General features: G+C 47.4%; 1 protein-coding gene across 1 annotated transcript; it reads left to right on the top strand.

The window, feature by feature from the left end:
• Positions 1-19,864: 19,864 nt before the first annotated feature.
• HADH (hydroxyacyl-CoA dehydrogenase) lies at positions 19,865-48,408 on the top strand. The gene is made up of 8 exons (XM_069743872.1): positions 19,865-20,037; positions 33,690-33,818; positions 34,611-34,768; positions 42,865-42,991; positions 45,169-45,258; positions 45,365-45,437; positions 47,315-47,431; positions 47,891-48,408. Exons 1-8 carry the CDS (start codon positions 19,918-19,920, stop codon positions 48,007-48,009), a joined length of 933 nt encoding a protein of 310 aa, XP_069599973.1. The 5' UTR covers positions 19,865-19,917; the 3' UTR covers positions 48,010-48,408.
• Positions 48,409-72,089: the final 23,681 nt, after the last annotated feature.

The following is a 72,089-nucleotide window of genomic DNA, read 5'->3' as shown; positions in this document are numbered from 1 at the left end:
GCTCCCTATGCCCCATCTTCATCCTTACAGCCCCTCCCTATGCCCCATCTTCATCCTTACAGCCCCTCCCTATGCTCCATCTTCATCCTTACAGACTGCTCCCTATGCCCCATCTTCATCCTTACAGACTGCTCCCTATGCCCCATCTTCATTCTTATAGACCGCTCCCTATGCCCCATCTTCATCCTTACAGACTGCTCCCTATGCTCCATCTTCATCCTTACAGACTGCTCCCTATGCTCCATCTTCATCCTTACAGACCGCTCCCTATGCCCCATCTTCATCCTTACAGACTGCTCCCTATGCCCCATCTTCATTCTTATAGACCGCTCCCTATGCCCCATCTTCATCCTTACAGACTGCTCCCTATGCCCCATCTTCATCCTTACAGACCGCTCCCTATGCCCCATCTTCATCCTTACAGACTGCTCCCTATGCTCCATCTTCATCCTTACAGACTGCTCCCTATGCTCCATCTTCATCCTTACAGACCGCTCCCTATGCCCCATCTTCATCCTTACAGACTGCTCCCTATGCCCCATCTTCATTCTTATAGACCGCTCCCTATGCCCCATCTTCATCCATACAGACTGCTCCCTATGCCCCATCTTCATCCTTACAGACTGCTCCCTATGCTCCATCTTCATCCTTACAGACTGCTCCCTATGCCCCATCTTCATCCTTACAGACCGCTCCCTATGCCCCATCTTCATCCTTACAGACCGCTCCCTATGCCCCATCTTCATCCTTACAGCCCCTCCCTATGCTCCATCTTCATCCTTACAGACTGCTCCCTATGCCCCATCTTCATCCTTACAGACCGCTCCCTATGCCCCATCTTCATCCTTACAGCCCCTCCCTATGCTCCATCTTCATCCTTACAGACTGCTCCCTATGCCCCATCTTCATCCTTACAGACTGCTCCCTATGCCCCATCTTCATCCTTACAGACTGCTCCCTATGCCTCATCTTCATCCTTACAGCCCCTCCCTATGCTCCATCTTCATCCTTACAGCCCCTCCCTATGCCCCATCTTCATCCTTACAGACTGCTCCCTATGCCCCATCTTCATCCTTACAGACTGCTCCCTATGCCCCATCTTCATCCTTACAGACTGCTCCCTATGCCTCATCTTCATCCTTACAGCCCCTCCCTATGCTCCATCTTCATCCTTACAGACTGCTCCCTATGCCCCATCTTCATCCTTACAGACTGCTCCCTATGCCCCATCTTCATCCTTACAGACTGCTCCCTATGCCCCATCTTCATCCTTACAGACTGCTCCCTATGCCCCATCTTCATCCTTACAGACTGCTCCCTATGCCCCATCTTCATCCTTACAGACTGCTCCCTATGCCCCATCTTCATCCTTACAGATTGCTCCCTATGCCCCATCTTCATCCTTACAGCCCCTCCCTATGCTCCATCTTCATCCTTACAGACTGCTCCCTATGCCTCATCTTCATCCTTACAGCCCCTCCCTATGCTCCATCTTCATCCTTACAGACAGCTCCCTATGCCTCATCTTCATCCTTACAGACTGCTCCCTATGCCCCATCTTCATCCTTACAGCCCCTCCCTATGCCCCATCTTCATCCTTACAGCCCCTCCCTATGCTCCATCTTCATCCTTACAGACTGCTCCCTATGCCTCATCTTCATCCTTACAGCCCCTCCCTATGCTCCATCTTCATCCTTACAGACTGCTCCCTATGCCTCATCTTCATCCTTACAGACTGCTCCCTATGCCCCATCTTCATCCTTACAGCCCCTCCCTATGCCCCATCTTTATCCTTACAGCCCCTCCCTATGCTCCATCTTCATCCTTACAGACTGCTCCCTATGCCCCATCTTCATCCTTACAGACTGCTCCCTATGCCCCATCTTCATCCTTACAGACTGCTCCCTATGCCCCATCTTCATCCTTACAGACTGCTCCCTATGCTCCATCTTCATCCTTACAGATTGCTCCCTATGCCTCATCTTCATCCTTACAGACTGCTCCCTATGCCCCATCTTCATCCTTACAGCCCCTCCCTATGCCCCATCTTCATCCTTACAGCCCCTCCCTATGCTCCATCTTCATCCTTACAGACTGCTCCCTATGCCCCATCTTCATCCTTACAGACTGCTCCCTATGCCCCATCTTCATCCTTACAGACTGCTCCCTATGCCCCATCTTCATCCTTACAGACTGCTCCCTATGCCCCATCTTCATTCTTATAGACCGCTCCCTATGCCCCATCTTCATCCTTACAGACTGCTCCCTATGCCCCATCTTCATCCTTACAGACTGCTCCCTATGCTCCATCTTCATCCTTACAGACTGCTCCCTATGCCCCATCTTCATCCTTACAGACCGCTCCCTATGCCTCATCTTCATCCTTACAGACTGCTCCCTATGCTCCATCTTCATCCTTACAGACTGCTCCCTATGCCCCATCTTCATCCTTAGACTGCTCCCTATGCCCCATCTTCATCCTTACAGACTGCTCCCTATGCCCCATCTTCATCCTTACAGACTGCTCCCTATGCTCCATCTTCATCCTTACAGACAGCTCCCTATGCCCCATCTTCATCCTTACAGACTGCTCCCTATGCCCCATCTTCATCCTTACAGACTGCTCCCTATGCCCCATCTTCATTCTTATAGACCGCTCCCTATGCCCCATCTTCATCCTTACAGACTGCTCCCTATGCTCCATCTTCATCCTTACAGACTGCTCCCTATGCTCCATCTTCATCCTTACAGACCGCTCCCTATGCCCCATCTTCATCCTTACAGACTGCTCCCTATGCCCCATCTTCATTCTTATAGACCGCTCCCTATGCCCCATCTTCATCCTTACAGACTGCTCCCTATGCCCCATCTTCATCCTTACAGACCGCTCCCTATGCCCCATCTTCATCCTTACAGACTGCTCCCTATGCTCCATCTTCATCCTTACAGACTGCTCCCTATGCTCCATCTTCATCCTTACAGACCGCTCCCTATGCCCCATCTTCATCCTTACAGACTGCTCCCTATGCCCCATCTTCATTCTTATAGACCGCTCCCTATGCCCCATCTTCATCCTTACAGACTGCTCCCTATGCCCCATCTTCATCCTTACAGACTGCTCCCTATGCTCCATCTTCATCCTTACAGACTGCTCCCTATGCCCCATCTTCATCCTTACAGACCGCTCCCTATGCCCCATCTTCATCCTTACAGACCGCTCCCTATGCCCCATCTTCATCCTTACAGCCCCTCCCTATGCTCCATCTTCATCCTTACAGACTGCTCCCTATGCCCCATCTTCATCCTTACAGACCGCTCCCTATGCCCCATCTTCATCCTTACAGCCCCTCCCTATGCTCCATCTTCATGCTTACAGACTGCTCCCTATGCCCCATCTTCATCCTTACAGACTGCTCCCTATGCCCCATCTTCATCCTTACAGACTGCTCCCTATGCCTCATCTTCATCCTTACAGCCCCTCCCTATGCTCCATCTTCATCCTTACAGCCCCTCCCTATGCCCCATCTTCATCCTTACAGACTGCTCCCTATGCCCCATCTTCATCCTTACAGACTGCTCCCTATGCCCCATCTTCATCCTTACAGACTGCTCCCTATGCCTCATCTTCATCCTTACAGCCCCTCCCTATGCTCCATCTTCATCCTTACAGACTGCTCCCTATGCCCCATCTTCATCCTTACAGACTGCTCCCTATGCCCCATCTTCATCCTTACAGACTGCTCCCTATGCCCCATCTTCATCCTTACAGACTGCTCCCTATGCCCCATCTTCATCCTTACAGACTGCTCCCTATGCCCCATCTTCATCCTTACAGACTGCTCCCTATGCCCCATCTTCATCCTTACAGATTGCTCCCTATGCCCCATCTTCATCCTTACAGCCCCTCCCTATGCTCCATCTTCATCCTTACAGACTGCTCCCTATGCCTCATCTTCATCCTTACAGCCCCTCCCTATGCTCCATCTTCATCCTTACAGACTGCTCCCTATGCGTCATCTTCATCCTTACAGACTGCTCCCTATGCCCCATCTTCATCCTTACAGACTGCTCCCTATGCCCCATCTTCATCCTTACAGACTGCTCCCTATGCCTCATCTTCATCCTTACAGCCCCTCCCTATGCTCCATCTTCATCCTTACAGCCCCTCCCTAAGCCCCATCTTCATCCTTACAGACTGCTCCCTATGCCCCATCTTCATCCTTACAGACTGCTCCCTATGCCCCATCTTCATCCTTACAGACTGCTCCCTATGCCTCATCTTCATCCTTACAGCCCCTCCCTATGCTCCATCTTCATCCTTACAGACTGCTCCCTATGCCCCATCTTCATCCTTACAGACTGCTCCCTATGCCCCATCTTCATCCTTACAGACTGATCCCTATGCCCCATCTTCATCCTTACAGACTGCTCCCTATGCCCCATCTTCATCCTTACAGACTGCTCCCTATGCCCCATCTTCATCCTTACAGACTGCTCCCTATGCCCCATCTTCATCCTTACAGATTGCTCCCTATGCCCCATCTTCATCCTTACAGCCCCTCCCTATGCTCCATCTTCATCCTTACAGACTGCTCCCTATGCCTCATCTTCATCCTTACAGCCCCTCCCTATGCTCCATCTTCATCCTTACAGACTGCTCCCTATGCCTCATCTTCATCCTTACAGACTGCTCCCTATGCCCCATCTTCATCCTTACAGCCCCTCCCTATGCCCCATCTTCATCCTTACAGCCCCTCCCTATGCTCCATCTTCATCCTTACAGACTGCTCCCTATGCCTCATCTTCATCCTTACAGCCCCTCCCTATGCTCCATCTTCATCCTTACAGACTGCTCCCTATGCCTCATCTTCATCCTTACAGACTGCTCCCTATGCCCCATCTTCATCCTTACAGCCCCTCCCTATGCCCCATCTTCATCCTTACAGCCCCTCCCTATGCTCCATCTTCATCCTTACAGACTGCTCCCTATGCCCCATCTTCATCCTTACAGACTGCTCCCTATGCCCCATCTTCATCCTTACAGACTGCTCCCTATGCCCCATCTTCATCCTTACAGACTGCTCCCTATGCTCCATCTTCATCCTTACAGACTGCTCCCTATGCCTCATCTTCATCCTTACAGACTGCTCCCTATGCCCCATCTTCATCCTTACAGCCCCTCCCTATGCCCCATCTTCATCCTTACAGCCCCTCCCTATGCTCCATCTTCATCCTTACAGACTGCTCCCTATGCCCCATCTTCATCCTTACAGACTGCTCCCTATGCCCCATCTTCATCCTTACAGACTGCTCCCTATGCCCCATCTTCATCCTTACAGCCCCTCCCTATGCTCCATCTTCATCCTTACAGACTGCTCCCTATGCCTCATCTTCATCCTTACAGCCCCTCCCTATGCTCCATCTTCATCCTTACAGACTGCTCCCTATGCCTCATCTTCATCCTTACAGACTGCTCCCTATGCCCCATCTTCATCCTTACAGCCCCTCCCTATGCCCCATCTTCATCCTTACAGCCCCTCCCTATGCTCCATCTTCATCCTTACAGACTGCTCCCTATGCCTCATCTTCATCCTTACAGCCCCTCCCTATGCTCCATCTTCATCCTTACAGACTGCTCCCTATGCCTCATCTTCATCCTTACAGACTGCTCCCTATGCCCCATCTTCATCCTTACAGCCCCTCCCTATGCCCCATCTTCATCCTTACAGCCCCTCCCTATGCTCCATCTTCATCCTTACAGACTGCTCCCTATGCCCCATCTTCATCCTTACAGACTGCTCCCTATGCCCCATCTTCATTCTTATAGACCGCTCCCTATGCCCCATCTTCATCCTTACAGACTGCTTCCTATGCTCCATCTTCATCCTTACAGACTGCTCCCTATGCTCCATCTTCATCCTTACAGACCGCTCCCTATGCCCCATCTTCATCCTTACAGACTGCTCCCTATGCCCCATCTTCATTCTTATAGACTGCTCCCTATGCCCCATCTTCATCCTTACAGACTGCTCCCTATGCCCCATCTTCATCCTTACAGACTGCTCCCTATGCTCCATCTTCATCCTTAGACTGCTCCCTATGCCCCATCTTCATCCTTACAGACCGCTCCCTATGCCCCATCTTCATCCTTACAGACTGCTCCCTATGCTCCATCTTCATCCTTACAGACTGCTCCCTATGCCCCATCTTCATCCTTAGACTGCTCCCTATGCCCCATCTTCATCCTTACAGACTGCTCCCTATGCCCCATCTTCATCCTTACAGACTGCTCCCTATGCTCCATCTTCATCCTTACAGACAGCTCCCTATGCCCCATCTTCATCCTTACAGACTGCTCCCTATGCCCCATCTTCATCCTTACAGACTGCTCCCTATGCCCCATCTTCATTCTTATAGACCGCTCCCTATGCCCCATCTTCATCCTTACAGACTGCTCCCTATGCTCCATCTTCATCCTTACAGACTGCTCCCTATGCTCCATCTTCATCCTTACAGACCGCTCCCTATGCCCCATCTTCATCCTTACAGACTGCTCCCTATGCCCCATCTTCATTCTTATAGACCGCTCCCTATGCCCCATCTTCATCCTTACAGACTGCTCCCTATGCCCCATCTTCATCCTTACAGACCGCCCCCTATGCCCCATCTTCATCCTTACAGACTGCTCCCTATGCCCCATCTTCATCCTTACAGCCCCTCCCTATGCCCCATCTTCATCCTTACAGCCCCTCCCTATGCTCCATCTTCATCCTTACAGACTGCTCCCTATGCCCCATCTTCATCCTTACAGACTGCTCCCTATGCCCCATCTTCATCCTTACAGACTGCTCCCTATGCCCCATCTTCATCCTTACAGCCCCTCCCTATGCTCCATCTTCATCCTTACAGACTGCTCCCTATGCCTCATCTTCATCCTTACAGCCCCTCCCTATGCTCCAACTTCATCCTTACAGACTGCTCCCTATGCCTCATCTTCATCCTTACAGACTGCTCCCTATGCTCCATCTTCATCCTTACAGCCCCTCCCTATGCCCCATCTTCATCCTTACAGCCCCTCCCTATGCTCCATCTTCATCCTTACAGACTGCTCCCTATGCCTCATCTTCATCCTTACAGCCCCTCCCTATGCTCCATCTTCATCCTTACAGACTGCTCCCTATGCCTCATCTTCATCCTTACAGACTGCTCCCTATGCCCCATCTTCATCCTTACAGCCCCTCCCTATGCCCCATCTTCATCCTTACAGACTGCTCCCTATGCCCCATCTTCATCCTTACAGCCCCTCCCTATGCTCCATCTTCATCCTTACAGACTGCTCCCTATGCCCCAACTTCATCCTTACAGACTGCTCCCTATGCCCCATCTTCATTCTTATAGACCGCTCCCTATGCCCCATCTTCATCCTTACAGACTGCTCCCTATGCTCCATCTTCATCCTTACAGACTGCTCCCTATGCTCCATCTTCATCCTTACAGACCGCTCCCTATGCCCCATCTTCATCCTTACAGACTGCTCCCTATGCCCCATCTTCATTCTTATAGACCGCTCCCTATGCCCCATCTTCATCCTTACAGACTGCTCCCTATGCCCCATCTTCATCCTTACAGACTGCTCCCTATGCTCCATCTTCATCCTTACAGACTGCTCCCTATGCCCCATCTTCATCCTTACAGACTGCTCCCTATGCCCCATCTTCATCCTTACAGACTGCTCCCTATGCCCCATCTTCATCCTTACAGACCGCTCCCTATGCCCCATCTTCATCCTTACAGACTGCTCCCTATGCTCCATCTTCATCCTTACAGACTGCTTCCTATGCCCCATCTTCATCCTTACAGCCCCTCCCTATGCTCCATCTTCATCCTTACAGACTGCTCCCTATGCCTCATCTTCATCCTTACAGCCCCTCCCTATGCTCCATCTTCATCCTTACAGACTGCTCCCTATGCCCCATCTTCATCCTTACAGACTGCTCCCTATGCCCCATCTTCATTCTTATAGACCGCTCCCTATGCCCCATCTTCATCCTTACAGACTGCTCCCTATGCTCCATCTTCATCCTTACAGACTGCTCCCTATGCTCCATCTTCATCCTTACAGACCGCTCCCTATGCCCCATCTTCATCCTTACAGACTGCTCCCTATGCCCCATCTTCATTCTTATAGACCGCTCCCTATGCCCCATCTTCATCCTTACAGACTGCTCCCTATGCCCCATCTTCATCCTTACAGACTGCTCCCTATGCTCCATCTTCATCCTTACAGACTGCTCCCTATGCCCCATCTTCATCCTTACAGACTGCTCCCTATGCCCCATCTTCATCCTTACAGACTGCTCCCTATGCCCCATCTTCATCCTTACAGACCGCTCCCTATGCCCCATCTTCATCCTTACAGACTGCTCCCTATGCTCCATCTTCATCCTTACAGACTGCTCCCTATGCCCCATCTTCATCCTTAGACTGCTCCCTATGCCCCATCTTCATCCTTACAGACTGCTCCCTATGCCCCATCTTTATCCTTACAGACTGCTCCCTATGCTCCATCTTCATCCTTACAGACAGCTCCCTATGCCCCATCTTCATCCTTACAGACTGCTCCCTATGCCCCATCTTCATCCTTACAGCCCCTCCCTATGCCCCATCTTCTTCCTTACAGCCCCTCCCTATGCTCCATCTTCATCCTTACAGACTGCTCCCTATGCCTCATCTTCATCCTTACAGACCGCTCCCTATGCCCCATCTTCATCCTTACAGACTGCTCCCTATGCCCCATCTTCATTCTTATAGACCGCTCCCTATGCCCCATCTTCATCCTTACAGACTGCTCCCTATGCCCCATCTTCATCCTTACAGACTGCTCCCTATGCTCCATCTTCATCCTTACAGACTGCTCCCTATGCCCCATCTTCATCCTTACAGACTGCTCCCTATGCCCCATCTTCATCCTTACAGACTGCTCCCTATGCCCCATCTTCATCCTTACAGACCGCTCCCTATGCCCCATCTTCATCCTTACAGACTGCTCCCTATGCTCCATCTTCATCCTTACAGACTGCTCCCTATGCCCCATCTTCATCCTTAGACTGCTCCCTATGCCCCATCTTCATCCTTACAGACTGCTCCCTATGCCCCATCTTTATCCTTACAGACTGCTCCCTATGCTCCATCTTCATCCTTACAGACAGCTCCCTATGCACCATCTTCATCCTTACAGACTGCTCCCTATGCCCCATCTTCATCCTTACAGCCCCTCCCTATGCCCCATCTTCTTCCTTACAGCCCCTCCCTATGCTCCATCTTCATCCTTACAGACTGCTCCCTATGCCCCATCTTCATTCTTATAGACCGCTCCCTATGCCCCATCTTCATCCTTACAGACTGCTCCCTATGCCCCATCTTCATCCTTACAGACTGCTCCCTATGCTCCATCTTCATCCTTACAGACTGCTCCCTATGCCCCATCTTCATCCTTACAGACTGCTCCCTATGCCCCATCTTCATCCTTACAGACTGCTCCCTATGCCCCATCTTCATCCTTACAGACCGCTCCCTATGCCCCATCTTCATCCTTACAGACTGCTCCCTATGCTCCATCTTCATCCTTACAGACTGCTTCCTATGCCCCATCTTCATCCTTACAGCCCCTCCCTATGCTCCATCTTCATCCTTACAGACTGCTCCCTATGCCTCATCTTCATCCTTACAGCCCCTCCCTATGCTCCATCTTCATCCTTACAGACTGCTCCCTATGCCCCATCTTCATCCTTACAGACTGCTCCCTATGCCCCATCTTCATTCTTATAGACCGCTCCCTATGCCCCATCTTCATCCTTACAGACTGCTCCCTATGCTCCATCTTCATCCTTACAGACTGCTCCCTATGCTCCATCTTCATCCTTACAGACCGCTCCCTATGCCCCATCTTCATCCTTACAGACTGCTCCCTATGCCCCATCTTCATTCTTATAGACCGCTCCCTATGCCCCATCTTCATCCTTACAGACTGCTCCCTATGCCCCATCTTCATCCTTACAGACTGCTCCCTATGCTCCATCTTCATCCTTACAGACTGCTCCCTATGCCCCATCTTCATCCTTACAGACTGCTCCCTATGCCCCATCTTCATCCTTACAGACTGCTCCCTATGCCCCATCTTCATCCTTACAGACCGCTCCCTATGCCCCATCTTCATCCTTACAGACTGCTCCCTATGCTCCATCTTCATCCTTACAGACTGCTCCCTATGCCCCATCTTCATCCTTAGACTGCTCCCTATGCCCCATCTTCATCCTTACAGACTGCTCCCTATGCCCCATCTTTATCCTTACAGACTGCTCCCTATGCTCCATCTTCATCCTTACAGACAGCTCCCTATGCCCCATCTTCATCCTTACAGACTGCTCCCTATGCCCCATCTTCATCCTTACAGCCCCTCCCTATGCCCCATCTTCTTCCTTACAGCCCCTCCCTATGCTCCATCTTCATCCTTACAGACTGCTCCCTGTGCCTCATCTTCATCCTTACAGACTGCTCCCTATGCCCCATCTTCATCCTTACAGCCCCTCCCTATGCTCCATCTTCATCCTTACAGACTGCTCCCTATGCCCCATCTTCATCCTTACAGACTGCTCCCTATGCCCCATCTTCATCCTTACAGACTGCTCCCTATGCCCCATCTTCATCCTTACAGCCCCTCCCTATGCTCCATCTTCATCCTTAAAGACTGCTCCCTATGCCTCATCTTCATCCTTACAGCCCCTCCCTATGCTCCATCTTCATCCTTACAGACTGCTCCCTATGCCTCATCTTCATCCTTACAGACTGCTCCCTATGCCCCATCTTCATCCTTACAGCCCCTCCCTATGCCCCATCTTCATCCTTACAGCCCCTCCCTATGCTCCATCTTCATCCTTACAGACTGCTCCCTATGCCTCATCTTCATCCTTACAGCCCCTCCCTATGCTCCATCTTCATCCTTACAGACTGCTCCCTATGCCTCATCTTCATCCTTACAGACTGCTCCCTATGCCCCATCTTCATCCTTACAGCCCCTCCCTATGCCCCATCTTCATCCTTACAGCCCCTCCCTATGTTCCATCTTCATCCTTACAGACTGCTCCCTATGCCCCATCTTCATCCTTACAGACTGCTCCCTATGCCCCATCTTCATTCTTATAGACCGCTCCCTATGCCCCATCTTCATCCTTACAGACTGCTCCCTATGCTCCATCTTCATCCTTACAGACTGCTCCCTATGCTCCATCTTCATCCTTACAGACCGCTCCCTATGCCCCATCTTCATCCTTACAGACTGCTCCCTATGCCCCATCTTCATTCTTATAGACCGCTCCCTATGCCCCATCTTCATCCTTACAGACTGCTCCCTATGCCCCATCTTCATCCTTACAGACTGCTCCCTATGCTCCATCTTCATCCTTACAGACTGCTCCCTATGCTCCATCTTCATCCTTACAGACCGCTCCCTATGCCCCATCTTCATCCTTACAGACTGCTCCCTATGCCCCATCTTCATTCTTATAGACCGCTCCCTATGCCCCATCTTCATCCTTACAGACTGCTCCCTATGCCCCATCTTCATCCTTACAGACCGCTCCCTATGCCCCATCTTCATCCTTACAGACTGCTCCCTATGCTCCATCTTCATCCTTACAGACTGCTCCCTATGCTCCATCTTCATCCTTACAGACCGCTCCCTATGCCCCATCTTCATCCTTACAGACTGCTCCCTATGCCCCATCTTCATTCTTATAGACCGCTCCCTATGCCCCATCTTCATCCTTACAGACTGCTCCCTATGCCCCATCTTCATCCTTACAGACTGCTCCCTATGCTCCATCTTCATCCTTACAGACTGCTCCCTATGCCCCATCTTCATCCTTACAGACCGCTCCCTATGCCCCATCTTCATCCTTACAGACCGCTCCCTATGCCCCATCTTCATCCTTACAGCCCCTCCCTATGCTCCATCTTCATCCTTACAGACTGCTCCCTATGCTCCATCTTCATCCTTACAGACCGCTCCCTATGCCCCATCTTCATCCTTACAGCCCCTCCCTATGCTCCATCTTCATCCTTACAGACTGCTCCCTATGCCCCATCTTCATCCTTACAGACTGCTCCCTATGCCCCATCTTCATCCTTACAGACTGCTCCCTATGCCTCATCTTCATCCTTACAGCCCCTCCCTATGCTCCATCTTCATCCTTACAGCCCCTCCCTATGCCCCATCTTCATCCTTACAGACTGCTCCCTATGCCCCATCTTCATCCTTACAGACTGCTCCCTATGCCCCATCTTCATCCTTACAGACTGCTCCCTATGCCCCATCTTCATCCTTACAGCCCCTCCCTATGCTCCATCTTCATCCTTACAGACTGCTCCCTATGCCCCATCTTCATCCTTACAGACTGCTCCCTATGCCCCATCTTCATCCTTACAGACTGCTCCCTATGCCCCATCTTCATCCTTACAGACTGCTCCCTATGCCCCATCTTCATCCTTACAGACTGCTCCCTATGCCCCATCTTCATCCTTACAGACTGCTCCCTATGCCCCATCTTCATCCTTACAGATTGCTCCCTATGCCCCATCTTCATCCTTACAGCCCCTCCCTATGCTCCATCTTCATCCTTACAGACTGCTCCCTATGCCTCATCTTCATCCTTACAGACTGCTCCCTATGCCCCATCTTCATCCTTACAGCCCCTCCCTATGCCCCATCTTCATCCTTACAGCCCCTCCCTATGCTCCATCTTCATCCTTACAGACTGCTCCCTATGCCTCATCTTCATCCTTACAGCCCCTCCCTATGCTCCATCTTCATCCTTACAGACTGCTCCCTATGCCTCATCTTCATCCTTACAGACTGCTCCCTATGCCCCATCTTCATCCTTACAGCCCCTCCCTATGCCCCATCTTCATCCTTACAGCCCCTCCCTATGCTCCATCTTCATCCTTACAGACTGCTCCCTATGCCCCATCTTCATCCTTACAGACTGCTCCCTATGCCCCATCTTCATCCTTACAGACTGCTCCCTATGCCCCATCTTCATCCTTACAGACTGCTCCCTATGCCCCATCTTCATCCTTACAGACTGCTCCCTATGCCCCATCTTCATCCTTACAGACTGCTCCCTATGCTCCATCTTCATCCTTACAGACTGCTCCCTATGCTCCATCTTCATCCTTACAGACTGCTCCCTATGCCTCATCTTCATCCTTACAGCCCCTCCCTATGCTCCATCTTCATCCTTACAGACTGCTCCCTATGCCTCATCTTCATCCTTACAGACTGCTCCCTATGCCCCATCTTCATCCTTACAGCCCCTCCCTATGCCCCATCTTCATCCTTACAGCCCCTCCCTATGCTCCATCTTCATCCTTACAGACTGCTCCCTATGCCTCATCTTCATCCTTACAGCCCCTCCCTATGCTCCATCTTCATCCTTACAGACTGCTCCCTATGCCTCATCTTCATCCTTACAGACTGCTCCCTATGCCCCATCTTCATCCTTACAGCCCCTCCCTATGCCCCATCTTCATCCTTACAGCCCCTCCCTATGCTCCATCTTCATCCTTACAGACTGCTCCCTATGCCCCATCTTCATCCTTACAGACTGCTCCCTATGCCCCATCTTCATCCTTACAGACTGCTCCCTATGCCCCATCTTCATCCTTACAGACTGCTCCCTATGCTCCATCTTCATCCTTACAGACTGCTCCCTATGCCTCATCTTCATCCTTACAGACTGCTCCCTATGCCCCATCTTCATCCTTACAGCCCCTCCCTATGCCCCATCTTCATCCTTACAGCCCCTCCCTATGCTCCATCTTCATCCTTACAGACTGCTCCCTATGCCCCATCTTCATCCTTACAGACTGCTCCCTATGCTCCATCTTCATCCTTACAGACTGCTCCCTATGCCCCATCTTCATCCTTACAGACTGCTCCCTATGCCCCATCTTCATCCTTACAGACTGCTCCCTATGCCCCATTTTCATCCTTACAGCCCCTCCCTATGCTCCATCTTCATCCTTACAGACTGCTCCCTATGCCTCATCTTCATCCTTACAGCCCCTCCCTATGCTCCATCTTCATCCTTACAGACTGCTCCCTATGCCTCATCTTCATCCTTACAGACTGCTCCCTATGCCCCATCTTCATCCTTACAGCCCCTCCCTATGCCCCATCTTCATCCTTACAGCCCCTCCCTATGCTCCATCTTCATCCTTACAGACTGCTCCCTATGCCCCATCTTCATTCTTACAGACCGCTCCCTATGCTCCATCTTCATCCTTAGACTGCTCCCTATGCTCCATCTTCATCCTTACAGACCGCTCCCTATGCCCCATCTTCATCCTTACAGACTGCTCCCTATGCTCCATCTTCATCCTTACAGACTGCTCCCTATGCCCCATCTTCATCCTTACAGACTGCTCCCTATGCCCCATCTTCATCCTTACAGACTGCTCCCTATGCCCCATCTTCATCCTTACAGACTGCTCCCTATGCTCCATCTTCATCCTTACAGACTGCTCCCTATGCCCCATCTTCATCCTTACAGACTGTTCCCTATGCCCCATCTTCATTCTTATAGACCGCTCCCTATGCCCCATCTTCATCCTTACAGACTGCTCCCTATGCCCCATCTTCATCCTTACAGACTGCTCCCTATGCTCCATCTTCATCCTTACAGACTGCTCCCTATGCCCCATCTTCATCCTTACAGACTGCTCCCTATGCCCCATCTTCATCCTTACAGACTGCTCCCTATGCCCCATCTTCATCCTTACAGCCCCTCCCTATGCTCCATCTTCATCCTTACAGACTGCTCCCTATGCCCCATCTTCATCCTTACAGCCCCTCCCTATGCTCCATCTTCATCCTTACAGACTGCTCCCTATGCCCCATCTTCATCCTTACAGACTGCTCCCTATGCCCCATCTTCATCCTTACAGACTGCTCCCTATGCCCCATCTTCATCCTTACAGACTGCTCCCTATGCCCCATCTTCATCCTTACAGACTGCTCCCTATGCCCCATCTTCATCCTTACAGACTGCTCCCTATGCCCCATCTTCATCCTTACAGATTGCTCCCTATGCCCCATCTTCATCCTTACAGCCCCTCCCTATGCTCCATCTTCATCCTTACAGACTGCTCCCTATGCCTCATCTTCATCCTTACAGACTGCTCCCTATGCCCCATCTTCATCCTTACAGCCCCTCCCTATGCCCCATCTTCATCCTTACAGCCCCTCCCTATGCTCCATCTTCATCCTTACAGACTGCTCCCTATGCCTCATCTTCATCCTTACAGCCCCTCCCTATGCTCCATCTTCATCCTTACAGACTGCTCCCTATGCCTCATCTTCATCCTTACAGACTGCTCCCTATGCCCCATCTTCATCCTTACAGCCCCTCCCTATGCCCCATCTTCATCCTTACAGCCCCTCCCTATGCTCCATCTTCATCCTTACAGACTGCTCCCTATGCCCCATCTTCATCCTTACAGACTGCTCCCTATGCCCCATCTTCATCCTTACAGACTGCTCCCTATGCCCCATCTTCATCCTTACAGACTGCTCCCTATGCTCCATCTTCATCCTTACAGACTGCTCCCTATGCTCCATCTTCATCCTTACAGACTGCTCCCTATGCCTCATCTTCATCCTTACAGCCCCTCCCTATGCTCCATCTTCATCCTTACAGACTGCTCCCTATGCCACATCTTCATTCTTACAGACCGCTCCCTATGCTCCATCTTCATCCTTAGACTGCTCCCTATGCTCCATCTTCATCCTTACAGACCGCTCCCTATGCCCCATCTTCATCCTTACAGACTGCTCCCTATGCTCCATCTTCATCCTTACAGACTGCTCCCTATGCCCCATCTTCATCCTTACAGACTGCTCCCTATGCCCCATCTTCATCCTTACAGACTGCTCCCTATGCCCCATCTTCATCCTTACAGACTGCTCCCTATGCTCCATCTTCATCCTTACAGACTGCTCCCTATGCCCCATCTTCATCCTTACAGACTGTTCCCTATGCCCCATCTTCATTCTTATAGACCGCTCCCTATGCCCCATCTTCATCCTTACAGACTGCTCCCTATGCCCCATCTTCATCCTTACAGACTGCTCCCTATGCTCCATCTTCATCCTTACAGACTGCTCCCTATGCCCCATCTTCATCCTTACAGACTGCTCCCTATGCCCCATCTTCATCCTTACAGACTGCTCCCTATGCCCCATCTTCATCCTTACAGCCCCTCCCTATGCTCCATCTTCATCCTTACAGACTGCTCCCTATGCCCCATCTTCATCCTTACAGCCCCTCCCTATGCCCCATCTTCATCTTTACAGCCCCTCCCTATGCCCCATCTTCATCCTTACAGACTGCTCCCTATGCCCCATCTTCATCCTTACAGACTGCTCCTTATGCCCCATCTTCATCCTTACAGACCGCTCCCTATGCCCCATCTTCATCCTTACAGACTGCTCCCTATGCCCCATCTTCATCCTTACAGCCCCTCCCTATGCCCCATCTTCATCCTTACAGACTGCTCCCTATGCCCCATCTTCATCCTTACAGACTGCTCCCTATGCCCCATCTTCATCCTTACAGCCCCTCCCTATGCCCCATCTTCATCCTTACAGACTGCTCCCTATGCTCCATCTTCATCCTTACAGACTGCTCCCTATGCCCCATCTTCATCCTTACAGACTGCTCCCTATGCCCCATCTTCATCCTTACAGCCCCTCCCTATGCCCCATCTTCATCCTTACAGACTGCTCCCTATGCCCCATCTTCATCCTTACAGACTGCTCCCTATGCTCCATCTTCATCCTTACAGACTGCTCCCTATGCCCCATCTTCATCCTTACAGCCCCTCCCTATGCCCCATCTTCATCCTTACAGACTGCTCCCTATGCCCCATCTTCATCCTTACAGACTGCTCCCTATGCTCCATCTTCATCCTTACAGACTGCTCCCTATGCTCCATCTTCATCCTTACAGACTGCTCCCTATGCCCCATCTTCATCCTTACAGACTGCTCCCTATGCCCCATCTTCATCCTTACAGACTGCTCCCTATGCTCCATCTTCATCCTTACAGACTGCTCCCTATGCTCCATCTTCATCCTTACAGACTGCTCCCTATGCTCCATCTTCATCCTTACAGACTGCTCCCTATGCTCCATCTTCATCCTTACAGACAGCTCCCTATGCCCCATCTTCATCCTTACAGACTGCTCCCTATGCTCCATCTTCATCCTTACAGACTGCTCCCTATGCCCCATCTTCATCCTTACAGACTGCTCCCTATGCCCCATCTTCATCCTTACAGACTGCTCCCTATGCCCCATCTTCATCCTTACAGACTGCTCCCTATGCTCCATCTTCATCCTTACAGACTGCTCCCTATGCCCCATCTTCATCCTTACAGTCTGTTCCCTATGCCCCATCTTCATTCTTATAGACCGCTCCCTATGCCCCATCTTCATCCTTACAGACTGCTCCCTATGCCCCATCTTCATCCTTACAGACTGCTCCCTATGCTCCATCTTCATCCTTACAGACTGCTCCCTATGCCCCATCTTCATCCTTACAGACTGCTCCCTATGCCCCATCTTCATCCTTACAGACTGCTCCCTATGCCCCATCTTCATCCTTACAGCCCCTCCCTATGCTCCATCTTCATCCTTACAGACTGCTCCCTATGCCCCATCTTCATCCTTACAGCCCCTCCCTATGCCCCATCTTCATCTTTACAGCCCCTCCCTATGCCCCATCTTCATCCTTACAGACTGCTCCCTATGCCCCATCTTCATCCTTACAGACTGCTCCCTATGCCCCATCTTCATCCTTACAGACCGCTCCCTATGCCCCATCTTCATCCTTACAGACTGCTCCCTATGCCCCATCTTCATCCTTACAGCCCCTCCCTATGCCCCATCTTCATCCTTACAGACTGCTCCCTATGCCCCATCTTCATCCTTACAGACTGCTCCCTATGCCCCATCTTCATCCTTACAGCCCCTCCCTATGCCCCATCTTCATCCTTACAGACTGCTCCCTATGCTCCATCTTCATCCTTACAGACTGCTCCCTATGCCCCATCTTCATCCTTACAGACTGCTCCCTATGCCCCATCTTCATCCTTACAGCCCCTCCCTATGCCCCATCTTCATCCTTACAGACTGCTCCCTATGCCCCATCTTCATCCTTACAGACTGCTCCCTATGCTCCATCTTCATCCTTACAGACTGCTCCCTATGCCCCATCTTCATCCTTACAGCCCCTCCCTATGCCCCATCTTCATCCTTACAGACTGCTCCCTATGCCCCATCTTCATCCTTACAGACTGCTCCCTATGCTCCATCTTCATCCTTACAGACTGCTCCCTATGCTCCATCTTCATCCTTACAGACTGCTCCCTATGCCCCATCTTCATCCTTACAGACTGCTCCCTATGCCCCATCTTCATCCTTACAGACTGCTCCCTATGCTCCATCTTCATCCTTACAGACTGCTCCCTATGCTCCATCTTCATCCTTACAGACTGCTCCCTATGCTCCATCTTCATCCTTACAGACTGCTCCCTATGCTCCATCTTCATCCTTACAGACAGCTCCCTATGCCCCATCTTCATCCTTACAGACTGCTCCCTATGCTCCATCTTCATCCTTACAGACTGCTCCCTATGCTCCATCTTCATCCTTACAGACTGCTCCCTATGCTCCATCTTCATCCTTACAGACTGCTCCCTATGCTCCATCTTCATCCTTACAGACAGCTCCCTATGCCCCATCTTCATCCTTACAGCCCCTCCCTATGCTCCATCTTCATCCTTACAGACTGCTCCCTATGCCCCATCTTCATCCTTACAGACTGCTCCCTATGCTCCATCTTCATCCTTACAGACTGCTCCCTATGCTCCATCTTCATCCTTACAGACTGCTCCCTATGCCCCATCTTCATCCTTACAGACTGCTCCCTATGCTCCATCTTCATCCTTACAGACTGCTCCCTATGCTCCATCTTCATCCTTACAGACTGCTCCCTATGCTCCATCTTCATCCTTACAGACTGCTCCCTATGCTCCATCTTCATCCTTACAGACAGCTCCCTATGCCCCATCTTCATCCTTACAGACTGCTCCCTATGCTCCATCTTCATCCTTACAGACTGCTCCCTATGCTCCATCTTCATCCTTACAGACTGCTCCCTATGCCCCATCTTCATCCTTACAGACTGCTCCCTATGCTCCATCTTCATCCTTACAGACAGCTCCCTATGCCCCATCTTCATCCTTACAGACTGCTCCCTATGCTCCATCTTCATCCTTACAGACTGCTCCCTATGCTCCATCTTCATCCTTACAGACTGCTCCCTATGCTCCATCTTCATCCTTACAGACTGCTCCCTATGCTCCATCTTCATCCTTACAGACTGCTCCCTATGCCCCATCTTCATCCTTACAGACTGCTCCCTATGCTCCATCTTCATCCTTACAGACAGCTCCCTATGCCCCATCTTCATCCTTACAGACTGCTCCCTATGCTCCATCTTCATCCTTACAGACTGCTCCCTATGCCCCATCTTCATCCTTACAGACTGCTCCCTATGCCCCATCTTCATCCTTACAGACCGCTAGTTCTATCTCAGCCTCTCATTTCTTTCCACCACAGCTCTCATCAGTGTGTGTGAGTGTAACTAGCCGACTCCCTGTCAGAGCTATACTTGGCCCCTCCCCCTTTGGTCACATGACTCGGTCCTCTCCTATAGGCCCGGTTCCCGGCGCTCTGTGCTGACGTCACTCGCTGTCATTACCGTCAGGTGCTTGTCCTTCAGCGGCACGAGCAGTCATGGCCTCCGCCAGCCGGCAGCTGATAGCGAGATGTATGTCCTCCAGCGCCGCCAAGAAGCTGAATGTTAAGCATGTGACGGTGATCGGAGGAGGCCTGATGGGGGCCGGGATAGCGCAGGTGAGTGGTGTGTTCACACTGCACGCTGGGTACTGCCCTGTGAGGCGGATCTGAGGTAATGTCTATCAATGCTGCCGGCTGTCCGTGCACGGGGAGGTCTGTGCGGAGCTGCTGACAGGCTCTGACATTAGTGCCCGCCATTGTCCCTGTTGGCACATGTGCTATCTGCCCCATCCATGTATTGGCGAGTGGGATGGAAGCGGCTCTTCACTAACACCTCTCACTTAAAGGGAACCTGTCACCCCCAAAATGGAAGAGGAGCTAAGTCCACCGTCATCAGGGGCTTATCTACATCATTCCAGAGTACTGTAGATAAGCCCCTGATGCCAGTGGGCTTAGCTCCCCTTCCATTTTGGGGGTGACAGGTTCCCTTTAAGTGGTGGCAATTTTTTTTTTCGTTCTGTAACGTTAAAAAATGTTTAATGTTGGTGTTCTGGGCCCAAAAAATGTTCTACAAGCTTTTCTTTTTTGCACTTTATTTGAATAGAATGTATCCTGAGCAGCGGTGCTGTGTCACGCACACCCGATATAATAGTGAAGCGCTAAGGCTAGGTTCACATTTGCGTTTGAGTCTGCAGCGTTTCATAACCTAACGCATGATAACGCTGTGTTTTATCCGCATGAACTTACACATGATGGATAAAAAAAAGCAACGTGTGCATGCATGGGTTTGTACTTTTTATGCGCATGCGTAAAGATTTTTCAGAATTTCCTTGACACAAGCCACGCCCAATGGGTGTGGCTGATGGGATTTCTGTATATAGACCCTTGTGCAAACGCAAGTGAATGCATGTCCTTGCGTTCCCATAGACTGTAATGCGTTGTCCTGGGTCTACAATGTGAAAGATATGAAATCAAGACACATGCGGACATATGTGTCAGAAACGCTGCGGACACAAGCGTAAATATGAAGCCAGCCTTAGTATTATCAGGTGTGCGTGAGATAAACACATCAAATACCCGGACTGGCTGGGGGTCTAATGGCGTCATGTATGGTAAAGTGGAGAGAAGATGGCGGACACGGACTGCAGAGCGCCCCTGAGTGAGAATTAAGTATGGGCACCTCCATGCCACAATGATGTTATGGAAACACATAGAAGGATAGAACACAAGTATCAAACCTCAGCAATAACCTGAAGTTCTGTATGTGACAGAATATAACACACAACTTGTGTACTCAGGATATAATATGGGCAGAGTTGGGTTCTCTTCACACGTTGCATTTTCACTGCTTTTTTTAATGCAAATTGTAAGCTGCCGTTTACAGGACCAGCGAAAGCGATGAGATTTCAGAAATCTCCTGCACACATATTATTCATTTTTTTTTTTCCTCACTGAATTGGAAAACTGCTGCGTTTTCTAACACCTCAGCGTGTCACTTCTTTCAGCTTTTTTGCAGTGTTTTTTTTTTAACCCATAGAAAGCAATGTGGCAACAATGCAGCAAAAAATGCAGGCATCAGGTTTTGCTGCGAGTTTTGGAAGTTGCATCATGTTTTTTGAGGGGGAAATAAAGTTTATCAGCATGCACAAGAGACCATAAAAGCGCACGCAGAAAAAGCTGCTTAGGTGCAAAATGGAGCTGAGCCAGTGGAAGTGCTGTATCCCACCCAGAGCACTTGCAAACTCATCTGCGTACCACTTGTAAAGTGGCTTCCTCTGCAGCAGATCAGCGTTTTTGTTTAATACGGTTAAGGATTTATTTTGACAAACGTCATAAGTTTGGCAGAGGGGGTAGAATTAGCTAAAAGCTTCCAATTAAAGGGGTTGCGCCTTTAACCCCTTCATGACCCAGCCTATTTTGACCTTAAAGACCTTGCCGTTTTTTGCAATTCTGACCAGTGTCCCTTTATGAGGTAATAACTCAGGAACGCTTCAACGGATCCTAGCGGTTCTGAGATTGTTTTTTCGTGACATATTGGGCTTCATGTTAGTGGTAAATTTAGGTCAATAAATTCTGCATTTATTTCTGATAAACACGGAAATTTGGCGAAAATTTTGAAAATTTCGCAATTTTCACAGTTTGAATTTTTATTCTGTTAAACCAGAGAGATATGTGACACAAAATAGTTAATAAATAACATTTCCCACATGTTTACTTTACATCAGCACAATTTTGGAAACAAAATTTTTTTTTGTTAGGAAGTTATAAGGGTTAAAATTTGACCAGCGATTTGTCATTTTTACAACGAAATTTACAAAACCATTTTTTTTAGGGACCACCTCACATTTGAAGTCAGTTTGAGGGGTCTATATGGCTGAAAATACCCAAAAGTGACACCATTCTAAAAACTGCACCCCTCAAGGTACTCAAAACCACATTCAAGAAGTTTATTAACCCTTCAGGTGCTTCACAGCAGCAGAAGCAACATGGAAGGAAAAAATGAACATTTAACTTTTTAGTCACAAAAATTATCTTTTAGCAACAATTTTTTTATTTTCCCAATGGTAAAAGGAGAAACTGAACCACGAAAGTTGTTGTCCAATTTGTCCTGAGTACGCTGATACCTCATATGTGGGGGTAAACCACTGTTTGGGCGCACGGCAGGGCTTGGAAGGGAAGGAGCGCCATTTGACTTTTTGAATCAAAAATTGGCTCCACTCTTTAGTGGACACCATGTCACGTTTGGAGAGCCCCCGTGTGCCTAAAAATTGGAGCTCCCCCACAAGTGACCCCATTTTGGAAACTAGACGCCCCAAGGAACTTATCTAGATGCATAGTGAGCACTTTAAACCCTCAGGTGCTTCACAAATTGATCTGTAAAAATGAAAAAGTACTTTTTTTTCACAAAAAAATTCTTTTAGCCTCAATTTTTTCATTTTCACATGGGCAACAGGATAAAATGGATCCTAAAATGTGTTGGGCAATTTCTCCTGAGTACACTGATACCTCACATGTGGGGGTAAACCACTGTTTGGGCACATGGTAAGGCTCGGAAGGGAAGGATTGCCATTTGACTTTTTGAATGAAAAATTATTTCCATCGTTAGCGGACACCATGTCGCGTTTGGATAGCTCCTGTGTGCCTAAACATTGGCGCTCCCCCACAAGTGACCCCATTTTGGATACTAGACCCCCCAAGGAACTTATTTAGATGCCTAGTGAGCACTTTAAACCCTCAGGTGCTTCACAAATTGATCTGTAAAAATGAAAAAGTACTTTTTTTTCACAAAAAAATTATTTTCGCCTCAATTTTTTCATTTTCACATGGGCAGTAGGATAAAATGGATCATAAAATTTATTGGGCAATTTCTCCCGAGTACGTCGATACCTCATATGTGGGGGTAAACCACTGTTTGGGCACACGGCAGGGCTCGGAAGGGAAGGCGCGCCATTTGACTTTTTGAATGGAAAATTAGCTCCAATTGTTAGCGGACACCATGTCGCGTTTGGAGAGCCCCTGTGTGCCTAAACATTGGAGCTCCCCCACAAGTGACCCCATTTTGGGAACTAGACCCCCCAAGGAACTTATCTAGATGCATATTGAGCACTTTAAACCCCCAGGTGCTTCACAGAAGTTTATAACGCAGAGCCATGAAAATAAAAAATAATTTTTCTTTCCTCAAAAATGATTTTTTTAGCCTGGAATTTCCTATTTTGCCAAGGATAATAGGAGAAATTGGACCCCAAATATTGTTGTCCAGTTTGTCCTGAGTACGCTGATACCCCATATGTGGGGGTAAACCACTGTTTGGTCGCACGGCAGGGCTCGGAAGGGATGGCACGCCATTTGGCTTTTTAAATGGAAAATTAGCTCCAATCATTAGCGGACACCATGTCACGTTTGGAGAGCCCCTGTGTGCCTAAACATTGGAGATCCCCCAGAAATGACACCATTTTGGAAACTAGACCCCCAAAGGAACTAATCTAGATGTGTGGTGAGGACTTTGAACCCTCAAGTGCTTCACAGAAGTTTATAACGCAGAGCCATGAAAATAAAAAATTATTTTCTCAAAAATGATCTTTTAGCCTGCAATTTTTTATTTTCCCAAAGGTAACAGGAGAAATTTGACCCCAAAAGTTGTTGTCCAGTTTCTCCTGAGTACGCTGATACCCCATATGTGGGGGTAAATCACTGTTTGGGCACATGGCGGGGCTCGGAAGTGAAGTAGTGACGTTTTGAAATGCAGACTTTGATGGAATGCTCTGTGGGCGTCACGTTGTGTTTGCAGAGCCCCTGATGTGGCTTAACAGTAGAAACCCCCCACAAGTGACCCCATTTTGGAAACTAGACCCCGAAAGGAACTTATCTAGATGTGTGGTGAGCACTTTGAACCCCCAAGCGCTTCATAGAAGTTTATAATGCAGAGCCGTGAAAATAAAAAATCATTTTTCTTTCCTCAAAAATTATGTTTTAGCAAGCAATTTTTTAGATTCACAAGGGTAACAGGAGAAATTGGACCCCAGTAATTGTTGCGCAGTTTGTCCTGAGTATGCTGGTACCCCATATGTGGGGGTAAACCACTGTTTGGGCACACGTCAGGGCTCGGAAGTGAGGGAGCACCATTTGACTTTTTGAATACGAGATTGGCTGGAATCAATGGTGGCGCCATGTTGCGTTTGGAGACCCCTGATGTGCCTAAACAGTGGTAACCCCTCAATTCTAACTCCAACACTAACCCCCCCACACGCCTAACCCCAACTGTAGCCATAACCCTAATCACAACCCTAACCACAACCCTAATTCCAACCCTAAGGCTATGTGCCCACGTTGTGGATTCGTGTGAGATATTTCCGCACCATTTTTGAAAAATCCGCGGGTAAAAGGCACTGCGTTTTACCTGCGGATTTTCCGCGGATTTCCAGTGTTTTTTGTGTGGATTTCACCTGCGGATTCCTATTGAGGAACAGGTGTAAAACGCTGCGGAATCCGCACAAAGAATTGACATGCTGCGGAAAATACAACGCAGCGTTTCCGCGCGGTATTTTCCGCACCATGGGCACAGCGGATTTGGTTTTTCATATGTTTACATGGTACTGTAAACCTGATGGAACACTGCTGCGAATCCGCGGCGGCCAATCCGCAGCCAAATCCGCACCGTGTGCACATGGCCTAATTCTAAAGGTATGTGCACACGCTGCGGAAAACGCTGCGGATCCGCAGCAGTTTCCCATGAGTTTACAGTTCAATGTAAACCTACGGGAAACAAAAATCGCTGTACACATGCTGCGGAAAAACTGCACGGAAACGCAGCGGTTTACATTCCGCAGCGGTTTACATTCCGCAGCGGTTTACATTCCGCAGCGGTTTACATTCCGCAGCGGTTTACATTCCGCAGCGGTTTACATTCCGCAGCGGTTTACATTCCGCAGCGGTTTACATTCCGCAGCGGTTTACATTCCGCAGCGGTTTACATTCCGCAGCGGTTTACATTCCGCAGCGGTTTACATTCCGCAGCGGTTTACATTCCGCAGCGGTTTACATTCCGCAGCGGTTTACATTCCGCAGCGGTTTACATTCCGCAGCGGTTTACATTCCGCAGCGGTTTACATTCCGCAGCGGTTTACATTCCGCAGCGGTTTACATTCCGCAGCGGTTTACATTCCGCAGCGGTTTACATTCCGCAGCGGTTTACATTCCGCAGCGGTTTACATTCCGCAGCGGTTTACATTCCGCAGCGGTTTACATTCCGCAGCGGTTTACATTCCGCAGCGGTTTACATTCCGCAGCGGTTTACATTCCGCAGCGGTTTACATTCCGCAGCGGTTTACATTCCGCAGCGGTTTACATTCCGCAGCGGTTTACATTCCGCAGCGGTTTACATTCCGCAGCGGTTTACATTCCGCAGCGGTTTACATTCCGCAGCGGTTTACATTCCGCAGCGGTTTACATTCCGCAGCGGTTTACATTCCGCAGCGGTTTACATTCCGCAGCGGTTTACATTCCGCAGCGGTTTACATTCCGCAGCGGTTTACATTCCGCAGCGGTTTACATTCCGCAGCGGTTTACATTCCGCAGCGGTTTACATTCCGCAGCGGTTTACATTCCGCAGCGGTTTACATTCCGCAGCGGTTTACATTCCGCAGCGGTTTACATTCCGCAGCGGTTTACATTCCGCAGCGGTTTACATTCCGCAGCGGTTTACATTCCGCAGCGGTTTACATTCCGCAGCGGTTTACATTCCGCAGCGGTTTACATTCCGCAGCGGTTTACATTCCGCAGCGGTTTACATTCCGCAGCGGTTTACATTCCGCAGCGGTTTACATTCCGCAGCGGTTTACATTCCGCAGCGGTTTACATTCCGCAGCGGTTTACATTCCGCAGCGGTTTACATTCCGCAGCGGTTTACATTCCGCAGCGGTTTACATTCCGCAGCGGTTTACATTCCGCAGCGGTTTACATTCCGCAGCGGTTTACATTCCGCAGCGGTTTACATTCCGCAGCGGTTTACATTCCGCAGCGGTTTACATTCCGCAGCGGTTTACATTCCGCAGCGGTTTACATTCCGCAGCGGTTTACATTCCGCAGCGGTTTACATTCCGCAGCGGTTTACATTCCGCAGCGGTTTACATTCCGCAGCGGTTTACATTCCGCAGCGGTTTACATTCCGCAGCGGTTTACATTCCGCAGCGGTTTACATTCCGCAGCGGTTTACATTCCGCAGCGGTTTACATTCCGCAGCGGTTTACATTCCGCAGCGGTTTACATTCCGCAGCGGTTTACATTCCGCAGCGGTTTACATTCCGCAGCGGTTTACATTCCGCAGCGGTTTACATTCCGCAGCGGTTTACATTCCGCAGCGGTTTACATTCCGCAGCGGTTTACATTCCGCAGCGGTTTACATTCCGCAGCGGTTTACATTCCGCAGCGGTTTACATTCCGCAGCGGTTTACATTCCGCAGCGGTTTACATTCCGCAGCGGTTTACATTCCGCAGCGGTTTACATTCCGCAGCGGTTTACATTCCGCAGCGGTTTACATTCCGCAGCGGTTTACATTCCGCAGCGGTTTACATTCCGCAGCGGTTTACATTCCGCAGCGGTTTACATTCCGCAGCGGTTTACATTCCGCAGCGGTTTACATTCCGCAGCGGTTTACATTCCGCAGCGGTTTACATTCCGCAGCGGTTTACATTCCGCAGCGGTTTACATTCCGCAGCGGTTTACATTCCGCAGCGGTTTACATTCCGCAGCGGTTTACATTCCGCAGCGGTTTACATTCCGCAGCGGTTTACATTCCGCAGCGGTTTACATTCCGCAGCGGTTTACATTCCGCAGCATGTCACTTCTTTGTGCGGATTCCGCAGCGGTTTTACAACTGCTCCAATAGAAAATCGCAGTTGTAAAACCGCAGTGAAATGCGCAGAAAAAAACGCGGTAAATCCGCCATAAATCCGCAGCGGTTTAGCACTGCGGATTTATCAAATCCGCAGCGGAAAAATCTGCAGAGGACCAGAATACGTGTGCACATACCCTACCCCTAACCCTATTCTAACATTAGTGGAAAAAAAAAAATTTCTTTATTTTTTTATTGTTTCTACCTATGGGGGTGACAAAGGGGGGGGGGGGGGGGGGGTCATTTATTATTTTTTTTATTTTGATCACTGAGATAGATTATATCTCAGTGATCAAAATGCACTTTGGAACGAATCTGCCGGCCGGCAGATTCGGCGGGCGCACTGCGCATGCGCCCGCCATTTTGGAAGATGGCGGCGCCCAGGGAGAAGACGGACGGGACCCCGGCTGGATCGGTAAGTATGATGGGGTGGGGGGGGGAATCGGAGCACGGGGGGGGTGGAACGGAGCACCGGGGGGGTGATTGGAGCACGGGGGGGTGATTGGAGCACGGGGGGAGCGGACAAGAGCACGGGGGGGAGCGGAGCACTGGACGGAGGGGAGCCGGAGCAGTGTACCGGCCAGATCGGGGGTCTGGGGGGGTGATCGGTGGGGTGGGGTGGGGGCACATTAGTATTTCCAGCCATGGCCGATGATATTTCAGCATGGGCCATGGCTGGATTGTAATATTTCACCAGTTATAATAGGTGAAATATTACAAATTGCTCTGATTGGCAGTTTCACTTTCAACAGCCAATCAGAGCGATCGTAGCCACGGGGGGGGGGGGGGGGGGGTGAAGCCACCCCCCCCTGGGCGAAACTACCACTCCCCCTGTCCCTGCAGATCGGGTGAAATGGGAGTTAACCCTTTCACCCGGCCTGCAGGGACGCGATCTTTCCATGACGCCACATAAGCGTCATGGGTCGGATTGGCACCGACTTTCATGACGCCTACGTGGCGTCATGGGTCGGGAAGGGGTTAAAAAATGATTGTATGATAAGGTTGCAGAGCTGCCAACAGTCTGCTGTCCTGTGTGACAGAGGTGGCTCCCGTTCTTTCTAGCCACGTTGGTGCAGCAGCAACTGATACTATTCCCCAAGGGGTAAAAAGGCTGAGGGCAGCATGTGATGGCGGACCCCACTGTTAGGGCAGGATCAGGGTCTGTGCCCCATCACTGTACAATGCATGTCCAGCGTTCACACATGTGACATTAGACTGGGGCCACTCAGTGACTGAGACACACGGCCAATGATCATTCTATGCCATTGCTACATTGCAACCCACAAGGTGCCATGATTATGACAAGCAAGTTGCAAATAGAATGATTTGGATTTCTGGCATCTTGCTTGTGGCGTCACCTTGCTTGTGTGCCCTCAGTCCTGGGCTGCGATATAGCAGAGGCATACAATGACTTGGTGTAGCATTCTCTGATACGGCACGTGCACACGTTTTTCAGACAAATATGCTCCATAACCTGAAAAAGTACTAAAATGAATGAACATATGCGCTGCAATTTTAAACCACTTGCTGTGCAAATCTTCAGACCTTTTAGCTTTGGGATTTCAAAGACGCCAAGAGGTTAAAAGAAGTGACCATCCTTCAGGCGGATTCTATTTGGACATCACTCACTAGTTTATTCAATACAAATTTTTTTTTTTTTTTTTAATCAAAAACAGCAGCAACAAAGATGTGAAAAAAAAATCTGCGATGACACTTCAAGAAAAAAAACAGTGGCCCACTGTAAATCTGCCATCAACCCAGGCCTGAGCAGACATGCGTACACACACACTATATCCACATGCACGTGTGTACCTACAGAGACAGTCTACTGTACATACACTCTAGCCTGTGTAATACACTACACAATATTCCATATTCTGTATACCATATACAGTCATGTACACTATATATACATTATATACCACTTACATACTCCATATACCATACTCTTACTATTATAAACTCTATATACAGATACATATGCTATATACTGTTTACAGACATCACTTTCGCTGTAGTCTTCAGAAGCAGTCTGGGTCTTCACACACCTGCCCACTCCCAGTACAGCAGCCATGAGTGGTCTGCAGGATATTGGGGACACAGCAGAGCAGCTTCCTGTCACTGCCTCTGCACACAGCTGCCATGTCCGTCCTCCCTCTCCCTCTGTCCCCACTGCCTGTCTAGTGATGCCCGCACCTTCCTGCACCCCCCATACTGCCGGCAGCTGCAGACTTCTCACAAGGAGCAGCATCAATCTGTGATGGCACTGCCTGCTGGACATAATGATATTTTCTCTCCGAGAAGATGTGCGGTAATTAGAGGCTTCCAGACAATGAGCCCGGACACAGTTTACCTGGCCTGTACAGGGATGGCTCAGGAAGTCCACTAGGGCCTGGTGTGAAAACATGGCAAGGCAGACACCTGTCTATTATCAAATGTCAGCCAATCACCGGAGTGCACATAAAGTGGAGTCTGTGATTGGCTGAGGGGTGGGGCACAAGTGTCACAGCAGCGATGTATAAGGGGCCCCACTCCGGTCTCCCCCTCTATAGTGGCTAATGTCTTCACTAAGCACAATTATCCACCCCACTGGCCAGAATGTATGGAGGCTGATACTCGGAGTGTAGGGCAGCCCCAACTCCAAAGAGACTGCTCAGTGACCACGCTCTCCCTGTAGCACCGCTCGTCCCCTGCACAACTCGTCAGCCTCGGTGCCAAGAGGAACAGGAGATGCAGGGGCCCTTGACGCTGTCATTGCAGAGAGGACCCCCTCCTTCTGCAAATGACAGCCCCCTGCCTCTCCTCATGGTGTTCCTGCTGTTGCTGTCTCGATGGATCAACCATTGTCAGTAGTTGTTTAGGGCCCCCCTCCTTCAGGGCCCCGGTGCAGCTGCATCGGTTGAAGCGGCGGTATGTCTGCCCCTGCTGCTGGGCATTAATGAGGTAAAGGCATTGCATGTTCCTAGAGGTGCAGCGTGTGCAAGTTTAAAGTAAAATATCTTGGCCACTATGTATCTTACGATAGGCCATCTATCTCATTTCCCTGTGTCCCCTACGCTGCCCAAATGAATAACATTGGTACTAGTGATGTCTGTGTTTTAGTACTAAATACTGAAGACTTCCATGCCTGAACTCCAAGACTCGTCAATAAGGCTATGTGCGCACAGTGTGTGTTTGGGGCGTTTTATCAGCATTTTTCTGCTCTGAAATGGGCCAAAAACTCTATGGAATCCTTATGCCAGCTAATTCAATGACAATCCTGAAGTGTTGTGCACATGATCAGTAAAGTATTTCCAGTATTTTTTATTTTTTTTTATAACCTGGTTTGTGTTGTGTATGCGTTTTTGCAGCGAAAACCGCTGCGAGGACGCATACACAACAGGTGCACATAGGCTCGACGGGTCCGTCAGAAAGACAGGCCCAGTGCACACGTTTTCCACAATCTGCACAGGATCCGTCGTTTCAACATCTTGACAGATCATGTGCAGATTTTGAAGACGGAAGTGTGAAAGAGGCCTTAGTCTTTCGTCAGCCGGCTCCTGTGCTCACACACAAAAAAAAAAATACATGTAAAATAATTACTACACATCCAAATAAAAGTAAAAAAAAAAATTATGCACATCTCAATGCCGGATGCCCATGTCTACTAGAAAAAAAATTAAAACATAATAAACCATATATTCACCTGTCTGCCATAGTCCACGTAATCCCGAGTGTCCCATGGCGATCTCACATGTAGGACAGTCACATCGGGAGATGTGACTACTCTACCCGGCCATCGCCGGCGATACACTGACAGGAGGTAATCGCTCCCACAGTGTATGACTGCGGTACCGTGAGAGTGCATCACGATCAGATGATGGACTCCGGTGAACTCTCACGGCAGCCGACCCGAGTATAAGCAGAGGCACCTACTTTTACCACGGAAAACTGGGTAAGTTTATTGACTTGAGTATAAGCCGGGTATGTATTGTCCCCTCATCCCTGTGCTGGTATGCGTGCCTTCCCCTTCCCTGTCCTGGTATGAATGCCTCCTCCGTTCTGTCCCTGTATGCATTCCTACTCGCCCACCAGCGCGCCCTGGGTGCTGGCACTGCAGTTCTTCCTGTTCTCAAAAAAATTTATATAATCATCGAATATAGCTGATAAACATGGGCACAATATAATAGTATGAACTGACGCCAACCAAATATTACAAAAAAGTACAAAATAATATATAGATCTCCACAATAATATGGTATATACCAGCACTCTTCCAAAAAAATAATAAAAACCATTCAAAAGTGCATAGTGCAGAATTTGTGCAAAAAAATCTTTGCAAAACCTGTGCAAAAAATATATAGCCGCAAAAAATAAAAAAAACACCATAAAAATTGTATGAACAAATGTTGAATAATATGTGTAAATCAAATTTTTGTGGATGTACCGTAATCGCTACAGACCAAATTGCAAAGCCAGGCCAATATTGCACAGTGTAAATAAATACGGTAATTAAATTGCACATGGGCCCATACAAATAATATTAAAACTAATACTATAGTAAGAAAGTGCTAGGTAAGACAATAAAGTGCAGGAAGTGACGGTAAATATTAAACCGCTACCACATTACCATACCAAAAGTGGATAAAATGAGTAAAATCCAGTAATATTGGAGGCTCCATATACCTACATGTGCTCAGAACCCTACGCGCGTTTCGGTGCTTGCCTTCTTCCGGGGGGCGTATCAATACAGGGATGGTGCACAATTTATAAAAGTGATTATTTCAGCTTTATTAGGGATCAAAAACATAAGAGCCACCTTCACAGAATGCAGCCTTAGTGCTGCAGAAAGTGGCTTTACCTTAATAGGCCCTGGGGGGTGACAGGTTCCCTTTAACCTTGATCCACCAAATTACTTTTATGCCAGGGGCATAGGGGTAGCACTGTGGCTTAGTGGATAGCACAGCAGCCTTGCAGCGCTGGAGTCCTGGGTTCAAATCCCACCTTAGACAACATCTGCAAGGAGTTTGTATGTTCTCCCCGTGTATGTGTGGGTTTCCTCCGGGCAATCCGGTTGATAATGTGTGCAAACTGTAAAGCGCTGCGGAATATGTTAGCGCTATATAAAAATAAAGATTTATTATTAAAGATTATTATGCCAGTCTAGCTTAAAAAAATTCTTTTGAGAAATGTTGTGACTTTTGGAAATTTCGTGCCAGTTTCTGGCAAGTTGGCCAAAATGGTATAGGTATGATTTATAAATTGAGACTTTTTAAAGATTCTCCCTTAGCTCTGAGTGTACACTGTATGCATGGAAAATCTCCCTCAGTGCCGTGGTGACATGCGTCTCATATCATTCTGACATTCAGGAGATCAGGGAACAGGAACACATGGGCTACTTGCACAGTGAACAAGTCTGTATGATCATGTTCACACACCACCAAGAAACCTGAAGACACAAAAGAGAATAGTAAAACCAAAAACACTCAGTTTGAAAAAATGTTGCAGTAATCCGCAAGTGCTAGTAAAAGATGTAAAAAACAGGGTATTTGGTTGATACGTTTTTTTGCAAAAAATGTATACTAAGCTGCACAAAAGCTGTTCTACCCTGTATGCACACATGGATTTTTCCTCTCTGAACCCTGTTCACACAGGTTATATACAGATGATCAGGTTTTTAAATACATCAGATAGGGATTGCATACATTAGTTAGGACTGCTCTGATAAGGGTATACCGTGAAGATTGGTAGAGCAGCTTAGTATACATTTTTTGCAAAAAACGTATCAACCAAATACCCTGTTTTTTACATCTTTTACTAGCACTTGCGGATTACTGCAACATTTTTTTCAAACTGAGTGTTTTTGGTTTTACTATTCTCTTTTGTGTATTCAGGAGATCAGGCCCATCAAACACCGCAGGGACACTGCTTCTTCTGACGGTCAGGTTAATGTTTAGTTCAGTCTGTGCTGCTGACCTTGACAACGCTGTAGATTACCAGCTTGTTTCTAGACTTTTGAACTCTGGTGTAAAGTCATCACTGATTGTGTAATGGAGGTCAATCTTGTCCTCCCTGAATTTCCCATTTGAAGAAGAAAAGTGCCACTTGAAGTGGTAGAAGATGAGTTGTGGGTTTTTGGGATGCGACTTGCTGATAATACACTAGAAATGTTAGTTTGAAAATCCCATGCACTACCAAGTGGATAAGAGAATATATCCATGCTGGTTTTGGAGCTCCAGTACATTTTCAAAAGCTTTTAATTTTACGCTATTTACATTTTTTTGCTTTAGATTACCAATATTTTGCGTGTGTGATCGTAGTCCGTCAGTAACTTTTGTGCCTTCAATATGTAATGATAAAGTTCCTCACGTTTGGAGGCCTTTTGCATTTCATCTGCAGGTGGCTGCAGCAACCGGACACACTGTTGTCTTGGTGGACCAAACTGATGACATCTTGAAGAAATCTGCCAAAAGTATTGAGGACAGCTTGAAAAGAGTCACCAAGAAGATGTTTGCGGACAAGCCTGAGGTGACATGCTGGTATCTTATTCTACCTTAATGTATCATCTTCAATATGAGGCACCAAGAAAAATCTCATTGCGTATATTCATAAGGAATTTCTTGTTGCCCCGTTCCAAAAGCATCAGGTTAAAGGACAGAGACCTTCATTTCTATTTATTTGCCGGATGACTTTTAGCTTTGAATGACTTGTCCATTTTACCATATTCTGTACGTAAACATTTTTTAAGTGCAGTAAAAAATAAACGCAATTATTTATTTATTAAACTTTCACTAAGTGGTAAAAAATGTCTGAACTAAACTGAGCTTCTCTGCTGATTTATGACCACATCAAAGTAAAGATGAAATTTTGTGAGACCAGCTAGGAGGAGCTTCAGCTTTTGCGCAGTCGTCATAAAGAGTAAGACGAAGTGGTCATCAGGACCTCCATAGAAATCCGTTCGCCCACCACAGTTTGTCATACTTTGATAACAGTTCAAAAGATGGCTATTGGTGGAATCCTGGGGACTATAGGGCTAAGTCGATTTAAGTCGAAAATTAACTTCAGGCTTTTTATGTAATAGTATTGAAGTCGGTAAAGCACAAATTAACATTTGGCCTTCATGACTGTGTGGGCTTAAAAAGAGCGTATATCCAGCATAGTCACCTGTAGTCCTTGAAGTTCTCACCCGCTGTAGTGGTGACTAATATTCGTTAGTGTCCACCAGGCCCCCTTGTAACTAGCGAGGTTGGTACATCATGAAGATCCCCTCTTGTATACGTCCAGTGTAACTTATTAGTGCCCCCTTTACCTCTTTTTCAGGCTGCATCACAGTTCATCACGAAAACCCTGTCAAACTTCAGCACTAGCACAGACCCAGCGGCCGTGGTGCACAGCACTGATCTGGTGGTGGAAGCCATAATTGAGAACTTGGAAGTGAAACGTGAACTATTCAAGAGACTGGATAAATTTGCACCAGAGTAGGGCACATTTTAATGGTTATTTTTAATTCTCTTTTGCCAGTATTACTATGTACATGTTGTAAAAGGATCTCTAAAGTGGATCACAAATGCAGTACATGAAGCTTCTGTTCCTCCCTGTATTAGCATGTTGTAATTCTCGCTAAGCTGGTTCAGTAGTGACTAACTTATCACAGGCGTCACGTGGATCCACTCTAATCCATCGGAGCCAATGTAATGTACTGATGCTGCTGGGCCTCCATGCTGCGGCATATGTGGTTCGGGAGGGGACAGCTTGTTTTCAGAGGTGTAAGGCAGCGTACCCCATCAGCCTTTATTTCACTCTGTTTTTTTTTTTTTTTTTTTTAAAGCACTGGAGTGATAGCACTAATGTAAGTTCCCTGATTCTAGTCTTAACCCCTTCACGCCACAGACCATTTTTGTTATTTTGCTCACCTTCTTCCCAGAACCATAACTATTGTTTTTTTATTTCCATCAACATGGCCATGTAAGGGCTTGTTTTTTGCAGGACAAGTTGTACTTTGTAATACCTTTTGGTTTTACACTAAATGCTGTACAAGAAAACGGGAAAAAAATTCTAAGTACGGTGAAATTGCAAAAAAAAAAAAAAAAAGGGCAATTACAATTTTTTTTTTTTTTTCTCTCTCGTTACACCATTTACCGATCGGATAAATTTGTTAGATGTTGATCAGGCGATTCTGAACACAGCGATACCAATTGTGTATTTTTAATTGTTTTATTTTGAATGGGGAAAATGGGGGTGACTTTTTTTTTTTTTTTTACACTGCGATTCACTGATTGCTTGTGCTACACAGAGCAGGGCTGCAGAAAAGCTCACTTGCAATGACAACCACAGGGATCTGCTGCAGACCCTGAGCTGTCATGCTAACCCATCGGCAACCCGCGGTCATGTGACACGGGTGCTGATGGCTGGGATTAGTGACGTGCATCCACACGCAGCTGTTAGGGGCACATGTCAGTAGTTCAAATCAGCTGACATGTGCCGGGAAAGATATGGGCTCTGCACCGGAGCCCACATGAAAGATGGAGATCTGACATGTGCAGTACATGTACAGCACATGTCATGAAGGGGTTAAGCTCGCCATCCCATCTGTTGTCCTAAACACCACTGGGTAATCTTCTTTAACTTGCAACCTGTCGGGACGCTCCAGTGTCTGCTGAGTGGAGGTCACTACTCAGAAGTCTGAGGGCCAGAACGAAGCTCTCATAAACATACACTAGACACTTGTTACCATTACCGCTGACTTCCGGTCAATCAGAAGTTGCAGTCACGGAGTGGTGCTTTAAGAGGATGGTTGTGAATAAGGGATTCTCCTACACTGTACACTAAGGTACCTTTATAGCAAAGCTGCTTCTACATTTCTTCTAGTTCGTTTTACCTTTGAGCACTACCACATTTCTTATGTCACCTATTACCGTATTTTCTCTAGTAGCCTTCCACGACAGCCACCAGGAGGTTGTCTCCATTCCCTAATGGGGGACAGGAAGCACAAGAGGTTAAAAACCCCTCCCACCTCCCATTAACCAGTGTCTTTCCTGTCCCCCATGGGCATGGAGAGGTTCCTGGTGCGCTGCTGCTGCGGCTCTAGCAGAGTACCTGTATTTTCTTGCCGGGCACTTAAGGTCGGGCCCCCCGCGGCTTCCTCCTGCACTGTGCCTCCCGTCTCCTCGGGATTCTGGGACCGCATTCCCCGGCCTCCTGCGTCCTCTTGCGGGGACAAAGCTGGTTGGGGTGCCCGCCGGAGGCCTCCCTGAGCTCTCCGTCGTCTCCCCCTCCAGCGCACGCTGTTCGGCGACCCGGAAGTCAGGTGGCGCTCCACTTCCGGGTCGGCGCTCCTGTGCAGGAGCGATACAGGCCAGAGCGATGGATCACCGAACGGCGTGCGAGGCACGCTGCATCCTCGCACGCCTGCCTGGGACTCCGGAGGGGGAGGGGCGGCTAATTGCCACGCGCTGGTGCAGCTTATTTTCTATATAAGCTGCGAAGACGTCTCAGGTAAGCTGCTGTAAGCATGGATGCGTCTTGCCCTGCAGCTGCAGAGCCCAGCGCTCCCCAAGCCCTAGTAAGTACGGCAGAGGGGGTCCCATTTAAAGGTACATTTTTTAATATACCTTTTCTTACACGGCTTCCTCTCTCATTGCAGGGAGTCAAGCCTGGCCCTAAAAACATTACTAAGCGCAAATGTGCCACCTGTAATGTAAAAATGCCACCAGATTGGGAGAAAAAGTTATGCCAACCTTGCACGGATAAAATCGTCAGAGCGGAACACCCTTCTTTGATGAAATTCGCTCCTTGGTTAGGCAGGAGGTTCAAACCTCTTTGGCCACACTCGCTCCGCCGCCACCACCATCCTCACCTGGTCCATCACTCCCCAAAAAGAGAAAAATCCAGGAGTACTCTGAGTCAGAGTCTGAGGGGTCTTGTACGTCTTCCTCTGTCAAATGGGAAGATGCGTTACCCCGTAAATCTGCGGAAATTAGGAAATACCTTTTTTCCTCTGAATATATTGAGGAATTGGTATCTACAGTGAGGAACACCATGGAGCTAAAAGAGGAATCAGTTCCTCAGTCTACACAAGACGAACTGTTCGGTATACATACTGAAAAACAACCCGGGTTCCCCGTCCATAAAAGCATAATTGATATGATTAATAATGAATGGGAATTGCCCGAGAAACGGCTAACAACGCCTCCAGACTTTAAGCATCGGTTTCCTCTTGATGAGGACCTAATAAAATGGGACATTCCAAAAATTGATGTCCAGGTGGCTAGAGTGGCTAAAAAGACGGTTCTGCCGTTCGAGGATTCCTCCCAATTAAAAGACCCCTTGGATAGGAAGATTGAGAGCCTTCTCAAAAAGTCCTGGGAAACGTCTACCTCGGCCCTCAGATTCAATATAGCATCCACCTGCGTGGCCCGCTCTCTCTTCCGTTGGATAGAAGAGTTAGAAAGCCACATCTCTCAGGGTACCCCAAGAGAGGAGGTACTGGACTCTTTGCCTATCTTACACAGAGCAACAGGTTTTCTTGCAGATGCCTCACTGGAATCTATCCGGGTGGCCGCCAGATCCTTGGTCCAGACAAATTCAGCCAGAAGAGCTCTCTGGTTAAAGATGTGGAGCGGAGACGTTACGTCAAAAATAAAACTGTGTTCTATTCCCTTTAAGGGTGACTACGTGTTTGGGCCCTCCTTAGATGACATCTTAGAGAAAGCCACAGACAGAAAGAAAACCCTTCCTGAACAGAGGCCTCCCAGGAAGCGTTTTTTTCGACCCTCCCAGCCCCAGCCCTCCCAGAGTAGAGGGAAAGGAAAAACAGGGAGGTGGAGTTATGCTAAGGGAAAGCCTAAAAACATCCTTATTCCCCAACAAACACAACAAGAAAAGCAATGACTCCGATCCGATGGGGGGGAGGCTTTCGAACTTCGTTCACAGTTGGCAGAATATCTCCAACAGCCCCTGGGTGGTGAGTGTTATCCAACAGGGTCTGCTGATAGAGTTCGATGCGCCTCCTCCCAGGATCTTAAGAGTCACCTCCCTGTCATCTTGGGAGACTCAAAAGTCGATGATGGCCGGAATACAGGACTTGCTAAACTCAAGAGCTATTTCCATGGTCCCGGTGAACGAGCAGGGGGGAGGACACTATTCCCGTATCTTCATGATAAAAAAGCCGTCCGGGCAATCTTGGATTATAATAAATCTGAAAGCTCTCAACAAATACATAACCTACCGCAAGTTCAAGATGGAGTCGGTAAAAACAGCCATCCCTCTAATAGCTCCTCATTCATATATGGCAACAATAGACCTCAAGGATGCCTATTTCCATATTCCAATACATCCTCGGCACAGGAAATACCTGAGATTTGCGGTCCAATTCAACCAAAAAATCTTACATTTCCAGTACAATGTTCTCTCCTTCGGGATCTCGTCAGCCCCAAGGGTGTTTTCCAGAGTCATGGCGGAAGCAGTTGCCCATATCAGGAGCCAAGACATCGCTATAGTACCATAGTTGGACGACCTGTTAATAATTGGTCCTTCCGCCGAAGTTCTCAATCAGAGAATTTCCAAAACTCTGAACATCTTACAGGGTTTGGGTTGGATTCCAAATCTAAAGTCTCAGCTATCACCATCAAAGGTGAGGAAATTCCTCGGAGTCCTCTTGGATTCAGAAGGTCAAAATTCCTTCCTACCAGAGGAACATCGGATGAATCTAATTTCCAAGGTCTCACACTTCAGAAAACAACGTTCTCCGACCTTACGGGTTGCGATGTCTCTTCTGGGTTCGATGACGGCCTGTATACAATCAGTCCAGTGGGCTCAGAGCCACTCCAGAGTTTTGCAGGCGCACATCTTAGGAAACTGGAACGGGAATCCAAATTCCCTAAACAGAAGAGTTTACACTCCAGGGAAGGTAAAAACCTCGTTAACCTGGTGGGGGCGATCCAATCAGACCTACTGAAGGGAGTAGACTGGGTGCAAGATCCGCTAATTACGGTAACAACGGACGCCAGTCAAAAAGGTTGGGGAGCAGTGGTCTCGCAAATCCCATTCCAGGGTCTCTGGAATCAGAAGGAAAGCTCCGGTTCCTCCAACTCCAGAGAATTGTTGGCAGTGGAGAGGGCCCTTCTGGCAGCCAGCAGTCTCATTATAGGTCAACATGTCAGAGTTTACTCGGACAATATGACGACTGTTGCGCATCTAAAACACCAGGGGAGTCCAAAGTTCAACCAACTAAGAGCAATATCAGACAGAATATTTTGCTAGGCAGAGAAACATCTCCTCTCACTTTCAGCGATACACCTCAGGGGGTCGGTGAACGTTCAGGCAGATCGCCTAAGTCGTCACGTCTTGCATCCAGGAGAGTGGAGCCTGAAGGCGGACGTTTTCACAATGTTGACAGACAGGTGGGGTCTTCCCGATTATAGACCTTCTAGCGTCCAGCCAGAATGCACAAGTCGAGAACGACTTCTCCCTAAACCCCAAGGACAGGTCTCAGGGAGTAGATGCCTTCGCTCATACTTGGAGGTTCCATCTAGCATACGGGTTCCCGCCAATACCGTTACTTGCGAAGAACCTCCGGAAGATTCGGGGCGATCAGGTCCAGACTATCTTAGTAGCTCCAGCATGGCCGAAGAGGAGCTGGTACCACCTCATCGAAGAACTGAAGGTGGACGGTCCAGTCTTTCTTCAAGTATCAGAAGATCTCCTCTGCCAGGGCCCCTTTTATCATCCGGAACCACAGAAGTTCAAACTGGCAGCCTGGCTATTGAAGCCCAGGTACTAAGAGCTAGGGGCCTTTCAGAGTCAGTAATCTCTACTCTACAGAAATCTAGAAAACCTATTACCAATGCCATATATGGCAAAATCTGGAATAGATTCTCCTCGTGGTGTCATCCTCATAAACCTGACCCTTTTCATCCTAATATTTCACAAATATTAGATTTTTTACAAAAAGGATTAGAGTTGGGGCTGAAGCCAAGTACCTTGAAAGTTCAAGTATCAGCCTTGAGTTCCGTCTTTGATCAGGACCTTGCGGGTCATCGTTGGATAAAGAGGTTTATGGTCGCAGCATCAAGACATTGTCCAAGAAGACAAATTTTCGTGCCATCTTGGGACTTAAACATAGTCCTAAAAGGTCTTACGGCTCCTCCATTTGAGCCATTATCTTGTTCCTCGCAACTTCTGTCCTACAAGACGGCCTTCTTGGTTGCAATTTCTACTGCAAGAAGAGTAGTGGAAATACAAGCCCTTTCAGTAAGAGAGCCTTATCTTACCATAAGAGATGATTCCATTGTTTTCCGTCCAGATCCTTGTTTCCTACCGAAAGTAGTGTCAGAATTTCATCGATCACAGGATATAGTCCTCCCATCGTTCTGTCACAATCCTTCAAATCCGGAAGAACACAGATTCCATACTTTGGATGTACGACGTATAGTGTTATACTACTTAGAACATACTAAATCATTTAGAATTGACAAAAATCTCTTCGTTCATCTTTCTGGCAGAAACAAAGGCAAGAAGGTAGCGAAGAGTACCATTGCCAACTGGATAAAAAAGGCCATTTCTGAAGCATACTCAACTCAGAATATTGCTGTTCCTGCGGGCCTAAAAGCCCATTCCACCAGATCTACTTCCGTCTCTTGGGCTGAAAGGGCTGGCGCTTCATCGGAGCAGATTTGCAGGGCAGCAACATGGTCTTCCCTACACACTTTTACTAAGCATTATAGATTGGACTTCTGGTCCAATCGGGATCTTGCTTTTGGCCGAAAGGTTCTTCAATCTGTGGTCCCTCCCTAAATACAGAATTGGTTGGCATTCCTCCTGGTGGCTGTCGTGGAAGGCTACTAGAGAAAATAGAATTATTCTTACCGTTAATTCGGTTTCTAGGAGCCTTCCACGACAGCATTAATTCCCTCCCGATGTTCTTGGATATTTTTTCTGAGAACCTAAAGGTAACCGGTGCTATGGATTCAGTTGTAAGTCACTGGTTAATGGGAGGTGGGAGGGGTTTTTAACCTCTTGTGCTTCCTGTCCCCCATTAGGGAATGGAGACAACCTCCTGGTGGCTGTCGTGGAAGGCTCCTAGAAACCGAATTAACGGTAAGAATAATTCTATTTTTCAGACTATAAGACACACCCAGGTTTTAGAGGTGGAAAATAGGGAAAACAATATTTGAAGCAAAAAAAAAAAATTTGATAAAATTAAACATACTATATGTGGTGTTATTATATATAATAGTGTGTTATTATGTTGGAAGCTACGTGTAGAGATGGTGCTGCGGGACTAGTGTGGTGGCTGTAAAGTACTATATGAAGACGCTGGAGGGTGAGTATAAGAATGGGGGCACAGGGCTTATATTTAAAGCACCACTCCAGCACTGAAAAATAACACTGGAGTGCTGCTTTAAGATCCCATTGGGAGAACTATAACTCCCAGCATGTCCTGCAGATCCTATGGAATGCTGGGAGTTCTAGTTCAACACAGGTGTGGCAGAGTGCTTTGTGTGTTGTAAAGACTAAACTTTTTAATTGTGCCAGCCAGCCACATGGATCATTCCATGACTGCACACACAGAGCTCTCCCTCTTGTTGCATCTCCACAGCACAGGTCATAAGAGGAAGCCAGCAGATTCTAGTGCGGTGTCTGAAGGACCTGTAATGACATCAGAAGAGGGAGGGCTCTGTGCTGCCATGTGACACTCCAGCCCGCCCTCTTCATGACATCACAGGTCTTTATGCTCAGCACTCAGCATCCAGCCCAGGCAGGTATGCAGCGATCTTGTCTCCCCTGGCCTCTGCTGCTGCCCCCTTATCCACCGGACACATGATCTTCCCAGCTGCTGCAGGAATCCAGCGCTGGGGAAACCATGTGTGTCCCTGTTTCAGTGAAGGAGTATTCATTTGCTGCTCCCCGCTCACTGCTCAGCTGACAGGTCGGTGGGAAGCGGCTAATGAATATTCACTTAAATTTAATCATGGGGACCACGTGGTTTCCCCAGTGCTGGATTCTGGCAGGGGGGACATTTTTCTGCCTCCTGTGAGTGGGATCACAGTGGATCCCACTCGCTGCTGCCCCCTCCCCACATGCTACATTCAGACCATAAGACGCACCCACACTTTCCTCCCAAAATTTCGAGGGGGAAAAAGTGCATCTTATGGTCTGAAGAATACGGTATATGTAGTCATACCCATAGGAATTAATCGCTTGACTCAAATGGCATATGCCCTAAATTGCACTCACATGTTACTAATGGCACTTGGAGAATAATTTTCCATAGTTGCTCTCCATTAGTATAACCAATAGTCAGTGTAGACCTTTTCGATATAGTGGTTCGGTTTACCTTTATTTCCAGACTGCTATAATCGGGCAGCATTTTGGCACCTATTTTATCTGCTGTCAGACCCCCATAGATCCAATGAGACCTTTTTGAATTGTTGCCAATATACAGCATTAAAATGTCTATGGGATTGCAAACACTGGATTTTGTTGGATGCTCGATGACCGTCGCCACTCATACTGTACAGAAGGTGTGTCTCGGATAAATATCTGGATCTTAACCGCTCTTCATTTCTTACAGGCACACCATATTCGCCAGCAACACCTCCTCATTGGCAATCACTGACATAGCCAACTCCACAACTAGGCAGGACCGGTTCGGAGGGCTGCATTTCTTTAATCCAGTACCAATGATGAAGCTGATGGAGGTGGGCACTTTGACTTAAATGTATGCATTGGATTCATTAGAAAAGTGGTGGTGTCCACAGTAAGCAAATATGTCCTTATTTTTGAAAGAAAAGCACAGTTTTTTTTCCCAATGAAGCTAACATTAAATGATTCAGAAATACACTCTATACATTGTTAATGTGGTAAATGACTGTTCTAGCTGCAAAAGTCTGGTTTGTATTGCAATATCTTCATAGGTGTATAGATGCCCATTTCCCACAATCATCACTCCATTGTACTTTGCGTTTGCTAACTGTGTAAGAAGGCTGATGGTTAGAATACCCTTGAAAACCCCTGTGCAAGTATGTTAGCACAGCTGAAAACTGTTTGGCTGATTAGAGAACCTATATACCTGACCTTCCTTTGAGCTAGTTGAGAATCTGGAGCATTATATTTGTTGGTTCCTTTAAAGGGAACCTGTCACCCCCAAAATCAATGGTGAGGTAAGCTCCCCATCAGGGGCTTATCTACAGTATTCTGTAATGCTGTAGATAAGCCCCCGATGTAACCTGAAAGAGGAGAAAAAGAGGTTAGATTATACTCACCTGGGGGCGGTCCGGTCAAATGGGTGTCTCAGGTCCGCTCCGGCGCCTCCTATCTTCATTCCATGACGTCCTCTTCTGGTCTTCACGCCACGGCTCTGGTGCAGGCGTACTTTGTCTGCCCTGTTGACGGCAGAACAAAGTACTGCAGTGCGCAGGCTCTGGGCCTCTCTGACCTTTCCAGCGCCTGCACACTGCAGTACTTTGCTCTGCCCTCAACCGAGCAGACAAAGTACGCTCGCGCCGAAGCCGCGGCGTGAAGACCAGAAGAGGGCGTCATGGAATGAAGATGGGAGGCGCTGTTCTGGACATGAGACACCCATCGGAGCAGGACCGCCCCCAGGTGAGTATAATCTAACCTCTTTCTCCTCTTTCATGTAACATCGGCGGCTTATCTACAACATTACAGAATGCTGTAGATAAGCCCCTGATGACGGTGACCTTACCTCACCATCGATTTTTGGGGGTGACAGGTTCCCTTTAAACTCTCAAAATGGCCAGGAAAAAAAGAACTTTCATGTGAAACTCGACAGTCTATTCTTGTTCTTAGAAATGAAGGCTATTCCATGTGAGAAGTTGACAAGAAACTGAAGATTTCCTACAATGGTGTGTACTACTCCCTTCAGAGGAGAGCACAAACAGGCTCTAACCAGAGTAGAAAGAAGTGGGAGGCCCCACTGCACAACTGAGTAACAAGACAAGTACATTAGAGTCTGTAGTTTGAGAAATCGACGCCTCACAGGTCCTCAACTGGCAGCTTCATTAAATAGTACATGCAAAACACCAGTGTCAACGCCAACAGTGAAGAGGTGACTCCGAGATGCTGGCCTTCAGGGCAGAGTGGCAAAGAAAAAGCCATATCTGAGACTGGCTAATATAAGGAAAATATTAATATGGGCAAAAGAACAGATATTGGACAGAGGAAGATTGGAAAAAAGTGTTATGGACAGACGAATCCAGGTTTGAGATGTTTGGATCACACAGAAGAACCTTTGTGAGACGCAGAACAACTGAAAAGATGCTGGAAGAGTGCCTGACACCATCTGTCAAGCATGGTGGAGGTAATGTGATGGTCTGGGGTTGCTTTGGTGCTGGTAAAGTGGGAGATTTGTACAAGGTAAAGGGGATATTAAATAAGGAAGGCTATCACTGCATTTTGCAACACCATGCCATACCCTGTGGATAGCGCATGATTGGAGACAGTTTCTTCCTACAACAGGACAATGACCCAAAGCACACCTCCAAATTATGCAAGCACTATTTAGGGAAGAAGCAGGCAACTGGTATTCTATCTGTTATGGAGTGGCCAGCGCAGTCACCAGATCTCAACCTCATTGAGCTGCTGTGTGGAACAGCTTGACCGTATGGTACGCAAAAAGTGCCGATCAAGCCAAACCAACTTGTGGGAGGGGCTTCTGGAAGCAGCAAATTAACCGCTAGAATGCTAAAGGTCGGCAATGCTGTAATTGCTGCAAAGGGAGCATTCTTTGACGAAAGCAAAGCTTGAAGGAGAAAATTATTTCAAATAAAAATCTTTTTATTGAACCTCGTCAATGTCTGGACTAGATTTTCTACTAAAGCATTTAATTTTTTTTCTTCCTCCTTGCCCCTGCCAGGTTATTAAGACACCAATGACCAGCCAAACGACTTTTGACTCCCTCATGGACTTCAGTAAAGCACTTGGAAAGACTCCGGTGTCATGTAAGGTAAATTGTACTGATGCCAGATAAGGGGTGTGGTTGCAGATTGTAGTAACTCGACCATCCTCCTATGCACACATTTGGACTAAAATGAATATTCCTTCCTACTCAGGACACCCCTGGCTTTATTGTTAATCGCCTTCTGGTACCATACCTAATGGAATCTGTGCGTCTTCATGAAAGAGGTACGTCTCTGGGCTGTAGCCTGTCTACAATCACAGATCTGAAAAATAACCCAGGAGATGAACAGACTCATGAAATACAAAAGTTGTCCATAATGGTTTTGTGATATTATGGGTTTCTTCATAATCCTGCTGATGAACAGAGTAAATATCATTGGATTCAGTACATCTTGTGTTAAATGTGAAACAAACCACAGACCTATCCAAATGGTTTTCAGCAGCTAAAACCCAACTTGAGGACACTCTCTCTAAAGCAGATCTCCACTATTTTAACCTCTTTATGACCAGAGATTTTTGATTTTGCATGTTCATTTTTTTTTTTTTTGCTCCCCTTCTTCCCAGATCCATAACATTTTTTTTTTGGGTCATTATGGCCATGTGAGGGCTTGTTTTTTGCAGGATGAGGTGTACTTTTGAGCGACACCAGGAAAAAAATTCCTGAGTTGCTGGTTTCTGTTCATTCTGCCTCCAGAAAATCAGAATAGAAAGTGATCAAAATATGTCATGAGCCCAAAAATGGTACAAATAAAAACGCCGATTCATCCTGCAACAAAATTAATCTTCACATGACTGTCTGCCTAAATATGGAAAAATTATAGCTCTCAAAATATAGCTCTTTAGTGACAAAGAGCGTTTTATTGTGATGGCAGCCGAACAAAAACCCGATATAAATTTGGTATTGCTGTAATCGCACCAACCCAAAGAATAGTTGCCTAATCACTTATACCACACGAGGAACAGCGTAAAAAATAAATCCAGTTCTCCAGCTGCTGTTTTGTTCATTCTGCCTCCCAAACATCGCAGTAAGGCTCGGCACACATTTATCCTGTGCTGAGCGCTTACATCAGGGCTTCCGTGTAAATCTGACTGGAGGTACTGTTGATGCTATCTGGTATATAATATTTTCCCCCCCCCCCCCTCCCACCCCCCCAAAAAAAAATGGTTTTGTAAATCTTGTTGCAAAAATGAGAAATTGCTGATCAGCTTTTAACCCTTATGACTTCCTAACAAATAAAATTAGGTTTAAAAAATGGTGGAGATGTAAAGTATAATATAATTATTCATTATTCACCGCTCAATGGTATAAAACTCTGGAGCACAAGTGGTGTCAACATGCTCACTGCACTCTTAATGAATTCATTGGGGGTGTAATTTGTAAAATGGATTCACTTATGTTGGATTCTGTTGTTCTGGCACGTCCAATGTGCCATGACGCCCTCAAACAATTCCATCAAAATCTGAACCCTAATATGGCACGCCTTCTCTTCTGTGCTTTGCGGTGTGTCTCAAAAGTAGTTGTTGTCTACGTATGGGGTATTTGCATACTCAGGAGAAAATGAACTCTATAAATTGCGTAACATTGTCCTATTATCCATCTTTGCAAATTTAAAAGCTTGAGTCCAAAGCAACATTAAATGGCAAAATGACTACTTTTGCCTCTTTACTTAGCCCAGTGTTATACAATTCTGTGAATCACCTGAAGGTTAAAAGTCTCTACACTTCTAGATGAATTCCTTGAGAGATGTAGTTTCCAAAACGGGGGTGGGGGAGTTTCTGCTGTCTTGGCATGGCAAAGGCTCTTCAAATATGACATAGCATCCACAATCTATGCCTTCCAAAATTGAGCTCCACAACTCAGGGCGAGTCAGGGATTGTAGGTGTAGTGATGCTACAGCAGCCACCAGGGTGACCACACATTCTTGAATTTATAACAGGTCCCTTAGGCCTTCTTTCTTTCTGCAGCTTTAAGGACCTTTGGGTTGATTCATATATTGTCCATTGAAGAAATGATTTACTGATGGACTACGTAGATGACATGGTGGAGGAGCTTCTCCCCTCCTGACCACTTGCAGTCCAACCAAATGTTTTCTTGTTTTCAGGTCATGCGTCTAAGGAAGATATTGATGTCGCAATGAAATTGGGAGCCGGTTACCCAATGGGTCCTTTTGAACTCCTGGATTACGTTGGTCTTGACACTAGTAAATACATCATGGATGGTAGGGCCAGTCGTTTTAATTTACTGGATATTCTAATATATTTGGGTGACTCTTCCTTCAGATTTATTTATTTTGCCAGTTGATTGTATTTGTTCACTAGCTACTCGGTGTATTCTTGATTCCTTATAGCTTTGTTACATAGTGTTCAATCCTGTTTAACAGAAGAAAAGTTGATAATTGGGTGCTTAAATGTAAATCCTTGGTATTATGAATTCAGCTGTTTGCTTTGGGCACTTGTTTGGGTTTATTCCATCTCATTCAGTTTACAAGGTTACATCCCTAAGGTGCGCTGGCATTGTGCACTTGGACAGCTTATTTATTTCATCTCTGTAAATGATGGTGGAATAAGAGACCCCCAAAAATTACGTATACTGCACTTTCAGACGATTGGTATTATCTTGAATTCTATTAATATGTAGCCTTTTTTTTTTTTTTTTTTCTTCTTCTTCACCAACACAGGTTGGTACCAGATGGAACCTGAAAACCCCCTTTTTGCCCCCTGTGAATTGCTCAATAAACTGGTTGCTGAGAAGAAACTGGGAAAGAAAACCGGAGAAGGATTTTATAAATACAGATAATTTTTCCGGCTGCACTGCAGATACAGATATTTTTATAGTCTCTTGCTTACTGTATAATTGCTATGACCGTTCTATTCTAAACCGCGGTTTTCTCAGCACATATTGACTCTCTAGTGCAGTATTTCCCAAACTCCAGTGTTCACGGACCCCACGGGTCATGTTTTCAGGATTTCCATAGTGTTGCACAGGTGAGACAATTCCTGATGCCTTGATGATGATTCCACTACTATAATACTAAAGAAATCCTGAAAACATGACCTGTGGGGTCCGTGAGGACTGGAGTTTGGGAAACACTGCTCTAGTGCCTTAGCACAACAATTCTTTATCCTCCAAATCCTTTTGTACAGCCACTTCTGAACATCATAACTATGCTGGAGGCAATAAAAATAATGAATGTGATTCTGTTCTGACTTGCTTGAATCGAAAAATGAACAATACTGAGCCACCAATTGGGAACTGATGTCATAAAGAAAGAAAGCTCAAAATTGTAACAATAGAGGTTAATGAAAGGAGAGATGGGCTTCTATCAGGGAGGTCTACCTGGAAGGGCAAAGTTTGGTGTATTGGGTTAACGACCAGTCTGCATACCCAAAATGGTTAACAATGGCTAACTTTTTGCCTCAATTAGATGTCTGTGATCTTTGACCAACTATATGTTTTAATGTAAATAATCTTGGTCAGTTTTTATCAGTAACTCTCACTTAAACAAAACAAACAGGTGAATAGCTCTTTATACTTTAAGAATGGATACTCATATCTATGAAATGGGAAAACAAAGGATGACGCGGCCTTCAGGAGCGCTGAGGCAGAAAGGGTAAGATGGCTATCGAAATGCATTGTGGAGTGCAATATATTTTTAATAAAAGTTTGTGCCTTTTTTAATTTTAACTATTTGACCCTTTTTGCCTCGGCACTCCTAAAGACCGCGACATCCTTTGTTTTCCCATTTCATTTCCCTCACTGAGGGCACGTGGCGGTGGCAGCAGCATCGGGCGCAGCAAATTCTCTTTTCCTCGGCCAAAGACCTGTGGTCACGTGACTCCAGCAACGCCTCCCCGTGGTCATGTGGTCTTACCCAGTGACAACAGCAGGAAGAGTCAGTCAGCATGGAGTTTTGTCCTTTGGCTTTCCCTAGCCATTAGTCTTTTTAACAAACAGGTTTTTTTTCTCATGTGCGCTCCCTGTTTCTCTTTTTTTTTTTTTTTTGCATTCTATCTTTGAAAAACAGATGTCATAATTTAGTTTTTCTCAGTGTCACCTAGTAAAGGGTTTTCACTTCACTGATACTCTGTATGCATCTTCAGTAAGCAATTCAGATGAAACCCCCAATGGAACCACCCACCATAATGAGGCAGATGCAGACACTTCGTACTCCGTTTGGCATCTTCATCATTGGCTCCCCCATCTTTTTAGGCTTGCACAGATCTGCCGTCATCCACAACTGTGCTCTTATAAAGACGCCTAAAATGATGGGACACTGCCGGACCTCTGACCAGTCCAAAGTGACTCCATCTGCCTCATAAGTGAGTGGTTTTGTCCGAATCGTGGTGAACTTACATGGAAACCCCCACGTAAGCGCAGGACAAATTTGAGCTGAACCATGTTCATTCTACCTCCCAAAAATCAGTACAAGAGTAGTTCTTTTTATTTTTGCGTGGTTCACCATGCTGTATGACTGAAAAGGCGAATCTATTCTTCGGGTCGGTACCAGATTTATATAGTGTGGTGTTTCTCCCACCCCCTCTCGTCGGGTTGGTACTAGTACAGCGATACCGGATTTATATTGTTTTGTTTTTATGCCTTGTTCTTTTTACAGACATTTGGGGGGTGTGTGTGTTTAATTTTTGTTTGTTTGGGTTTTTTTTGCGCTTGTCAAACGGAAAAAAATAATGTCAGTTTTATAGAGCAAGTCGTTCCGGATGCAGCGATACCAGATGTGTATGTTTCTTTATCTGAAACTCTGCGTTTTGTGTTTACATTTATGGATGATGATGATTTTACTACTTTTCATTTTTTTTTTTTTTTTAAATTAGTACCCACTGTGGGACATGGTATAATTTTTATTTTAACCCCTTCCCGACCTTTGACGCCACGTAGGCGTCATGAAAGTCGGTGCCAATTCACCCATGACGCCTATGTGGCGTCATAGAAAGATCGCGTCCCTGCAGGCCGGGTGAAAGGGTTAACTCCCATTTCACCCGATCTGCAGGGACAGGGGGAGTGGTAGTTTAGCCCAGGGGGGGTGGCTTCACCCCCTCGTGGCTACGATCGCTCTGATTGGCAGTTTCACTTTCAACAGCCAATCAGAGCGATTTGTAATATTTCACCTATTATAACGGGTGAAATGTTACAATCCAGCCATGGCCGATGCTGCAATATCATCGGCCATGGCTGGAAATACTAATGTGCCCCCACCCCACCCCACCGATCGCCCCCCGATCTGTCCGGTACACTGCTCCGGCTCCCCTCTGTCCTGTGCTCCGCTCCCCCCCCCCCCCCCGTGCTCTTGTCTGCTCCCCCCGTGCTTCAATCACCCCCCCCCCCGTGCTCCGATCACCCCCCTGCACTCCGATCCACCCCCCCCCCGTGCTCCGATCCACCCCCCTCCGTGCTCCGTTCCACCCCTCCCGCGCTCCGATTCACCCCCCCCCCCATGCTCCGATTTTCCCCCCCCCCGTGCTCCCCCCACACCCTATCATACTTACCGATCCTGCCGGGGTCCGTCCGTCTTCTCCCCGGGCGCCGCCATCTTCCAAAATGGCGGGCGCATGCGCAGTGCGCCCGCCGAATCTGTGCATTTTGATCACTGAGATTATATCTCAGTGATCAAAATAAAAAAAAATAATAAATGACCCCTCCCCCCCTTTTGTCACCCCCATAGGTAGGGACAATAAAAAAAAAATAAAGAATTTTTTTTTTCCCACTAATGTTAGAATAGGGGTAGGGTTGGGGTTAGGGGTAGGGTTTCGGTATGTGCACACGTATTTCTGGTCCTCTGCGGATTTTTCAAATCCGCAGCGCTAAACCGCTGCGGATTTATGGCGGATTTACCGCGTTTTTTCTGCGCATTTCACTGCGGTTTTACAACTGCGATTTTCTATTGGAGCAGTTGTAAAACCGCCGCGGAATCCGCACAAAAGTGACATGCTGCGGAATGTAAACCGCTGCGTTTCCGTGCAGTTTTTCCGCAGCGTGTGTACAGCGATTTTTGTTTTCTCTTCGCCACGACAGCACCCACTGAGAGAGGAGATCCGCCCCTAGGAACAGGAAACCCTACGGAGAGATAAAAGGGGCGGTCCCCCTCGCTCCCACAGTTTGGTTTCCTGTTCCTACGGGAAGATCCATGGAGAAGAGGATTCCCAGCCTGGACGCCGCTTGCGCAGTTTACCTGTGAGGACGGCAAGGGCTCCAGGACTGGATGCAGCGTCGGGGGTGCTGATTCAGTTTTCCCCCCTCTGCTGGCAGACGTTGTGAGATCGGGTCGTGGGGGCCGGTTCGCGGCAGATATCCGGCGGTCTGCGGGGCAAGCACCAGGTGGTAGCGTCGCGCTGTCCTCGGCGGACGCCTGTGCGGTGTGGAGCCCAGTGTATGCCCCCGGAAGTACTGGTAAGCTTCCGGGGTGCGGAGGAGTGAGACGACGCCGGCGTTGAAGCCGGTAACAGCGCCGGAGTATCCAATATGGCCGCGACCTGGTTGTGGTTAGCACTTCCGGGTTCAACAGGAAGAACATGGTGGCCCCCATGTGAAAAGGACGCCGGCGCTGCATCCCGGCGTCCAGAATGGATTCTGCAAGAGAGCCTGCGGTACCTTCTCTAGAGGTTACCACCGTCACCCCTCGCAGCCATGCCAGCAGCCGCTCTAGGCAGAGCGGATCGTCCAAAAGGAAGCCTCCTGCATCTGTGTCTCCTCCTCAGCCGGTACCTGATCGGTCAGCTTCTGGGTGAGTGTGCATCTACCCCACTATTCTGATTATTGTCCCTCTCCCTTTATAATAGGCAAAAAGGAAGGAAAAAGCGAAACACAAGCAGTGTGCGTTATGTATCCAGCCCCTTCCGGATAGTTACACTAAAAGGCTATGTGATTCATGTATAAAATCAACGTTACGTGAGGAAGCCTCAGTTAAATCAGAGGATATAAGGGCCATGATTAGGGAAGAATTACGAGCCGTACAAAGCGTTGACAGAGAGCCACGTATTAAGGAGAAAAGCGGATACGTTTCACCTGTATCCGATCAGCCGTCTGAGTTAGAGGAAGCAAACTCAGATAGATCGCAGCAGGAGATATCCTCAGATGAGGATCAGGATACGTGCTTCCCCACAGATAGCATTGACAATCTGGTGAGATCAGTTTGCAATACCATGGGCATAGAAGATCTTAAAGTCCCTAAAACACAGCAAGACATTATGTTTGCTGGCCTATCCGAAAAGAAGAGACCCTCTTTTTCCGGTAATAACGGCAGTAAAAAGTCTGATCAAAAAAGAGTGGGAAAGCCAGGGGCAGAGGGGGTTACCACCATCCTCAAAGAGACGCTACCCCTTTAATGATGAAGAATTCACAACATGGTCAAAAGCCCCAAAAGTAGACGCAGCTGTGGCGTCTACATCAAAGAAATCCTTACTGCCTGTAGAGGATTCAGGCTCGTTACAAGATCCTCTAGATCGCAAAGCCGATTCGCTCCTTAAAAGAGCATGGGAGACTTCTGCAGGGGCCTTTAAACCGGCAATCTCAGCCACATGCACCGCAAGATCCATGCTTGTTTGGCTGAGTGACTTGGAAGAAGGGCTGAAAGGAGGTCTCTCTCTCGAGAAATTATTGTCCTCTATACCCCTAATTAGAGGTGCCACAGCCTTTTTAGCGGACTCATCTGCCGACTCTATACGCCTGGCAGCCAAGTCGGCAGGATTAACCAATGCAGCACGTAGGGCCCTATGGCTTAAGGGCTGGAAAGGTGACCCTCAGACCAAGTCTAAGTTATGCAGCCTCCCATGTCAGGGTGAGTACCTGTTTGGTACCAAACTGGATGAGATCTTAACTAAAGCAGGGGAAAGGAAGAAAGGCTTTCCAAATAGTAATAATTACGTTCCATTTTATAGGAGAGCGTTCCGAAAGCCCGCATTTAATAAAAGGAAGGAGTTTAAGAACCAGGATCGCTGGGCCACAAGAGACACAAAACAAAAGGGTGCGTTCTTTGGGAAGCGCCCTTTCAAGTTTGAAGAAAAACCCCGTTAGGACAGATCTACCTGTGGGAGGCAGATTGTCCTCCTTCGCTAATGAATGGCGGGCCATAACAGCAAATATTTGGGCAAATAACCTTATTGCCTCTGGGTTACAATTAAAATTTTCCCGAGTCCCTCCGGACTCATTTCTATTGACTTCATTAAAGTCTCAGTTACAACAAGAGGCATTGGAGCAGGAGGTAATAAATCTCCTAGCTAAGGGAGTCTTGGTGGAGGTTCCATTCCTACAGGAGGGAAAGGGATTCTATTCCCCGTTATTTTTGATTCCAAAACCAGATGGAACATTCAGAACTATTATTAATCTTAAAAAATTAAACATCTACCTTGAAAATCAAACCTTTAAGATGGAATCTATCCGGTCCACCATTAAACTCCTGTTTCCCTATTGCTTTATGACAGTTCTCGACCTTAAAGATGCGTATTACCATCTACCTATTTATGCAGAGCATCAACAATATCTACGGGTAGCGATTGTATTGAATGGGTGTGTCCGACACTTTCAGTATACTGCAATGCCTTTTGGGCTATCTATAGCCCCAAGAGTATTCACTAAACTAATGGCGGAGGTAATGTCATATCTAAGACTAAAAGACACTCTCGTAATTCCCTACTTAGATGACATCTTAGTAGTAGGAAATTCTCCTTCGCAATGTCAACAACGGTTGTGTGATATGATAGCATCTCTGCAAAGATTGGGTTGGATAATAAACTGGGAAAAATCTAGACTTATCCCAACAACTCGGCAAATTTTCCTAGGGATTATATTAGATTCTACAGGCCAGAAATGTTTCCTTCCGGAAAATAAACAGATAACGGTCAGGAATAAAGTTCAGTCAGTAATGGATAAACCCCTAATTTCTTTGAGAGAAGGCATGTCCCTTCTTGGCTCCTTCACGTCATGTATTTCAGCGGTTCCATGGGCCCAATTTCACTCGAGGCATTTACAGTATGCAATTTTACATGAAGAAGAAAAATCTCATGGTCATTTAAATAATGAAATTTCCCTTTCTAATAATGTAATCCAATCTCTGATATGGTGGCTAGATCCAAAAAACCTGGTCAGTGGAGTTCCCTGGGTAGTTAAACCCTCAAATATAATATATACTGATGCCAGTCCTACTGGCTGGGGCGCACATTTAAAAGACCATTTAGTCCAAGGATTATGGTCAGTCACGGAGTCAGACGACTCTTCTAATATAAGAGAGCTAAAAGCTATCTATCATGCTCTATGTGAATTCCTTCCCCAGCGACACGGGACACATACCAGAATTCTGTCCGACAAAATGACCTCAGTCGCCTATATCAATCATCAAGGAGGAACAAGATCAGGAACGCTCATGTCTATAACCGAAGACATTCTAACCATAGCCGAAGAACATCTTCTGTCCCTGTCAGCGCTACATGTCAGAGGAGTGGACAACTCAAGAGCAGACTTCCTCAGTCGTCATACCCTCCACCAAGGAGAGTGGGTCATAAATCATCAAATTTTCAAAATGATAACTATGAAATGGGGTATACCCGAGATAGATCTCTTCGCCACAAGACAAAACCGACAACTAAAAAGATTCGCTTCAATGTTCCGGGCCGACAATCCCGACATTCTCGATGCCCTTCAGACTCCTTGGACATTTCAGAAAGCATACGCTTTTCCTCCTCTGATTCTTCTACCAACAGTAATCAGGAAGATAAGGGAGGACCGGGCAAATATAATCCTGATTGCCCCATTTTGGCCAAAAAGACCATGGTTTTCCCTGCTCAGAGCCATGTCCATCTCGGATCCGTGGATCCTCCCGGAGGATCAGGATCTTCTTTCCCAGGGGCCCTTCAACCACCCTCATGTGAAGGGACTAAGGTTGACAGCCTGGAATTTGAGAGGCAGCTGTTAAAACTAAGAGGCTTCTCCGATAGTGTAATTAATACCTTGTTAACAAGTCGAAAAAGATCCACTACTGACATATATGTGAGAGTGTGGAAGAAATTTCTAAATCTCTATCCATCGGCGTTATCTAGTAAAATTCCTGTCTCCACTATTCTAGAATTTCTTCAAAAAGGACGTGACCTAGGCCTTTCAGTTAATACTCTGAAAGTACAAGTTTCTGCTCTAGGGGCCTTGTATAGTCACAATGTTGCGGGTAATAGATGGATAGCTAGATTTATTTCAGCTTGCCAGAGATCAGAGCCAGTTCAGATTCCGCAGATGCCTCCTTGGGATATTAATTTGGTCCTGGAAGCCTTAACAGGTCATCCATTTGAGCCTCTAGACTTAGCTCACATTAAATATATTTCACTTAAGACCATTCTTCTTGTCGCGTTAGTATCGGCAAGAAGAGTAGGTGACATACAGGCGCTATCAGTAGATCCTCCCTTTATGTCAATATTTCCTGATAGAATTGTCCTGAAAACAGACCCTTCCTACCTACCTAAAATGTGTACAAAATTCCATAGATCTCAAGAGATCCTTCTTCCTTCTTTCTATAATAATCCTACAGACCAGGAAGAAAAGTACCATACTTTAGATGTGAGAAGGGCTATAATAACTTATCTGGATAGGACTAGCGCCTGGAGGAAGAGCAGGGCTCTCTTTGTTTCCTTCCAGAGTCAAAGGAAAGGATCTGGTGTTACAAAAGGCACACTATCCCGATGGATTCGGGAGGCGATATACCTGGCCTATTCATCTAAAGGGGAGAATCCACCTGAGACTGTGAAGGCACATTCCACCCGGGCGATAGCATCATCCTGGGCTGAACGAGCAGAGGTTCCTATAGAACTCATATGTAAGGCCGCAACCTGGTCCTCTCCTCCTACCTTCTATAGTCACTATAGATTAGATCTATCTGCCTCCACTGACTTGTGTTTCGGTAGATCAGTCCTTAATACGATAATCCCCCCCAAATAACTATCTCTGAAAGTCTCTCAGTGGGTTCTGTCGTGGCGAAGAGAAAACACCGGATTACGTACCGGTAATGCTCTTTTATAGAGCCACGACAGCACCCCTTCACTTCCCTCCCATTTACATATATTAGTGTACATATGAGCACTGTTAAGGGTGGTGAATTCTTGTACTTATACATAGTTAAATTATAATGAATGATGATAAAGAATTGTCTACTAAAACTGGTGGGCGGTTGTAATGGCCGGCAATCAGGCAACACAGCGTGCAGTAATCAGCGCACATACAGAGATCTGGCAATAACCAAAAACAATAGGACGAGCTCTGAGACGTGGAATCTCTGTAGACTGCAGTACCTGATCTATCCTCACACAACTATAAGCAGCAGTGGATTGCGCCTATCACTACCTATGCAACTCGGCACTGCCTGAGGAGCTGACTAGCCTGAAGATAGAAATACAAGCCTGACTTACCTCAGAGAAATACCCCAAAGGAATAGGCAGCCCCCCACATATAATGACTGTTAGCAAGATGAAAAGACAAACGTAGGAATGAAATAGATTCAGCAAAGTGAGGCCCGATATTCTAGACAGAGCGAGGATAGCAAAGAGAACTATGCAGTCTACAAAAACCCTAAAACGAAAACCACGCAAAGGGGCAAAAAGACCCACCGTGCCGAACTAACAGCACGGCGGTGCACCCCTTTGCTTCTCAGAGCTTCCAGCAAAAGACAATAGCAAGCTGGACAGAAAAAAACAGAAAACAAACTAGAAGCACTTATCTAGCAGAGCAGCAGGCCCAAGGAAAGATGCAGTAGCTCAGATCCAACACTGGAACATTGACAAGGAGCAAGGAAGACAGACTCAGGTGGAGCTAAATAGCAAGGCAGCCAACGAGCTCACCAAAACACCTGAGGGAGGAAGCCCAGAGACTGCAATACCACTTGTGACCACAGAAGTGAACTCAGCCACAGAATTCACAACAGGCGGTTCCTCGCAATCTCTGTAACCCAAACTGTGGGAGCGAGGGGGACCGCCCCTTTTATCTCTCCGTAGGGTTTCCTGTTCCTAGGGGCGGATCCCCTCTCTGTGGGTGCTGTCGTGGCTCTATAAAAGAGCGTTACCGGTACGTAATCCGGTGTTTCCCATAGGTTTACATTGAACTGTAAACTCATGGGAAACTGCTGCGGATCCGCAGCGTTTTCCGCAGCGTGTGCACATACCTTTAGAATTAGGCCATGTGCACACGGTGCGGATTTGGCTGCGGATCCGCAGTGGATTGGCCGCTGCGGATTCGCAGCAGTGTTCCATCAGGTGTACAGTACCATGTAAACATATGGAAACCAAATCCGCTGTGCCCATGGTGCGGAAAATACCACGCGGAAACGCTGCGTTGTATTTTCCGCAGCATGTCAATTTTTTGTGCGGATTCCGCAGCGTTTTACACCTGTTCCTCAATAGGAATCCGCAGGTGAAATCCGCACAAAAAACACTGGAAATCCGCAGGTAAAACGCAGTGCCGTTTACCTGCGGATTTTTAAAAAATGATGCTGAAAAATCTCACACGAATCTGCAATGTGGGCACATAACCTTAGGGTTAGGGTTGGAATTAGGGTTGTGGTTAGGGGTGTGTTGTGGTTAGGGCTGTGATTAGGGTTATGGCTACAGTTGGAATTAGGGTTGGGGTTAGGGTTGTGGTTAGGGGTGTGTTGGGGTTAGGGTTGTGATTAGGGTTATGGCTACAGTTGAGATTAGGGTTAGGTGTGTGTTAGGGTTAGTGTTGGAGGTAGAATTGAGGGGTTACCACTGTTTAGGCACATCAGGGGTCTCCAAACGCAACATGGCGCCACCATTGGTTCCAGCCAATCTCGTATTCAAAAAGTCAAATGGTGCTCCCTCAATTCCGAGCCCTGACGCGTGCCCAAACAGTGGTTTACCCCCACATATGGGGTACCAGCATACTCAGGATAAACTGCGCAACAATTACTGGGGTCCAATTTCTCCTGTTACCCTTGTGAAAATAAAAAAATGCTTGCTAAAACATCATTTTTTGAGGAAAGAAAAATGATTTATTATTTTCACGGCTCTACGTTGTAAACGTCTGTGAAGCACTTGGGGGTTCAAAGTGCTCACCACATATCTAGATAAGTTCCTTGGGGGGTCTAGTTTCTAAAATGGGGTCACTTGTGGGGGGTTTCTACTGTTTAGGCACACCAGGGGCTCTGCAAACGCAACGTGACGCCCGCAGACCATTCCATCAAAGTCTGCATTTCAAAAGTCACTACTTCCCTTCTGAGCCCCGACGTGTGCCCAAACAGTGGTTTACCTCCACACATGGGGTATCAGCGTACTCAGGAGAAACTGAACAACAACTTTTGGGGTCCAATTTCTCCTGTAACCCTTGGGAAAATAAAAAATTGCAGGCTAAAAGATCATTTTTGAGAAAATAATTTTGTTTTTTTCTTTTCATGGCTCTGCGTTATAAACTTCTGTGAAGCACTTGGGGGTTCAAAGTCCTCACCACACATCTAGATTAGTTCCTTTGGTAGACTAGTTTCCAAAATGGGGTCATTTCTGGGGGATCTCCAATGTTTAGGCACACAGGGGCTCTCCAAACGTGACATGGTGTCCGCTAATGATTGGAGCTAATTTTCCATTTAAAAAGCCAAATGGCGTGCCTTCCCTTCCGAGCCCTGCCGTGCGCCCAAACAGTGGTTTACCCCCACATATGGGGTATCGGCGTACTCAGGACAAACTGGACAACATTTGGGGTCCAATTTCTCCTATTGGCAAAATAGGAAATTCCAGGCTAAAAAATCATTTTTGAGGAAAGAAAAATTATTTTTTATTTTCATGGCTCTGCGTTATAAACTTCTGTGAAGCACCTGGGGGTTTAAAGTGCTCAATATGCATCTAGATAAGTTCCTTGGGGGGTCTAGTTTCCAAAATGGGGTCACTTGTGGGGGAGCTCCAATGTTTAGGCACACAGGGGCTCTCCAAACGCGACATGGTGTCCGCTAACAATTGGAGCTAATTTTCCATTCAAAAAGTCAAATGGCGCGCCTTCCCTTCCGAGCCTTACCATGTGCCCAAACAGTGGTTTACCCCCACATATGAGGTATCAGCGTACTCAGGAGAAATTGCCTAACAAATTTTAGGATCCATTTTATCCTGTTGCCCATGTGAAAATGAAAAAATTGAGGCTAAAAGAATTTTTTTGTGAAAAAAAAAAAGTACTTTTTCATTTTTACGGATCAATTTGTGAAGCACCTGGGGGTTCAAAGTGCTCACTATGCATCTAGATAAGTTCCCTGGGGCGTCTAGTTTCCAAAATGGGGTCACTTGTGGGGGAGCTCCAATTTTTAGGCACACGGGGGCTCTCCAAACGTGACATGGTGTCCGCTAAAGAGTGGAGCCAATTTTTGATTCAAAAAGTCAAATGGCGCTCCTTCCCTTCCAAGCCCTGCCGTGCGCCCAAACAGTGGTTTACCCCCACATATGAGGTATCAGTGTACTCAGGACAAATTGGACAACAACTTACGTGGTTCAGTTTCTCCTTTTACCATTGGGAAAATAAAAAAATTGTTGCTAAAATATAATTTTTGTGACTAAAAAGTTAAATGTTCATTTTTTTCCTTCCATGTTGCTTCTGCTGCTGTGAAGCACCTGAAGGGTTAATAAACTTCTGGAATGTGGTTTTGAGTACCTTGAGGGGTGCAGTTTTTAGAATGGTGTCACTTTTGGGTATTTTCAGCCATATAGACCCCTCAAACTGACTTCAAATGTGAGGTGGTCCCTAAAAAAAATGGTTTTGTAAATTTCGTTGTAAAAATGAGAAATCGCTGGTCAAATTTTAACCCTTATAACTTCCTAGCAAAAAAAATGTTGTTTCCAAAATTGTGCTGATGTAAAGTAAACATGTGGGAAATGTTATTTATTAACTATTTTGTGTCACATAACTCTCTGGTTTAACAGAATAAAGATTCAAAATGTGAAAATTGCGAAATTTTCTAAATTTTCGCCAAATTTCCGTGTTTATCACAAATAAACGCATAATTTATTGACTTAGTGGTAAATTTAACATGAAGCCCAATATGTCACAAAAAAACAATCTCAGAACCGCTAGGATCCGTTGAAGCGTTCCTGAGTTATTACCTTATAAAGGGACACTGGTCAGAATTGCAAAAAACGGCAAGGTCTTTAAGGTCAAAATAGGCTGGGTCATGAAGGGGTTAATCACTTGACTGTCAGTGGTTAACTATCTGTGCGACTCAGCTTTTATGTAACAACTTAAACACCGCTGTTGTGATTGACAGCGGTATTTAAGGGGTTAATTGGCCCCGATCTGTCACAAAACCAGTTGGGTCAGATACTGCAGGCTGGCAGCAGAGCTATTTCCTTATTCCCCATCATGGTTTTAAAGCGGCAGTGAGGGTATAAGTACCCTTAACAGCTGCCATTTGAAAGCGTATCGGTGGTCTTTAAGTAATTAAGGCATTGCAGTCTTTTATCCATACTGTGATATTCAGCCATCTGAGCCTAGCTATACCGTTACTCAACGTGACTTAACCCCTTCATTATATTTGGAGTTCATGGGCAATGTCCCTGCTTTTGATGTGGACTTGCACGCCGAGCACACGTTTTTCTCTGCACTTGATAGCTGATGTAATCAGCCGTTAAATGTCTCTAACAGCCTGTAGCTGTTAAGCAGCTAAATTCCGCTGTCCATCACTGACAGCAGATTTAACACTCTCCTGGCCAGAAGTACATCGCACATCCCACCCATCGGCGCCCCGTCATGATTGTGGTGTGCTAATGGGTTGTTATGACAGCTGAGGACCCCCCAAGCCTATCAGTGATAAAGGGCTGTCCATGCCAATACACATCTGAGCAGGATCTACCTGTCATTGTGAAATTTAACCCCTTAGTGACCGAGCCAAATTTTTGAAATCTGACCAGTGTCACTTTATGTGGTAATAACTCTGCAACGCTTCAACAAATCCCAGTGATTTTGAGATTGTTTTTTCGTGACACATTATACTTTATGATAATGGTAAATTTTGTTCAACATTTTTTGTGTTTATTTATAAAAATATCAAAAATTTGAGAGAAATGTTAAAAAATAAGCAATTTTCTAAATTTGAATGATTATCCCTTTAATCCAGATAGTCATACAACAGCAAACCATTAATAAATAACATTTCCCACATGTCTGCTTTACATCAGCACCATTTGTAAAATGTTATTTTATTTTGTTAGCATTTTAGGAGGTTTAAAAATGTAGCAGCAATTTTTCATTTTTTCAAAGAAATTTACAAAATTTATTTTTTTAGGGACTTATCCATGTTTGAAGTGACTTTAGGGGTCCCATATATTGGGAAACCCACAAACGTGATACCATTTTAAAAACAGCACCCCTAAACATATTGAAAACTGCTGTCAGGTAGTTTATTAACCCTTCAGGTGCTTTACAGGAATTAATGCAAAGTGGTATGACAGAAATGAAAATGTGTATTTTTACCACCTAAGTGTTGCTAACTTCTAAACAGATTACTGCAGCCGTCAGACTCTAAGGCCGCTATTTGGTCATGAATGGCCATGGCAAACATCAGGACCATAAAATCATGATCTGAGGGCACCAATTGTGACAAAGAAGCCCCCACACTCTGTTAACCATTTATTATGATGTAGTCACTATTGACAGCAGCATCTAAGGGGTTAAACAGATTTAGATGGTGCAAATACTGATCGTGGCTGGTACAGCAAGTTGTCAGCTATAGTGTACAACCGACAGATGCTGAATTGTCATCTGTATGGGGAGGCTATTCTCTTATATCTCAGGTCAGTTAAAAGACGTATTGGCGGTCATTAAGGGGTTAATAGTTGGAAAAAATAAAAACTTTGAAAATTTTATTCAAGCTGCTGGCACCTGGAGTTTTATAGATAGAGATATAATTTGGTATCTACATCGTCGTACTCTCCTGGGGAATCAAATTGCCAGGTCAGTTTTACCATATAGTGAACACATTTTTTTTTTTTTTTTCCAGTAGACTATATGGTAAAATGAATGGGGTGTGTGTGTGTGTGTGTGTGTGTGTGTGTTATCATGTTCACCTTCTGCTATGCAAATAAAGTCTCAAAAGGTGAACTGGAGAGAACATCAAAAAACCCACAAAAGAAGAATTAGTGATGTAGGTGGTAGCTGTTGATAGAGAATAATCATTTGAGATAGTTTATCTTCTTAACTAATTTTTGCTGGTGGTCTTATCACTACTGGTTAGGATGATGTGCTTCCTGCTGCCCAGGTAGTCCTGTAGGCTTCTTTTACACTTGCCGTGTTTTTTTTGCGGGCTGTATTGCCGTAATCTTCATGGTCTGCTTCAAAAATCTTTTTGGATCGCCGTTTTTCTGGTTTGGAATTGGTCCATCTTGTGTTTCTGCAAGCCTTCGAAGTGATAAACATGAAGTACAGGGGAGTGTCCTAGTAAAAATACGGCGTTCTGCAAATAGTCTTCACGGTGTACTGCAAAATAAACACACGGGGTGAGCTTCTGTTGGCGGCCCTTTGATTTCAATGGGGGCTGGGTCTGTAAGCTGTGAAATATTGAGCAGGCTCAATATTTTTTTTTCACGACCGTTAATACGGCCGTATGGCGCTCCAACGAATTTTTGCGGCCCTATAGGAATCTATTGGAGCCTCAAAAAAACACGGCAAGTGTAAAAGAAGCCTTAGCTTAGAATGGCACACGTTTCCCAGCACAGTCTAAAATACATGGAGCAAACACCCAGGACACGGGCCAATCCACAAAGTGAGTGTACAGGGTCCGGGCCATCAGCACAGCAGCAGGGCTGGAATTGGCTCCTGTATTTGATGAGGTGAACCAGAGCCCCACAAAGTGACTTCCAGGGGGCTACTGGTGTTAACTTTTCCTACTAAACTGTCAAACTGAGTGCATGAGAGTGAAGAATGCCTGATGTCCTGTAGTGACGGGTCCACCATTTTACTGCCTCCTCTTTACAGGTGAGACCACGCGCATACAGAGTAATGTGAAACTATCTGGAGATGCGGTGACACCTGGAACACCATCCAGCATGACCGGTTTAGCGGTAGGTGAGTGATGTCTAGGAAGATATGGCCATCACGGCTTGCATAAACCTCTACATGATGGTCAATGGTATGGTCATGTACTGGGGTGAACTCCTCAGCAGGGCCGGTTTCAGACACAATGGGGCCCTGGGCAAAATTCAAAGTGGGGGGCCCCCTTCACATGTCCATATAATACACACACATGTTACACAGATATCGTCAGTGTTTTCAATCAGTGTGCCATCTGTGATTTTCCAGTATGGATACTGGAAATGAAATTACAAAGCTTCTCACATAGTTTCCATGTTACACACCGACCGCACATGTACGGCACATGGACGACATGTTTTCATGGACCCATAGACTTGTATTGGCCCTTGTCATCTGTGCTGCTGGGAAAACACAGACATGAGCCTACAACCTGCAGTAACCACCGATTGACCAAACCGCTGCACGGCCAGCTCTACCCTCACCTACTGTATCTTTACCCATCCCTTGTAGCTTGTGAGCCCTCGCGGGCAGGGTCCTCTCTCCTCCTGTACCAGTTGTGACTTGTATTGTTCAAGATTATTGTACTTGTTTTATTATGTATACCCCTCCTCACATGTAAAGCGCCATGGAATAAATGGCGCTATAATAATAAATAATAATGAGTGCAGCACCATAGGTTAAATAGGGCACACGTGGCATCTATGAAAAACATGATACCCGGTTGTGTGAAGGGTCCGTGTAGTCACATAATAGAAAACATTAGCAGAATTTCCCTCTTTTTTTTACATCCTACCTCACAAACGCCAGAAAAAAAAATGATTAAAAAAAAGTCTTACATGTCACCCCAAACTACTCTGTTAAATCCCCTCTGGCTCCGTGGCCGATGGCTCGGGGTCCCTGATGGTTATTATTCACTTTGCCACTATAATATAAGGTGCAGCCACAAGACCACTGCGGTGACTGGCAGAGATCCCCAGAGCCACAAGACCACTGCAGCCTAGTGCTGAGACTGGTGGAGACCCCCGGAGCCAAAAGGAACACTGCAGCCCAGTGCAGAGACCCGCCAGAGCCACAAGACCACTGTAGCGCAGTGCTGAGACTGGCAGAGAGCCCTCAGAGCCACAAGACCACTACAGCCCAGTGCTGAGACTGGAAGAGACCCCCCCCCCCCCCCCCCCCGGAGCCAAAAGACCACTACAGCCCAGTGCTGAGATTGGCGAAGACCCTTGTAGCTACAAGACCACTGCAACGCAGTGCTGAGACTGGCAGAGACCCTCTGGAGCCACCAGACCAATGTAGCCCAGTGCTAAGACTGGAAGAGACCCCCTGGAGCCAAAAGACCACTGCAGCCCAGTGCTGAGACTGGTGAAGACCCTCGGAGCTACAAGACCACTGCAGTGCTGAGACTGGCAGAGACCCCCGGAGCCACAAGACCAATGCAGCCCAGTGCTGAGACTGGCGATAGCCCCCGGAGCCACAAGACCAATGCAGCCCAGTGCTGAGACTGGCGATAGCCCCCGGAGCCACAAGACCACTGTAGCGCAGTGCTGAGACTGGCAGAGACCCCTCAGACCCACAAGACTACTACAGCCCAGTGCTGAGACTGGAAGAGACCCCCCCCCCCCGAAGCCACAAGACCAAGGCAGCCCAGTGCTGAGACTGACAGAGACCCCCCCCAGAGCCACAAGACTACTGCAGTGCAGAAACTGGCGGTAACCCCTGGAGCTACAAGACCCCTGCAGCCCAGTGCTGAGACTGGTGGTAACCCCCGGAGCTACAAGACCACTGCAGCGCAGTGCAGAAACTGGCGGTAACCCCCGGAGCCACAAGACCACTGCAGCGTAGTGTTGAGACTGGCGGTAACCCCCGGAGCCACAAGACCACTGCAGCGTAGTGCTGAGACTGGCGGTAACCCCCGGAGCCACATGACCACTGCAGCGCAGTGCAGAAACTGGCGGTAACCCCCGGAGCCACAAGACCACTGCAGCGTAGTGCTGAGACTGGCGGTAACCCCCGGAGCCACATGACCACTGCAGCGCAGTGCAGAAACTGGCGGTAACCCCGGGAGCCACAAGACCACTGCAGCGCAGTGCAGAAACTGGCGGTAACCCCCGGAGCCACAAGACCACTGCAGCATAGTGCTGAGACTGGTGGTAACCCCCGGAGCCACATGACCACTGCAGCGCAGTGCAGAAACTGGCGGTAACCCCCGGAGCCACAAGACCACTGCAGCGTAGTGCAGAAACTGGCGGTAACCCCCGGAGCCACATGACCACTGCAGCGCAGTGCAGAAACTGGCGGTAACCCCCGGAGCCACAAGACCACTGCAGCGCAGTGCAGCAACTGGTGGTAACCCCCGGAGCCACAAGACCACTGCAGCATAGTGCTGAGACTGGTGGTAACCCCCGGAGCCACATGACCACTGCAGCGCAGTGCAGAAACTGGCGGTAACCCCCGGAGCCACAAGACCACTGCAGCGCAGTGCAGAAACTGGCGGTAACCCCCGGAGCCACAAGACCACTGCAGCATAGTGCTGAGACTGGTGGTAACCCCCGGAGCCACATGACCACTGCAGCGCAGTGCAGAAACTGGCGGTAACCCCCGGAGCCACAAGACCACTGCAGCGTAGTTCAGAAACTGGCGGTAACCCCCGGAGCCACATGACCACTGCAGCGCAGTGCAGAAACTGGCGGTAACCCCCGGAGCCACAAGACCACAGCAGCATAGTGCTGAGACTGGTGGTAACCCCCGGAGCCACATGACCACTGCAGCGCAGTGCAGAAACTGGCGGTAACCCCCGGAGCCACATGACCACTGCAGCGCAGTGCAGAAACTGGCGGTAACCCCCGGAGCCACATGACCACTGCAGCGCAGTGCAGAAACTGGCGGTAACCCCCGGAGCCACATGACCACTGCAGCGCAGTGCAGAAACTGGCGGTAACCCCCGGAGCCACAAGACCACTGCAGCGTAGTGCTGAGACTGATGGAGCATCAGTGCTGGAGCCGTGGGGGATTTATCATTTCATGCTAATTATTTTTACATTATCAGACAACCCCCTGTAGACACTGTTCACACCCACCATTTTTGCTGCGGATTGATCTACAGTGTTGGCAGGAAATACTCTGTTTTTGCAGCCTTTTCAGTTGCATTTTTGTGTCCCATTCATTTGAATAGGGAAAAAACACTGCTGAAATGCTGAAAGACAATTACATCCCATAATGAAACCAATAATCCTCCTATATCAGTTCATCTCCATATGGAGGAACTGTTGATAACTGAGTCACTTTAACAATGTAGGACACTCCATAGACAATACATTATACTCAGAGAGAAAGGGAGTTCGAGTCCAGGATAATATAAAAATATATAATCAATTTTTATTTATACCAGATATCAATCCATAACATGATATATCAAATACATTACAGTTTATAACATGCTCAGCAAGGGAACAACCGGTACCAGACCTGTGACCATTGGTAAATTATCCCACAATCAATAAAAGGCCCCAGGTATGGTTCCTTACCTATGTAGCAGATGCGGGGTGGTCACACAGTACAGCCCCAACAGTAAGGGACCATACCTGGGGCCTTTTATTGATTGTGGGATAATTTACCAATGAAATAGCCTTCACTAAAGGATAAGTGACATGAAACACTTGATTACTTGGTCCTAGGGGGTTCTGTTTCCCATGACATCCTGATGTACAGTAATGGCCAAAAGTATTGACACCCCTGCAATTCTGTCAGATAATACTCATTTTCTTCCTGAAAATGATTGCAAACACAAATTATTTGGTATTATTAACTTCATTTAATTTGTCTTAAATGAAAAAACAAAAAGAATTGTCCTAAAGCCAAATTGGATATAATTCCACACCAAACATAAAAAAGGGTGGACAAAAGTATTGGCACTGTTCGAAAAATCATGTGATGCTTCTGTAATTTGTGTAATTAACAGCACCTGTAACTTACCTGTGGCACCTAACAGGTGTTGGCAATAACTAAATCACACTTGCAGCCAGTTGACATGAATTAAAGTTGACTCAACCTCTGTCCTGTGTCCTTGTATGTACCACATTGAGCATGGAGAAAAGAAAGAAGACCAAAGAACTGTCTGAGGACTTGAGAAACCAAATTGTGAGGAAGCATGAGCAATCTCAAGGCTACAAGTCCATCTCCAAAGACCTGAATGTTCCTGTGTCTACCGTGTGCAGTGTCATCAAGAAGTTCAAAGCCCATGGCACTGCGGCTAACCTCCCTAGATATGGACGGAAAAGAAAAATTGACAAGAGATTTCAACACAAGATTGTGCGGATGTTGGATAAAGAACCTCGACTAACATCCAAACAAGTTCAAGCTGCCCTGCAGTCCGAGGGTACAACAGTGTCAACCCGTACTATCCGTCGGCATCTGAATGAAAAGGGACTGTATGGTAGGAGACCCAGGAAGACCCCACTTCTTACCCCGAGACATAAAAAAGCCAGGCTGGAGTTTGCCAAAACTTACCTGAAAAAGCCTAAAACGTTTTGGAAGAATGTTCTCTGGTCAGATGAGACAAAAGTAGAGCTTTTTGGGCAAAGGCATCAACATAGAATTTACAGGAGAAAAGAGGCATTCAAAGAAAAGAACACGGTCCCTGCAGTCAAACATGGCGGAGGTTCCCTGAAGCTTTGGGGTTGCTTTGCTGCCTCTGGCACTGGACTGCTTGACCGTGTGCATGGCATTATGAAGTCTGAAGACTACCAACAAATTTTGCAGCATAATGTAGGGCCCAGTGGGAGAAAGCTGGGTCTCCCTCAGAGGTCATAGGTCTTCCAGCAGGACAATGACCCAAAACACACTTCAAAAAGCACTAGAAAATGGTTTGAAAGAAAGCACTGGAGACTTCTAAGGTGGCCAGCAATGAGTCCAGACCTGAATCCCATAGAACACCTGTGGAGAGATCTAAAAATGGCAGTTTGGAGAAGGCACCCTTCAAATATCAGGGACCTGGAGCAGTTTGCCAAAGAAGAATGGTCTAAAATTCCAGCAGAGCATTGTAACAAACTCATTGATGGTTACCGGAAGCGGTTGGTCACAGTTATTTTGGATAAAGGTTGTGCAACCAAGTATTAGGCTGAGGGTGCCAATTCTTTTGTCTGGCCAATTTTTTGAGTTTTGTGTGAAATGATCAATGTTTTGCTTTTTGCTTCATTCTCTTTTGTGTTTTTTTTCATTTAAGACAAATTAAATGAAGATAATAATACCAAAGAATTTGTGTTTGCAATCATTTTCAGGAAGAAACTGAGTATTATCCTGCAGAATTGCAGGGGTGTCAATACTTTTGGCCATGACTGTAGACACATAGCACTTTACTATATATACTTGGCAGTGTGTGGTGGGTCACACAGGTCTGGTACCGGTTGTTCCCTTGCTGAGCATATTATAAACTGTAATGTATTTGATATATCATGTTATGGATTGATATCTGGTATAAATAAAAATTGATTATATATTTTTATATTATCCTGGACTTGAACTCCCTTTCTCTGAGTATAATGAAATGCTGAAAGGTGACAGCAACAGATTTATAAAAAAAAAAAAAAATCTTCTGGCCGTTGTCCGTGTCTGGCCCTTGTACTGCGAGAGCGCAGAATAACATAGTAGACGGCACTATTCCATCCAATAGTATATTAGGCCCTGTTCACACTGCGCTTCTGCAGTGCGTCTGGGGGGCTCTGCCTGAATCCCCCTAAAATAGGATTCCCGTAAATCTCCAACGGGGCCACAGACTGCACTGACACAAGCAGAGGTCAAAAGAATTTTTCTTTTTTCTGAAATTGACTGATTTATTTGCTTCGGGTATTTGCACACGGGCAGGAATTGGCAGCGCTGGACGCGGCACATGTCCGCTGCCGGCTATTGAATGCAGGTGACTCCTCTGATCATTGAACTGTGCAGATTCACTGTGGCCAATACAGTATACGTGTCTCCGCAAGATAAATAGACATGCTGCCGTCTGGAAGAAAAAATCACATGTGCAATTGATTTGAGCTCCATTCCTGTCATTGCAATCTGGCTCTATATGGGATTCAGGCAGAAGCCACTGGGTCACAGTAAAGAAAGACAGTGTGAACAGGCCCTAATGTAAAACAAGCATTACACATTAACTGCTGATCCCTATTATGGCGACACTGCAATTACAGAACTATATAGGCAGCACATCTACACAGATACACACTATACATGTACACGTTATATATACACTTTATAAATATAGAAACACACTGTATACTGTATATACAGACACATACAGTGTGTACAAGCACATGTATATATACATAGAAACATCCAGTTTATATGCAGTGTGCTCACATACACTTTATACATATACTAGATGGTGGCCCAATTCTAACGCATCGGGTATTCTAGAGTATGTATGTATGTTGTGCTGTGAGTGGAGGTTAAATTCCGTGCCAATATCGCTGATTGGTCGCGCCCAGCTGTAAACGATATCTATAACCCTGTATGTAACCCCTTTCTCATATACAGCACCATGGAATTAATGGTGCTATATCAATAAATAATAATAATTAATGGCGCTATGTAAGTGAGTAAAATAAACAGTCGCAGAAAACACACTGCAGATTGAAGGGAATTCCATTGATGGAGGAGCATCTAGAGAAACCCGCACCGCAAACCACAGTAGAGTCCACGTGTAAAGCGATCAGACTATATAGCAGACTCAGTGTAATCACAGTGTGACCCCAGGGCACCATCACCCTACTAACCTCTGTGACCACGGTGGCAGGTGAGGGGTGTGCAGAACTCCCACCATACACACAGGGGTATATAGCACTGGACCTCAGAGTATAATACTGCACATTTGATTCACCAAATGTCTCGGGGTGATTGGAGAGAATCTGCTCATCCTTAGACCACAGCGGTATGGCCTTCACCCATGTGATACACACGGCATATCCTAAAAGTAATCCTCTTTTACCAACATTGCGCATCTGGTCACAAAAACATCAGACAGGCACAAATGTGCCAAAGGGGGGAATGAGAAAAACAGCCACATTAATGCCAACTGCTGCTGTAGTCACAGATCAGTTCTCCTAGAGCCTATCATGTAGGACCATCAGGAGATGAGATCCTCGTGAGATGGCACACTGTACCCTGCCCACTGCACCTTGCCCAATGTACCCTGCACACAGCACCTTGCCCACCGTACCTTTCCCACCGCACCCTGCACACCATACCCTGCACACAGCACCTTGCCCACCGTACCCTGCACACCATACCCTGCACACCATACCCTGCACACAGCACCTTGCCCACTGCACCTTTCCCACCGTACCTTGCCCACCGTACCTTGCCCACCGTACCCTGCACACCATACCCTGCACACCATACCCTGCACACAGCACCTTGGCCACCGTACCTTTCCCACAGCACCCTGCACACCATACCTTGCCCACCGCACCTTGCACACCATACCCTGCACACAGCACCTTTCCCACCGCACCCTGCACACCATACCCTGCACACAGCACCTTGTCCACCGTACCCTGCACACCGTACCTTGCCCACTGCACCTTGCCCACCGTACCCTGCACACCATACCCTGCACACAGCACCTTGCCCACCGTACCTTTCCCACCGTACCTTGCCCACTGTACCCTGCCCACCGTACCCTGCACACCATACCCTGCACACAGCACCTTGGCCACCGTACCTTTCCCACAGCACCCTGCACACCATACCTTGCCCACCGTACCCTGCACACCGTACCTTGCCCACCGTACCCTGCACACCATGCCCTGCACACAGCACCTTGCCCACCGTACCCTGCACACCATACCCTGCACACAGCACCTTGCACACTGGAACTTTTTCCCACTGTACCCTGCACACCGTACCCTGCACACCATACCCTGCACACTGGAACTTTTCCCACTGTACCCTGCACACCATACCTTGCCCACCGTACCCTGCACACCATACCCTGCACACAGCACCTTTCCCACCGTACCTTTCGCACCATACCTTGCACACCATACCTTGCCCACCGCACCTTGCCCATCGTACTCTGCACACCATACCCTGCACACAGCACCTTGTCCACCATACCTTTCCCACCGTACCCTGCACACCGTACCTTGCCCACCGTACCTTGCCCACCGTACCTTGCCCACCGCACCTTGCCCACCGCACCTTGCCCACCGCACCCTGCACACCATACCCTGCACACAGCACCTTTCCCACCATACCCTGCACACCGAACTTTGCCCATCATACCCTGCACACCGTACCCTGCCCTCTCCCATCAGCCACTTGGACCTCCTGGAGTCTGAGCCTCGCTGTGTTTCCAGCCTCAGCTCAGACACTGGGTCGCAGCAGAGACCTTGCAGTACAGATACAGAGCCTCAGTGTCTTCTGCAGGGAGAAGGAAAGACACCTGCTCACCGTGATGAACACCCAGTCCACGTCCGGATAGGTGAGCGGGTCTTGGGGTCTCAGCCGCACGTTACACGGCAGCTTCACCTGCAGGCTGCTCAGCGGGTGCACGATGAGGGTCCACTGCTTCAAGGGCTTATTCCGGGACTCCGCTGCCCAGTTACCTCTGTGCCAGCCGCCAAAGACCACCATAAACGGCCGCGACATAGAGGGAGACCATTATTGCGCTATAGCAGCCATACAGACACTTCTCTGTTTTCTCTGCGCACTGTACTCCCTGCCTCTGGGAAATGTAGTTAAAATGCAGAATACTACATGGCCTATGAGGGTAAGCAAACTACAACTCCCAGAATTCCGAGGTCCGTATGTTACACGGCCGGACTAAGCCTGTCGCTGATTGGTCGTGGCTGTTTTGCCGCGACCAATTAGCGACT

This window comes from Ranitomeya imitator, chromosome 1 (genome assembly GCF_032444005.1).
Source record: "Ranitomeya imitator isolate aRanImi1 chromosome 1, aRanImi1.pri, whole genome shotgun sequence".
NCBI lineage: Eukaryota > Metazoa > Chordata > Amphibia > Anura > Dendrobatidae > Ranitomeya > Ranitomeya imitator.
This window is presented reverse-complemented; position numbering and strand designations above follow the sequence as displayed.

Coding starts and splice junctions, on each gene's coding strand:
- HADH (XM_069743872.1), top strand. CDS start 19,918: ATGGCCTCCGCCAGCCGGCAGCTGATAGCGAGATGTATGTCCTCCAGC. Junction 33,819..34,610: donor TGTTTGCGGACAAGCCTGAG/GTGACATGCTGG, acceptor CCTCTTTTTCAG/GCTGCATCACAGTTCATCAC. Junction 34,769..42,864: donor CTGGATAAATTTGCACCAGA/GTAGGGCACATT, acceptor CATTTCTTACAG/GCACACCATATTCGCCAGCA.